Raw genomic sequence first — 71,056 nt, 5'->3', positions numbered from 1 at the left:
TACTGTCTTAGGCTGGGTTCTCTCTATATATACATAGAGAGAGAGATAGAGAATATATGTACATATATATGTACGTGATTTATATCAAGGAACAGGCTTATGCGGTTGTAGAGACTGAAAAGTCCCAAGTCTGTGGGTCAGGCTTCAGGCTGAAGGCTTATCCTGACTCACCTAGTTGCAGGGGCTGATGAATGTAAGGTTGGCAAGTTAGACGGCAGGCTGCTGGGTCATGGGCTGCAGAGCATGATGAATCCAGGATTGCAGGTAAGATGGCAGGCTGCTGGCTCAAGCCTCAAGAACCAGAGTTCAGATGAAGATGAGCTGAATACAGGATCCAGAGCAGAGCAAAAGCCAGTGAGCTTTGCCAGAAAGTCCATACACATTGGATGCAGGCCATACCACCAAGGAAACTCCCTTTCAACTGATTAGTGGCTCATAGCAGATCTCATCATGGAGGTGATTACATCATTACACAACTGCCAGACTACATTATAACTGCCAAATCACTTAAAATCATGGCCCAGCCAAGTTGACATACCACCTTAACCATCACAATTACGTTCTTCGAGTTGGGCAACTACTCTAACCCTTCCCTTTTGAGTTCTTACTTCCCTACCAACATAAACTCACTGCCCCCCCCCCCATATTCCCACCCAATACTTCAAGTTGCTGTTGTCAATTTGATCCCACATACACAGATTCTAAAAGAGCATTATGCTCAAAGCAGTCATTCCTCACCAGTCAAGTTAAACTATTGTTTGGCTTTAAAAAGAGTTCAGAGAATATTTTTTGGTTTACAGCTTAAAGGCTATCTTTGGGCAGTAGTTTCAGGGGTTCATCCAGCTTTCACAGCTCCAGAAAGTCTGGATTCCATGAATATATGAAATTCTGGTCTACATTTTACCCCTTTTGACCAGGATTCTTCTATAGACTCTTTGATCGAAAGTTTGTGTGGATTTGGTATTTTATATTTAGTCAAAAATTCAAGGTAAACCCCATGGAGATTTTTAGAATTCTTGATCCACATATCTCTCTCTTTTCCAGTATTCTGCCTCATAAATATCAGCTCCTCCACCTCCCAGAACTCCTACATTTTTTTCCCCCAATTTTTTGTGGCGTCCAGTGTCTGATTGGGTTTCCTATTCCTACATTGCAGTCCAGGAAGTACTCTCTGGCAGAAAGCTGGAGCCACCATAGGGTTCTTCTCATTTGTTTCAATTCCCTCAGAAATCAGAGCCCTACAGTGTCTGCTGTCTGATATTTTTAAAAACAGTTGCTTCATGCCTTTTGTCCAGTTTTCTAGGTTTTTTTTTCCATACAAGAGAGTAAATCTGGTATTTGTTACCTCATTAAGGCCACAAATATAAGTCTTCATTTTTGAAATATTACTACTACATTCCTGTGTTAAGGTCTGATTTGTGGTTCATTCTACCTTTTATAATGGACATAGTTGGTGAGAATAGAGATTATATTTTATTCATTTCATTATTCCCAGTGCCCACCCTAAGGATTGACACATATTATGTTTCTAATGCGTATTTGTTGAATCATTAAATTAGATGTTTTTGTTTGTTTGCTTTTGCTACACAGATGCAGTAGTTCACTCTCCTTAATAGTTTTATTTTGTGTTTGTTTCCTTGAACCCAACTGGTAGCACATGGATTTAATCTGGTATAGTAGAAAGAGCCTTTGCTGTTCATAAACAGCCTCGAGTTTTAATGTTGATTTTCTCTCAGATTTGCAGCAACTTGGGTAAGTTGTAATTTCTTTAGTTTTTTTCCTGCCTGTGAAGAGGGAGAAATAATCCCTGCACTCCTTATCTCAGAAAGTTGACCAAAGGACGCAAAGACATGATGGATGTGTTTGACCTTTGAGAAGTAAAATGCCGAAGATTATTATCGCACTGAAACTTTTTGTCAGCTTTCTAGTTTCTTAATGTTGTTGTTGTTGTTGGGTGCCGTCCAGTCAATTATGACTCACAGCGACCCTATAGGACAGAGTAGAACTGGCCCATAGGGGGAAACCTGAGATTCGATGAGGAAATTGAGCCACCCAAGATCACCCAGATGGATATCAGCAACACAGGCCTGAAATCCAGTGAAAGGCACTTATCAAGGTACTCGATTTAGAATTCAACCCCATAGTTTAAGGACTGGTGGACAGGCTGTTGAGTCCTTGAATTAACCCTTTGAGACAATTAAGTGCCCCTGGTTCAGGACGTGAACTCTGGTGCCAGACTGTATAGGTTCAAATCCTGCTCTGCCACTCACCAACTCTGTAACCTTGGGCACTATAACCTCTTAACTTCTCTGTGCCTTAGCTTCCTCATCTGTAAACTGGAAATAATAATAGGTTTTGGATAGCATTAAGTCAAGTAAAGTTCTTAGAACAGTGCTTGGCATGTAACAAATCTTAGTGTAATTATCACATCCATTTCATAGTAGAGAAAACTGAGGCTTAGAAAAATGAAATATGTGTGCCTGAAATCACACAGCTGGTTGCTGGCAGAACTCAGACTTAGATGGCTCCAAAGACTGGATTTGCTTGCTTATGCTAAACTGCCTCCCCTTGCTGGCCATTTCCGGAGGATGTTCTTGTCTTCAACTCAAGAGGCTGGAGCCTGCAGCCTGAAAACCCTTGGGAGGTAATTCTGTGACCCTCTAGGGTCCCTGTCTGGGTAAAGCTCTGATTCTGACACCACCATTAAGCCCGTTTGCTAGAGAGACTAACCCTCCCCTTGCTAGAGTCCAGTTCTGCCCCCTTTGAGAGACACAAGTCCTGGCCTCTCTCTTCCCCAAGAGAGATACATCTGTGTTCCACTTAACAGGACAAAAAAAAAAAAAAAAAGAGCAGGCATTTAAATAAGGCCAGCACCACTTACAGAGTGAGAGAATTCTAGACATAAATGCCAGGAACAGTTGGAGTGAGTGAATCTAGAAAAAGTGTGTGTGGGAAGTGGGGGGGGGGGGTATATGTGTTTGGCGTGTTGGGGTGTCACCTGGGAAGAAGAGAATCAAGCAAAATGCAAACTGACAACACCGAATAAACAGCACTGATGAAAACGTTAGCCTGTTACAGACCTTCCTGGGAGAGTTAGAGCAGAGTCAAGTTTGGCGGTCTGACCCTGGCCCAGATGTGGCTCTGACAGCAGACTAGACCCCTCCTTGCCTGCACAGTTCTCATAGCGCATCTGCAGAGGGTAGCCTGGCCAAAAGCAGCCTTTCCCATCTCCAGGCTCATAGCCCCATCGGGGAGGAAGTGACTCATCTTCCTAGAGGAAGCCTTCCGCACACTCCCCCAGCAGCTGTCATAAACTCTGCCCTAGTCACACAAATACATCCTGGGACAGGAACGAGCCTATGCTTTCTATAGATAACCCTGATGCTGTGCTGCAGACTGACTTTCCAGAGCAGTTTCCTCAAGAGAATAAAATGTTATTAGGTGCCATCAAGTCGGTTCCAACTCATAGTGATCCCATGTAAAACAGAATGAAGCACGGCCCAGTCAAGCGCCATCCTCACGATCGTTGCTATGTTTGAGCCCATTGTTGCAGCCACTGTGTCAACCCATCTCATTGAGGGTCCTCCTGTTTTTCACTGACCTTCTGCTTTACCAAGCATAATGTCCTTCTCCCGGGACTGATTCCTCCTGACAATATGTCCAAAGTACCTGAGACAAAGTCTCACCATCCTTGCTTCTAAGGAGCGTTCTGGCTGTACTTCTTCCAAGACAGATTTGCTCATTCTTCTGGCAGTCCGCACTATATTCAATATGCCTTGCCAACGCCATAATTCAAATAAGGCAATTCTTCTCCAGTCTTCCTTATTCATTATCCAGCTTTCACATGCATATGAGGTAACTGAAAATACCATGTGCTTGGGTCAGGCGCACTTTTGTCCTCAAAGTGACATCTTTGCTTTTCAACACCTTTAAGAGGTCTTTTGTGGCAGATTTGCCCAATGCAATACAACATTTGATTTCTTGATTGCTGCTTCCATGGGCATTGATTGTGGATTCAATGTCAATGAAATTCTTGACAACCTCAGTAAGGATAAGAGTAGCATTTATCCCTTGGCCACATCCTACAGATGAGAAAACAGGGGCATAAAGAATGAAGTAACTCATCCAAGGTCACACAGCTACCAAGTGGTATAGCCAGGAGTCACCCCCTCACAGTCCTGCCCCAGAGCCTTGTCCTTGATCACCCACAATTCTGTCCCTCTCGCGAGTGAGGAGGTGGACCTGCAGAAGATGCAGCTCAATGTCAGGCTAAGTAGGATGGGTTTATCCTGAGGGCACTGAGGAGGTAGGGCAGGGTTTTAAACAGGGAAGAAGCATGGTCAGATTTAAGGTTTAGAAAGTTCCCTCTGGCTTGCAGGAAGATAGACTGGAAGGAGAGACAAAGGAGTGAGGAGCCTGGGGGACAGCCCAGGCAAGAGATGGTGAGGGCCTAGACCAGGGCATGACAGCTGAATGGAAAGTGGGCAGATTTGTGAGAACAGATGGGTGGAACAGACAGGTGTGGAAAGGTGAAAAAGGACAGTCAGGCAACAAGTGCAGGATGAACAAGGGGGCCTCTCACTGGACTCCTTCTGGTCTGTGCATTTTGGGCTCCTCTGACACCGACCCAGCCTTTCTTCCCCTGCCCTCTTCCTCCCTGACTGCAGTCTTGGAGGAAAAGCCACCCGCACAGACGTCTCTGGCCCCCAGGGGGCAGTGTTGCAAAGTCTTCAGGGAATTGAGGTCCTGGCTCTAAGCTCCTCTGCAAGGAGCTCGGGCTTCCTCCCACCTCGGCTCCCCACCCAGCCTTCACACCGCACCCCCAATCCCCGTGCTCTCTCTCCAAGGAGCCAAATTATTAACAACCGTAATTTTTCGTGTGCCGCTCTTGACATTTTACAAAAGCAGTTGTACATCCATTAGCTCAGGTAGTCCTTGCGAAAGAAGGAGGTAGAGCAGAATGAAATCCCTATCCCAGACCACCCCCTACCATTTTATAATAGGGACCAGGCAGCTAACAGGACCTGACCAACGGCAATGTGCTGGCGGCAGACCGGGGTTGGGAGTCACAAGCCAGTGCCCAGTCTGGAGTCCTGTGAGAGGGGCCTAGTCCTGCAGCCCCCGCAGAAAACAGCTGTGAACAACAATGGTCCCCAGCCTACCTGTGAGCCCCAATTTCACACTTCCTTCCCTCCCACCTCAGGGGGCCTCCCTGGTGATTTTTATTCCATGGGGTTGTCAGTCAGGTCAGACTGACCTGGCACTCTTCTGCATTGATTTATTTCCCCTTCACCCTCTGCTTCCAGAATGACAAGTCACCACCATCAGCATCATCGCCATATTAACAGTGGCTGTGTCTGCTCAGCTCTCAGATTTAGCAAGTACTAAACTATCCATCACCCCCTCTCCACCCCACCCCAGCCTTACTGCAACACTGGGCAGGCATTTCACAAGTAAGGGCATGGAGGACCGGAGGGGCCAAGAGACTTAGCACTCAGCTAAGAACCAAACCAAGGAGATGATAGGTTTAGTGAAATCCTGCCAGGAGGTTTACTGCCATCCCTATTTTAATGAAAAGGTAACCGAGGCTCAGAGAGCCACTCTTTTTTTTTTTAATCTTATAAAAATATTTTATTATTGTTAAATTCATCATCTCATCACTGGCATTTTTATTTATTCTATTTGGAAATTTGAAACTCCTCAATTGGTTCTCCTTATCATTTGCTTCCTCATAGAATGCATACTCACTGTTATGCCCACGTAGCCTAATTCTGAGAAATATTGTCTACGTACATTTTTTTTGGTATTTTTTAAATTGTGATTTAGGTGAAAAGTTACAGAGCAAATCAGTTTCTCATTAAATGGTTAATACACAAATTGTTTTGTGACGTTGGTTGCTAACCCCATGATGTGTCAACACGCTCTCCTTCCCCACCCCAGCTTCCCTATTTCCATGTGTCCAGTTTTCCTAACCCTTCTTGCCTTCTCGTCTTTGCTTTTGGGGTAGTGTGTCCATTAGTCTCATATATGTGGTTAAACTATGGACATCTTTTTTGTTGTTTGTTTTAAAAATTTATTTTCTTTTTGCTGTTGTTGTTGTTGAGAATATACACAACAGAGCATACACCAAGTCAACAATTTCTACATTACAGTTCAGTGACATTGATTACATTCTTCAAGTGGTGCAGCCATTCTCGCCCTCTTTTTCTAAATTGTTCCTCTTCCATTAACATAAACTCACTGCCCCCTAAGCTTCCTGTCTAACCTTTCAAGTTGCTGTTGTCAATTTGATCCCATATAGACAGTTCTTGGAAAGAGCACAATGCTTAAGGCAGACATTCTTTATTAGTTAAGCTAAACTATTGTTTGGTTTAAAGAAGCCTTCAGGCGATATTTTTGGATTAAGGTTTAAGGTTTAAAGATGATCTCAGGGCAATAGTTTTGAGGGTTCATCCAGCCTCAGTAACTCTAGGAAGTCTGGATTCCATAAGAATTTGAAATTCTCAAACTGCCATTTGCTGGGTCAAGTTTGAACTGTCTGACTCCTAAGCTTGTGCTCTTTCTGGAGCACAGAATTGTCATTTTGAGGCTAGAATACAGAGTTCCTAGCATAGTACACATTCACTGCCAGCTGGAGGGAGAGGCTGGTGGGAAGTGGAGGCCTTCAGACTTGAAGGAAGGTTGCTATTGAGGTAAAAGAGCCTGGGTTGGGAGTTGGGACTGCTTCCTAGAGGAAATATTAGAGGTGAGGAGAAACTTCTAGGCTGGTGTTATAGATTGAATTGTGTCCTCCAAAAATGTGTGTCAACTTGGCTAGGCCATGATTCCCAGTATTGTGTGATTGTCCACCATTTTGTCATCTGATGCGGTTTTCCTATGTGTTGTAAATCCTAATCTCTGTCTGTGGTTAATGGGGCAAGATTAGGTTATGCTAAAGAGGATTAGGATAGGATGTAACACCCTTACTCAGGTCACAGCCCTAACCCAATGTAAGGGGGGTTGCCCTGGGATGTGGTCTCCATCACCTTTTATCTTATAAGAGACAAAAGGAGAGAGAAGCAAGCAGAGAGAAGAGGCCTCATAACACCAAGAAAGAAGAACCAGGGGAAGAGCATGTCCTTTGAACCCAGAGTCCCTGCACTAGGAAACTCCTAGATTCAAGAGAAGATTGATGACAAGGACCTTCTCCTAGGGCCAACTGAGGGAGAAATCTTACCCCTGGAGCTGGTGCCCTGAATTTGGACTTTTAGCCTCCTAGGCTGTGAGAGAATAAATTTCTGTTTGTTAAAGCCATCCACTTGTTATATTTCTGTTTTAGCAGCACTAGATAAATAAGACAGCTGAGTTTAAGCTGTTACAGAAAGAACAGCAAGGGATGTACAAGGCCTTGGCCTGGATTGGGCTGGAGAAGCTGATTACTATATTAAGTCAAGGTGGCCAGGGCTGAGTGACCAAGCTGGACCCCTAGCTGACCCTTGCGGTATACTTCTCACAGGTTTGGGAAATTGCTGTGTCCTGATGGTGGAGCTGTGCCAACAAAGAGGGAGAAAGCCCTGAGCCCTTGGTGGGATGTGCTCTGCTTCTCATCAACCAGGGAAGGACAGTGGCTTACCTATGGTCACACAGCAGAGCCTGCCCCTCTGCAGGCTTCAGTTTCCATATGAATTGGAAAGCTTTGAACTAAATGAGCACAAAGTTTCTTCCTGCTCTGACCTCCTGAGTCAGAAGGTCTCCATCCACGCCTTCTTTGGCCCAGATCCCATTCTCTGCTGTATACTCGACCTGTAGCCTTGGGCAAGTTACTGCACCTTTCTGAGCGTCGGGGCCCTCATGGGTGAAAGAAGGATAATAGTGCCTTCCTCGAAAAGATTTAATGAGCCATGTGTGTGAGCACATCTGCACAGCTTGGAGCCTGACCCCAAGGCAGCATCTGGGGGTGGGGAAGGCTGAGGCTTTTAACTGAGGTCCTCACTTGTCTGCCTGGCTCGTTTATAGATATCCGTTCCCCAGGCTGCTGGGCCAGAGGGAAGTGCAAGCCAAGGCGCTGAGGCAGCAGTCTGGAGTCTTTTTCAGGAACAAGCCTACAGCCACTTTCCCCTTTTCTCCCTCCCTACCTTGATCTTCCCCTTCTCAACACCCACCACCACCTTCTGGACATCCTCACAGGGATCCTCAGGACAGTTCTGAAGATGGGTAGTTTGATGTCATGATCTCCATTGAACGGATGGGAAGATGAGACCCAGAGAGGACAAAGGACTTACCCAAAGTCCCACGGTAAATTAGTGACAGAGCTGAGAACAGAATTGAGATTTCTTATCTGGAGCCCAAGACTCTTCCCATGTACCAAAAAAACCAGATAATTCTATAAAATGAAAATGTCCTATTTTGCGTGGACTACAAAAAAGCAGTTCCTTACATGGGTTGACTCAAAGAGAGGAAAGGCTTGTGTTCGGCAAACAGCCCAGGGTTCTACAAGCAATATCAGGCTCCTCATGAGGCACAGAGCTGTGCAAACGTCATGAGGCCCTGGCAGCTGCAGAGTTCTGCAAACCGTGCCAGGCCTTGCCGAGAACACAGGACTCTGAAAAAAGGCATCCAGTTTTGCAAACCATGGGAATCACAGATGGTGTTGATCCACACACATGGCGGAGCTCTGTAAAATGCACAGGGCTCGGCAAACACTGCTCTGGTACACTACGCTGGTAGGTGGCAAAGCTGGAGTGCAAACTAGCTTGGTCAGACCACAAGCCCAGGCCACCCACAGGATTAGCCCAAGAGTCAATCTGAGCCTGACTTCTGGAGACTTCTGGGTACCTAACCCTTGTTGCAGCTCCACAGCTCTGAATTCAGAAATGTGCTCGAACCTGGGAAAGCCAAGGTGACAAATGAAAACTGCTCGTACCAAAGTGTATTGTATGTACTGTGCCCTGTGGGGTATTAAATATTGTTTGACCCAAACATTAATGAGAACCTCTCTGAACCTGGCCAGCCAAGCTGGTGCTAGCACATACCTAGACCAATCCACGTATAAAAATTCTCCAGCCTCTGGGGCCAAGATTAGGCAACTGAGCTTCCAGAAAGTCTAAAGGGACCTTCGTCTCTCAACTGTGCACCTGCATTTTGAAGTCTGGGAGGTTGTATCTCTGTCAGTATCTCTGACTTTTGTCTGTGGAATTTAGAAGGACCCAATTTGGTTTCCTCAAGTCGAATCAGGTCTGATCTTTCTATCAATCCAAGTCAACTATTGACCTTTCCCAGTTCAGTGGCCTTGCATTCACGTTTCTGATTTCTTAAAGACTCATTGATTGACATACCAAGTGGTATGGATTGAATCGTATCCCCCAAAAATGTATGCCAGCTTGGCTAGGCCATGATTCCCAGTATTGTATGATTGTCCACCATTTTGTCATCTGATGTGATTCTCCTCCATGTTGTAAATCTTACCTCTATGATGTTAATGAGGCAGAATTAAAGGCAGTTATGTTAATGAGGCAGGACTCAATCTACAAGGTTAGGTCGTGTCTCAAGTCAATCTCTTTTGAGATATAAATGAGAGAATCAAGCAGAGAGACATGGGAAACTCGTACTACCAAAAAAGTAGTGCCAGGAGAAGAGTGTGTCCTTTGGACCCTGGGTTCCTGCCCTGAGAAGCTCCTAGTCCAGGGGAAGACTGATGACAAGGACCTTCCTTTAGAGCCAACAGAGAGAGAGAGTCTTCCCCTGGAGTTGACACCCTGAATTTGGACTTCTAGCCTACTAGGCTGTGAGAGAATCAACTTCTGTTGTTGAAGCCAACCACTTGTGGTATTTCTGTTATAGCAGCACTAGATAACTAAGACATCAAGTAACAATTAAAGCCTACTCTGTGCCAGCCAAATCAGTGATCCTATTTTAGACACTCCCAGCTTCCTATTCACACCCTCATATAGCCACTAGGAAGCAAGTGGGGCTAATGTATATTTCTCTACCATAGAACACCAAAAGTTAGGCTCCAAACCCACATCCCCATTCCATGCAATGACTCTTTTCCTGGAACTGGGTGAAGTTTACTTCTGTATCTTGGATTTGAGGAAACCCAGAGATCTTCCTCACAGAAGGCAGTTGGAGTAGAGAAAAAAGCTTAGCTCTAACATCAGAGATTGAAAGCATGGTCCCACTACCAACTAGCTGGATGATCTCCAGCAAGTTACTGAGACTCATATTCCTCATCCATAAAATGGGAGAAATAACAGCTGTCCTACAGGGTCGATGGGAAGATCTGATGGGGCCTCATGAGTGAAAGTGCTATATAAGCTGGGAAGGACTGAATGGGTTTGTTTTCCCTCTTGTTGCCCTGATTTGAGCCCCACCCCTACAGCTGCCTTTTTCTCTGTGCTTCAAGCTTCCAGGCTTGGCTTCTTTCTCTCTGACTGAACTTTCACAATAACCCTTTACAGTGAAGATCCTTGTCCTTTCTTTATGGATGAAGGAACTGATGCTCAGAGAGGTGCAGGGACTTGCCTAAGGTCACTCAACCAGAAAACAACAGGACAGAGACTAGACCCCGGTCGGTCTGGCTCCAAGACCTCCGTCCTCAGTCCAGCATCCTCTCTGACTTTCATATTTGCCCTCTGTTACCCTCCCTCCACCTAGATGGCTGCAACTGATGGGGCTTTACCAGGAGTTTCTCCCCAGGCAGCCTGGCCATCCTGATTCCCAGCAGACAGTCTCTCCTTGTCTGGATCCTTGAAGCTCCTGGAGGACATAGGGGGCTCCCTGAGAGGATGAGGGCTCAGAGTAGGGCTGCAGTCAAGGGCTGTCTGTGGGGCTGGTTGAGAAAAAGTGTTCTGTTAGGGGCTCAGGGAGGGGCTTGAGGGAGGACCAGGACTTCATGGGGCTCATTGAGGGCAACTCAAGTCTTGTGAGGGAGAACAAGAGCTTCATTGGGAGGGGGCTTGGGTAGGGAATGGGAGTGCAGTGAGGAAAAGGAATGACCGGATTTGGAGGGGCCCATCGGTGTCCCTCTGCCCTCCTCCTGTCTACTGCTAACAGAGCAGAAGAAAATCTCCGAGTGAGCGGGGCAGGGAAGGAACTACTGGGCCAGAGTTACAGGGAGGCGGGACCACAACCTCCTTCCAGCAGGGGGGCCGGATGATAAACAAACCCAGCCTCCTACACAACTCTGGCCCTGGGCTGTCCCGGACAGAGTTCAGGAGAAATTCAGAGAGCAGAGAGAGGCAGGGCAGGTTAGGGGGTCAGGGCAGAGACAGACACAGGAGAGATCAGGGAGACAGGGACCCGGAAGAAGTAGGCTGCTGTTCAGTGTGGCCCAAGAAGCATCCACCCGGAGCCTGGAATTCCACCACCAGTGCATCCCTGCTGGAGCTCCCGGCTGCTGTCTCCAGGAGCCCCTCATAAGGTCTTACTCCCTCTGCCTGGCTGAATTCCAGGTCCTGAGATTGAATTAGGGGCAGAACTCCCTGTTCACCTCACCCCAGCAGTCATGGGACCCAGGATGGGTAAGTTTGGATGAGGTGAAGAAGGAGCATTGGGTGGGAACCTGGGGGCCATGTTCCCAGCATAGAGGGTGAGGCTGTGGAGTTAAAATAGGTGTGCTGGGAAGGGGAGGGGCTTGAAGCTGTCTAGTCAGGGCTGGACACATTGCTGGAGCCCAGTGAAGGTGTGTAGAATCAATGAGTAAATGACCGGAGGGACAAGAAGGGACACTGTTGAGCTGTTTACTCAGTTGGAGCCAGAGAGTCCAGCCAAGCCTCTCTGACGAGACAGAGAAGCCAAGACGGCAACAGAGAAAGACAGACCACCAGAATCCTCTCACCAAGTCCTATGCCCCTCTCTGAAGGAGGCAAACATAGAGACTGACAAAGCAGAGAAAAACAGAGCTAGTGCAGTCTGAGAGACAGAACAAGTCCAGAGATACGCGGGATCAAACAAAGAGTGAGACAGAAGGTTGGAGATGAAGACGGAGAAGACAAAGCTCAACAGGTGTACGTAAGAAAATGTAGGGGCAGGGAAAGAGACAGTTCCAGAGAGAGACGGGTGGTGGAAGACAAAAGGAGAAATAAAGAAAAGCAGGAGATAGTGAGTGAGAGAGAACCAGACAGAGACAGACACGGGGGAGATAAAGACAGAATCAGAAAGATCTACACAGAAGAGAAGGCGATTCAGAGAGAGACCTGCAGAGAACTACATGGGGCGGGGTGGAGGCCGGAGGGGCAATGTTGAGAAGTTGGGAGAAGCCAGATGAAGCTGAGAGCATGACCGACAGCACCATGTGGTAAAGGTAGTGTTTCTGGGAATGCAGTGCCGGGCCCAGCCTTTTCTGGGCAGGCGGAGGGCGGTGGAGAGAACAAAGGGTCTTCAGACCTGGAGGCCAGGCTGCTGACGCACTGCAACAGTTCCGTCTGGCCTCCTTCCCAGCCTTCTGACAGCATCTGGCCATGATAGCTGCACACCCACTCAGGCAGGGCCCGGCTTGCTTCATAGAGCCAGTGAGGGCTTCATAGTCTGGGTGGATGAACGGAGGACTCCGGGAGGACACAACCACAGACATGGACTATGGGGACTGTGCCATGAGAGGAAGGGTGGCGGTGGATGCTTCCTCTCAGGGGGCTTCACAGGAGAGATGAGAATGAGGACAGGCTTTATCAGGTCACTTTGGAGCAGAGGCAGGGGGATGCACTATTGACAAACCAAAGTCCCAATCAGCCTTGGTGCCGTATGGGAGGAGGGTTGGGGATCCTCTGGATGTGGAAGAAATTAGAGTCTTGGGCTGTGCAGTGCCTGAGCCCCTGTCCCCACCTCTTCATGGCTGTTATTGCAAGGTCCAGCTCTGAAATATTTTCTACCCTTCCCCACCTCCATACATCCAACAGGAGGCTGACCCCTGTGTCTGCCCACTGGGCCACCAGAAGCCACCTCTAGTCTTACTTCGTGAGCCCTGACCAGAGCTATGGCCAGGCTTACAGGTCTCTGCTTCCCCGGTGCTCTCCTTCCCGTCTGAGGCCACTCTGAGGATGTGAGAATGCAGGTGGAGCAGGATTCAGAGCCTGGAGCCCGGGAAGAGTTCCAGACCCAGCTCATTGGAGGAAGAGGGGCCAGCAGTCTCAGCTGGGGGCAGACAGCAGAGAGAAGCTTCCAGCTGAGCCCCGCCACCAACTTGCCAAGAGTCCTTAGGCAACAGGCAGAGCTTTCCTGTCTGTGCAGGGAGGGGTTACAGAAAATTATTTCCTCTGGCCTTTCCCAATCTGTGATTCAGGCTTCCCCACTCTCCCTTTTCTGTACCATTGCTCAACTTTACCTCTACCAGCAGTGCCCATGCCAACATCTGATTCTGGTGGATTTTGCCCTGTTTTCAGTGCCAGCTTCTTCAGGAAGCCTTCCTGACTGATTCTCCCAGCTGGAAGTGACCGTTTCCAGTGGGCTTCCCTATGCTGTTTGACTCTCTCTTAGTGCTTCATCCTTTGGTACTGGTGGTGTTTCTGTCAGAGTGTGAGCTATTCCAGAGCATATAGATGGGGCAAGGGAAAGAGCCAACAGTGCTAGGTTCAAATCCCAGCTCTGTACTCACAGGCTTTATGAGAATGCATTGAAATGCTCTTGCCTTTTTTTAAATAGGTGAGGGAACAGATGCTCCGAGAAGGCAAGTGACTCGCCCAAGGTCACCCAGCCAGTGAGCAGCAGAGTGAGGGACCAGAGCCCGGGTCTGCCTGATGCCAAAACTCTTTCCTCTCCCATCATTGCTCTTGGGGCTTTCTCTTCATCCACTGGTGAGCCCCCACCCACCTTGGGCACTTTCCCGTTGGCACCAAACAAAGCGAGCTGTTCTCTGGGTGCTTGTGACTAGGAGTGGGGGGTGGGGGGAGTTATTTCCTCCCAGGTTGGGCGTGGCCTGCGGGGCCAGAGCTCATCTCAGTAGGGTGCCAGGCAGTCAATGCCCAGTCTGCTTCTGTCCCTTTTTGGGACTCTATTTCTCCACCTGTGCAGTAGATGGAGGGGGCTGGCCAAGGTGGTCACCTGGGTCCTTTCCTGTGCTGGTAAACTCAGTCTCCTGTCTCCCGAGGGAGCAGTGGAGCACAGGCCTCTCCATGGGGGCAGGGCTGGCCTCCTATTAGTGGCAGGGGGGCTTGGCTATCTCCAGGGTGCCATCCTGGGCCTCATTCGCACCCCGGGGGTGGAGAAGAAATATACGTGGTCCTTGCTACCACTCACCAGCTGTAGCCCAGAGCCCTAAGTGCTAATGTTTGAAATGATGGCGAACTATACCCACCCTACCAGACTGGGAGTTCCCTGGGGGTAGGGCCTGATTTGATCCATTCCTGAAGCCCCAGAACTCAGCATAGCGCTGGGCAGAGACAGGGTATCTGGAGAGGCTTGGTACATAAACTGTCCTCCATCTCTATAACATTCCTTTCTTCCCTCCCACCTTTCTTGAAAGCCATCTCCGTGCCAAGCTCTGTGTTGATACAGGAAACCAAGAATGAAATTAGGCAGAGGGTCCCACCCTCTAGGAGCTCCCAGTGGACCAGAAAGTCATAGATATGAATCATGTGGGTAAAACGAAGCTTGAGAAACAGGGGCCAGGAAGACACAGGGGACAGCACAGAGGAAGGGACGATCCACTCCAGCTGGGGGTGGGAGTCTGATTCCAATAGAGGGGCATCAATAGGGCTTCAATAGGATGGGCATTCCAGGTGAGGAGATGGCATTTGCAAACACTTGGAGAAGTGACTGGACTTGCCATGTTTGTGGGAACAGGGAGCTGCAGGATGTGGTTGGAGTGGAGAGACCACTAGGCAATATCTTGAGAAATTAAGCCAAAGAGGCTGATGGGGCCAGATCACAAGGAACTTTTAGGCCAGATTAAGGCATATGGACTTTTCTTGAAGACAGTTGGGAGCTATAGAAGGTACTTGAGGAGGAGAGTGGCCATACTTCAGTGGCCCAAAGAATCTGTCCCAGGAACACACATAACCCTGTTTATGTGTGTAGAACTTTATTATTATGAAGCACTGTCACGTTCATTTTACGAATGGGGAAACTAAGGCTGAGAGGTGCTCAGTCACCTGCCCCTACCCAAGGCCATGCATCCAGTAAGTGGCAAGGGTCAGGACTCAAACTCAAGCCTCCCCCTGGCCTTCCCTTTCCCCTCTTTCTTCGCAAGTCTGCACTGAAGGTTCTGATATGCCCAGCCCTATGCCAGGCCCTGGGGAACACAGGCCTCAGTGGCCCGAATCCACAAGGGAGCCTGGGCTGGGGCTCACTCCAAACACCCCGAGGTCTTTGGTGTTTTAAAGACAATTATTTGGATTGCCTTACAAAGTCTTATTGAGAACCAGAGACTCATAATATGGAATGAAGTGGGATAAAATAAGGCCCCTAAGGAGCAAATTTGGAGTCCTGGTGGGGCAGTAGTTAAGAGCTACAGCTGCTAACCAAAAGATTGGCAGTTCAAATCCAGCAGCCATTCCTTGGAAACCCTATGAGGCAGTTCTACTCTGTCCTATAGGGTCGCTATGAGTCAGAATTAACTCCAAGGCAATGAGTTAGGTTTTTATTTTTTTAAGGAGCAAATTTAAGCACAGAAGGAGATGAGCTGGGACTACATTTTTAGGGGAGGCTGTGTGGCCTTGGGCCACCGTTCTCTGAGCCTCAGGCTCCTTGTTTCATGCCTGAGGAGACAGATCTGGATTCCCTGTGGGCTTAGAATTTACGCCCCACCCCATACACACTGCCCCGGCACTAATCACAATTTTTAGGGTCATCATGGGTCTAGATGGGGCAGCCAAGGCTAGAACTGGGAACAGAAAGTCCCAGCACAGGCTCCCTGACCCGGCTAGGAAACCACCAGAAAGTGCCTGCTCCCCCTCACCCCCCACTGCCTGCCTGGATCTTCCTCAAGAAGCAACAGCTGGGAGGACCTCAAGCATGCTCTTGTCCTCCCAGAAGACCACCCAGGGATTTTACTGGGAGGAATTTCCCAAAGATAATATCTGAACCCGACCAGCTTGCCCCTCCAGAATGCCCAACCAGGCCAAACTGGAAGCTGAAGCGCTCAGGACTCTCACATCGCCCCCACCCCATCCCAGGCCCACCGCTGCAGCCCCTGCCTATACCCCCAGGCTCCAGCCTTCTCTTCTTCCTCATTCAGTTTAACTCAACTCAAGGCCTTCAAAGATGCAAGGTGATTTGCTGGGGAGGAAGGGCCCTCAGGCTGAGAGCACACAGCCTGTGCAGAGGCTCAATAGTGGGGCAGAACACAATGAATTGGGATGGGCGATTAGATGAGGCAGCAGTGGATCTCTGTAGCCTTAACCTCCTTCAGACTGAATCTGTATTCATTTTGTTGCAGATGGACTGAGGAGGGAGGGGCTGACAATTGTCTGGGCATCGGGCATTCTCCTTCAACCCTCCCCAGCACGCTGCGAGATAGGTAGTATTCTCCCACTTACAGAGAAGGGGACTGATGTTCATTGTTGGGTGCCGCCATTGAGTCAATTTCAACTCAGCTATCCCATGTGACAGAGAAGAACTGCCCCATAGGGTTTTCTAGGCTGTAATCTTTATGGGAGCACATCACCAGGTTTTTTTTTCCACAGAGCCACCAGGTGGATTTGAACTCCCAAACTTTGGGTTAGTAGATGAGTGTTTAAACCATAGCAAGACCAGAGCTCCTTAAAAACCAAACTTATTGTCATCAAGTTGATTCTGTCTCTTAGCGACCCTATAGGACAGAGTAGAACTACCCCGCAGGGTTTCCAAGGCTGTAATGTTTAAGTAGTGAAATGGAGCCCAGGCAGCACCGTGGTTAAGAGATTGGTTGACCAAAAGGTCAGCAGTTTGAATCCACCAGCCATTCCTTGGAAACCTTATGGGGCAGTTCTACTCTGTCCTATAGACTCCCAGTAGCCTGGCTTGGGGAGCTGTCAGTGTCTGTGAAATAAATCTACCTTCTCACTTCTAGAACTAGCAGAACACTAGCTCTGTCCTTGATGTGGTGACCTTGGGCAAGTCATGGCCTCTCTGGCCCCATTTCCTCATCCCTCAAAGTAGTGAACCCAGGACCCTGGATGATTGAGGACTAGACCAAGATAAAGGGAGAGTGCCTTCCAAGTGGAGTCCCAAGCCCATCTCAGGTGATGACAACCCAGTGTGGCTCAGGGGTGGCAGGCAGGGAAGCCCACAGACAGGTTAAGAGGGTCCGTGATCACGCCCAGCGATGCTCTAACAGGGCACACTCACAAAGGCATCTTGGCAGGCCCAGTGTTACCATACGGGAATGTGGGCCCAGTATTGTCAGAATTTCTGATCTTTAAAGAAAAACAAAAATCTGGAGTTCTATGTGAAAATTCCTGATTTTTAAATGCTGCCAGCTAACTTAAAAACACTCACCGGGCTGGCATTGTGCAAGCCAAAAAAAACATGTCCTGGGGTCAGATGTAGGAGTCCTGGTGGCGCAATGGCTAAGTTCTTGGCTGCTAACGAAAAGGTTGGGCGTTTGTACTCACCAGCAGCTCTGTGGGAGAAAGACCTGACAATCTGCTCCCATAAAAATGACAGGCTAGGAAACCCTATGGGGCAGTTCTACTTTGTCATATAGGGTTGCTAGGAGTAGCACTCTACATACAACAACAAGGCCAGACGTGACCTCAGGCAGAACTGCCATGCACTGTACAACTCCAGGGGGCACCATTTACATGATGGTACATAGACATGGGGCCTCGGGCCAAGGCATTCCAGTTGCAACCTCTAACTTACATTCCGTCTTCATCTGTTTATTTGATGTATGTGGTGGCAAAGCATATGCGGTGGTGAACGTGGAGCAAGGGACTTTCTTCTCTTGCACAGGAAAGTTATTAGGGAAAAACAGAAAGAATTTATGGACTGCAGCTGGTGGGGGCTGGGGCAGGCACAGGGAGGTGAACAAGAGGGGTTTGTGCAGCTTCAGGGATGAAAAGATGAGAAAACAATGCTGGGGCTGAGTCGCCGACCCAAACTCATTGCTGTTGAGTCAACTCCGACTCATAGAGACCTGGTAGGACAGAGTAGAACTACCCCATAGGGTAGCCATAGCACTTAACCACTAAGCCACCAGAGTCGCCCACAGAAGGACAATAATTTATTTTGAGACCCACAGACTGGAAATAGACTCTTGGTAAGTCTGGGGCAATGGTTGACAAAACTGGCACTTGTAAGTTGTTAAAACAAAAATATTATTCAGCCAATAACAGAAATTGAAGTTGATTTAATATATGATTTGCAAATTGGGGTAACATTTTCAACTAGAGAGTCAAAAATGTTCCAAAGAAGAAAAATCTTTCACGGATTATTACATTCTAGTTATTGCTAGTAATTATACATTGCCATAGAAACAGAATAGTGTTTATAACTTGTAGTGATGCAATATTTTCTTGAAGAACAAATAATTCAGATAATTATTGATTTACTTTAAAATATAGCTTCTAGTCTGATCTTTGGAGTTTCCCTTGCTGAAACTGATTGCACATAGATAATTTTTTAAAAGGACACAATGCCCAAGGCAAACTTCTTTACTAATTAAGCTGAAGATCGTTTGGCTAAAAGATGACTTTCAGAAGACCAATTTCATCAAGGTTTAAAGTTCAAAGATTATCTCAGAGTGACATTTTGGATGGGTCATTTTCAGCCTCCTTGGCTCTAGGCTTAAGAATTGTGTTCTTCAGAGTTGACAGAGAACATTATCCTGTGTGACCCTCACAGTAACCTTGATAGGTAAGGCTTATTATTTCTATTTTACAGAGGCTCAGAGAGGTCTAATTGCTTGCCAAGTCCATACCAGCTCTAAGAGATCCAAAGCCTCCCTCTCTCTGGGGAGGGACAGGCTGAAGAACTCTAGAGAGAAAATGTCATACCCTTCCTCTTGTTGGTCCAAACCCTCCTTCTCCAGAGGGCTGACCTGGATTAGTCCTTGCGATGGCCTCTCACATTCTCAGGCTCTGCCTGGGCGTCTCTCAACCCTTGTTAGCATGTCTCACCTGAAGTTCAAATCTGGGTCTTGGTTGTGAGTCCTAAACTCCCACCAGGACTCACTCGGGTCCCCTGGACCAGGGGCCACATGTCCTTCTCACTACATTTCTCTTTCCCAGCCCTTGCCCTGACAGTGCTCTATGAGGCCATCAGAAGAGGGTGTTTACTGACCAATGAACTGACTGATGGACAGACTGGCTAACGACTGACTGACTAGCTAAAGAATTGACTGATAGAATGACAAATTGTCCCTGCATAACCACCTTTGACAATTCACAAGAGGGAAGCCAGGTCAGAATAATAAATGGCTTCATGGGGACTATCTTTGCATTTGTTCTAAGGCAGTCATTACAGCCATCACATTCTGGCTGTTGTCATGAGCCCAGGAGACAGATCTAGGTTCCAGTCCAAGATGTGCCATTGAACGGGGTCCTGGGTGAGTCATTCCCCCTTTCTGTGCCTATTTCCTCATCTGTATCAATGGAGTCACAGTAGCTACCTCAAAGGATTGCTAGGAGGATCAGTGCCCAGCCTATTCCTGTGCACAGTACTGGTGGGTCTATCACAGTCCCTGCCTCCCTTAGATCAAGAAGCCCAGGACAAACTTCTCCATCTGGACCTGCTGTTCAGGGCTGGCCACTTCCTTTAGGGGGAATGAAGATGAGCAACAGAGCTCTGTCTCCTAGCCAGGCCCTTCCTTGACTTCTCTACTCCTTCCCCAGGCCTTTTCCGTTGAACTTTCGGCTGATTCTCTGGATGTAGTAATGCTTGTTCCTCCCACAAAGAAAGTGCAGAAGCAGGTGGGGTGTTCGTGGCAGGGGGACAGTCAGCTCACAGAAAGATTGGCTGCCTGATAGGGAACAAAACATTATGTGACCACCTATTATGCATCGTGTCAATCTTTGCTCTCCAAATATTACCAACGGTCTCTTGAAGGAGCCCTGGTGGCGCAGTGGTTAAGCGCTCAGCTGTTAACCCAAAGGTCAATGGTTCGAACCCACAGCCACTCCGTGGGAGAAAGATGTGGCAGTCTGCTTCCATAAAGATTTATGGCCTTGGAAACTCTATGTGGTAGTTTTACTCTTGTCCTATAAGGGTCCCTATGAGTCAGAATCTACTTGAAGGCAATGGGTTTTTGTTTTGTTTTTTTTAAACTTTTGATAAGTCAAATTTTATTGCTTACTGCCGTAAGGGTCAGCACTACTTCTCAAAGTTTTGGCAGTGTCAGAGGAGGGGAGGTAAGGTCGGAATTTACTGAGAATTGGATGTTTGGTTTAAGGCAGGTCTTTTAATGGGGGTGGAGATTGGGAAACTGGATTAGTTAGGATTGAGTAAGAATAGTGATGTAACAACTCAGGATTGGTGAAAATAGCAAGGCAAGAATTTTGAGAGAAGGGATTCAAAGACTGAGGGAAAGCAAACCATTAATGCTTTCAGTTGAAGAGTTGAGTCTTTCAGGAAACTCCTGTCATGAGCAATTAAACCATTTGCTTGGGCAGGACAGTTTGAGAAGAGTAAAGAATGCTAACGAAGACAGTGGAATTGCAAAGCTGTAGATGGTATAGTGTGGCTTGGGTGGCCACTGCCCAGGTTGTATGAGGGTAGATGACTACCATTTTGGCTCTCAGTGGGAACTCTCTGCACTGGGAAATAGGGATCACAGTCCTTGCAGTGCTGATTGAAGAAACAAAGGGGCTGCTGGTCCAAGGCCACACAGTAAGTGAGCAGCTGGCAGATTCAAACACTGGGGTAATTGCTTCCAAAGCTAGTGTGGGTGCATGAATAGAAGGGGTCCAATTCCTCACTCAGGGTCAGATCTCATGGTTCATTGGGGCTTAAGTGAGAGAGAGGAAGGTAAGTCAGACAGAATTCTGCTGGGGAGTGAGGTAGATGGTGAAGTCAAAAAAGAGGTTGAAACTTGGAGGGAGACTAGGTGTGCGTGGGAAAGGAATGGATTCAGTTGGTCCTTGTTGCCTTTGTAGCACTTGAAGACTTATCAGGAAAAGAGAGGAAAATGGCCCTCAGTGGTTGTCTACTGTGTGCTGTGCCCTGGGCCAGGCACCCAGATGCCTTACCTCCTTGATGTTGATACTCTTATCCTCACTTTACAGATGAGGAAATGGAGGCTCAGAAAGAGTGAGGGACATGTCTAGGCTCCTGCAGTGGGCTGGTGGCAAAGCTGGGATTCAAATCCAGGTCTGAGGGCTCCAAAACCTACATCCAGCCCATTTGTTCCTGGGATTTTCTGTTAGCAGCTGGAGGATGACTGAAGGAGGCAGGAATCCTTCTGAGCTCTTCTGGCAAGGAACAGGCAGAGAAAGCCTTCCTGTCAGGCTGGTCTCTGAAATCTTCTCCCTCATTTCCCTGGCTCAGCTGGTGTAAGGAATAGTAATAATTGCCCAGGGAAAGGGTAGCTAGAGCCAGACCCTCTGACTGGCAGATGGAGTCTCTTACTGACCAGCTGCCTAGTAAACAAAGTTTCAGACTGACTGACAGACTTTAGGGAGACTGTCCAACCAGCTTGCTGTCCAGAAAAGTCATCAATAGACAGCTGAACCAATGACTAATTTATCAACTGACACACATGGACATGTCAAGAAACCTGCTGACGAGCAGACAGGCATACAGACCCCCTGCCTGCCAGCTCCTGGGTTATGGGCTCCCAGCCCTTTGAACCATTGGCCTACTTAAGGCCCTAAAACATGGTACCCCACCTGGGAGAGAAAGGGCCTGGGATTTTCTTCCTGGGGCCTGGCTCTCTGCCCCTCCCCTCATTCTAGGCTCAGCCTTGGCCCACAGGCCACCTCTTAGCCCAGGCTCACTCCCACAGCTGACCCCTCCTCCTATCAGGGCTGGCCCCTGATAAAACCTTCCAGGGACAGGGAAGCCTCTCAGTGGCCCTTCCATGTGAAGAAAAGTGGATGGGAGGAGGACACAAAACCCTAGTGTCAGAACCCTCCTTCCAAGGAGAGTTCTGCCCTTAATCAGAGAGTCAGACTGTATACTGCCAGTCCTTCAGTAGAGGCCTCAGCCCACAGGAAGGACTTGGAGTGGGCTGACAACCTGCCTGTCCAGCCCCGCTCGGTGACTGACTGATCACACAGCCTGCTGACAGACACCTGCTCTCAGAGCCCACAGAGAAGCGGCCAGGGCTTCCCTCCCAGGCCCAGAGGCTCAGGCTGTGGACTCTATCCCTCCCAGAAACGAGAAACAGCCATTACCTTTGAAGGATAAAATAATCCCAGGCCAGACTTTGTGCCTGGGCAGAGGAAGCTGAGATTGAAGCTGCTGAGAGGGCCAGAGGTGGGACTCGAGCAGGGACAACACAGGTGAGCAAATAGGTGAGCAGGCTTGGGAGCAGGTGAGAGGGTGGGGGGTTGGAGCCAGGGCTAGACAGTTTGGGGTGCAGGAAAGGTGCCCCCAAGTGTACCCAGGAGCCAAGAAATGGATCCAGGATCTGACCTGGGGCTCAGACTAGGTCTGCCTCAAGCCAAATTTTGAGTCACAGGTAGGCAAAAGTTCTGACCTTTATTCCCCCTCCCTTCTCCAATTCCCTGGGTCATTCAGATCAGTGACTTTGGTTTTCCCAGTCTCAGCACCAGCCCTGTCATCTGGTTAGCCCGGCACCTTGTTGGGCAGGTGTCTTAGTCATCTGGTGCTGCCGCAACAGAAATACCACAAGTGGATGGCTTTAACAAAGAGAAATTAATTTTCTTATAGTCTAGTAGGTTACAAGTCCAAATTCAGGGCATTGGCTCCAGGGGAAGGCCTTCTCTCTCTGTCGGATCTGGAAGAAAATTCTTGTCCTCAATCTTCTCCTGCTTGAGGAGCTTCTCAGGCGCAGGGACCCCATGGCCAAAGGATGCACTCTGCTCCTGGTGCTGCTTTCTTGGTGGTATGAGGTCCCCAACTCTCTGCTTGCTTCCCTTTCCCTTTATCTCTTGAGAGATAAAAGGTAGTGCAGGCCACACCCCATGGAAACTCCGTTACCTTGGATCAGGGAGGTGACTAAGCTTAGTAAGCGTGGTGTTACAATCCGACCCTAATCCTCTCAACATAAAATTACAACCACAAAATGGAGGACAACCACCCAACTACTGGGAATCATGGCCTAACCAAGTCGATACACACTTTTGGGGGGATATAATTCAATCCATGACAGTAGGCTGTGCTTCCTTTGAGGTGACCTGGCTAGGTTTGGTTGGGCTGAGGCAGGGAAGAGAATTGTGCTTCTTTCCTGCATCAAGTGTTGGTGAGGTTAACAGTTGGGCTTGAGTGCCTGGACCAATGACAACCAGCAGAGCTTTTGTCCTGAGCCTCAGTCTCCTCATCAGAGGCACAGAAATAATAAAAGCACCAAATGTACAGAGTTGTGGAGAGGGTTTCCAAGCCAGTGCTTGTAAGGCCTGTAACACAACACCAAGAATACGGCACGTGGCCAGTGTCTGCTGGGTGAGAGGAACTGAGATCCAGAAACAGTCTTTTTAATCTCTGGGAGAATCTTCTTTGAACCCCCTTATTTCCTTTTCTTCTTCAAAGTGACCTCCTCAGAGTCTCCACTCACACTCCCCTTAACTGGCTGAGCCTCTCATCTCCCTGTCAGATGTCACTTTTGTTTGGTATCTCCTTGTTTCCTCTGAGTGTTTATGCCCCCAAAAGGGACTCCTTCCCTACCATACGCACTTGCATTCAGCAGTCAAATTCCTCAGGCTATTTGAATAGACATTTCCAAAGAAGATATACAAAGGACTGATGAGCACATGAAAAAGATGCTCAATGTCATTAGTTTGCATTAGGGGAATGCAAATCAAAAGTACAATGAGCTACCACTTCACACCCACTAGCAGTTGCTAGCTCCCTCTTATGGCAACCCCATGTTTGTCAGAGTAGAACTTTACTCCACAGGGTTTTCACTGGCTAATTTAGATCACCAGGTCTTTCTTCCAAGGTGCCTCTGAGTGGAATCAAACCTTTAACTTTTCAGTTAACAGGTGAACACGTTAACTGTTTATACCACCCAGGGACTTCTCGTACTCACTAGGATGCTGTTATGGATTGAATTGTGCCCCCCAAAAATAAGTATATCAATTTGACTAGGCCGTGATTTCTGGTACTGTGTAATTGTCCACTATTTTCACATCTGATGTGATTTTCCTATGTGTTATAAACTCCATTTCTATGATACTGATAAGATGGGATTAGCAGCAGTTCTATTAACGAGGCAGGACTCAATCTACAAGATTGGTTTGTGTCTTGAGATATAAAAGAGAATCAAGCAGAGAGACAGGGGGACTTCGTACCACCAAGAAAGTGGCACCAGGAACAGAGCATGTCCTTTGGACCTGGGGTTCCTGCATGGAGAAGCTCCTAGACCAAGGGAAGATTGATGACAAGGACCTTCCTCCAGAACCGACAGACAGAGAAAGCCTTCCCCTGGAGCTGGTGCCCTGGATTCAGACTTCTAGACTACTAGACTGTGAGAGAATCAGCTTCTGCTTATTGAAGCCATCTACTTGAGGTATTTCTGTTACAACAGCACTAGATAACTAAGACGGATGCCTATACTCAAAAAATCAGATAATAACAAGTGTTGTCGAGGATGTGGAGAAATTGAAACCCTCATACATTTTTGGTGGGAATGTAAAATGGTGCATTCACGGTAGAAAACTGTTTGATGGTTCCTCAAAAAGATAAACATAGATGCAGCAATCCTACTCCTAGTTATCTACCCAAGAAATTGAAAACATGTCCACACAAAAACTTGTCCACAAATGTTTATAGCAATTTTATTCACAGTAGCCAAAAAGTGGAAACAACTCAAATGCCCATCAACTGATGAGTGGGTAAACAAAATATGGTATATTAAAAAGTGGAATATATTCAAACATAAAACTGATACATGTGATAACATGGATGAACCTTGAAAACATTAGGCTAAGTGGAAGAAATCAGTCACAGAAAGTCACATAATTGTACGGTTTCATTTATATGAAATGTTCAGAATAGTCAAATCTATGGAGACAGAAAATTGATTATGGTTACCAGGGGCTGGGGAATAGGGGAATGGAGAGCGACTACTAATGGGTACGGGTTTTTTCATTAGGGTGATGGAAATGTTCTGCAGTTAGATAGTGGTGATGGTCGTACAACTAAAATTGTGAATATACTAAAAACAGATGCATTGTACACTTTTAAAGGGTGGATTCGGTGGTATGTGACTTATATCTCAAAAAAAAAAAAAATCCTCAGGCTCCCAGGGACCCTGCATGAGGAACACAAAACCTTTGTTTGTGGAGGCTCAGGGCCTCCATAGCCCCATCCTTAATTGTCTTCCGGGTCTGGAGATGGAGTAAGGAGAGTAATGACCCCAGGAGAGTCCCTCGGGTCAGAGGTATCCTCGGATCACCTCAGGTTCCAGAAGGAGCTTGTTGAATGAGGGGAAACTCATGCCAGAGTTGAGAGGGGTTTGAAACAATGGAGAAGACTTCTGGCAGGAAGTGGGGCCTCAGAAGGAGAAGGCCAAGGATACTTGGGCTGCTTGGAGGGACAGGTGGTTTCCGTCTAAAAGAAAGGGTGGCGTCTCCCAAAGTCAGATTTCTGGGCTCTTTGCTGAGATTAACATCAGGAAACCCTGGGAGGTGCCTCTGAAGGGGTTTTGCTTTCGATTCACCTAAGTGAGTAGGATACTGACACGGTCGCTGTGAAGAAAAACCAGCATGAATAATGGAGGCTGAGTGTCCAGGCTCTAACCACAGTCCTGCCTCCTGAGTCACTGACAGCCAGGGCCTTGGCTTGTCCAGGACAGGGTGAAATGAGAAGATCTCTGAGACCCCTTTTCGCACTGATCAGCAATATGGTTTGCTGGTATAATTTGCACATTGGGCTGGTTAGCTCAGTGATTTTATATAGGGTGGTTCCTTGTGGGGTTGTTGGCATCTGTTCTGAACTATACCCGGGAAAAACCTTTATTCTGGTTTTTCCTCAGTCCTGACTGTGGACTAAGGCTTGACCCTGAATCTGACCTCAGGCCCCTGATCCTTGACTGAGCCAGATAGACCCAGCCTCAGGCCCAGACTCAGCCTCCAAGAACACCAGGTGTCTCACACACACCTCTAAGCCCAAGGAGGGGACTGAGGGAGTGTGCTTCGCTCATCCCCACTGCTCAGGCCATTGTTGGCACACAGGTTTGTGCACACGGAGGAGTCAGCAGCTTCTCTTTAGAAGGAAGGTTTATGCTGAGAATGGAGTGAATGTGTAACAGGTGGCCCCCAGTAGGGAGCTGGCCAGCATGGACTGGTGGAACATACACCCTCTTAGGAAGATCCCTTCCAGCACTATAACCTGGGAATCAGGAAGGCAGAGGGGCTTTGATTCTTAGATTCTCAGCAACCACTAAGGCTCCTTCTCCTGAAACACTTGGGTTCCAGGGTCTGAGGCTACCTGGGGCAGGACCATTCTCTAAGATTCCATCCCCACTGTCAATCCCTGGCTATCTGTCCCACAGGGCCAGCAGGCGAGGGACCGCAGATGCCAGAAGAGGATATCAAGATCACGTTGGACACAGAAGGCACACCTGGAGGCAAAGACAGCCCAAGCCCTCAGGGCTTGAGGCCAAGTGTGTTCCAGAGCATCAAGGTACCTCTAGGGCCTGGCAGGGGCACAGGCATCCAAGCCCAGGAGAGCAGGCTTTGCCTCTTACTGGCTGTATAATGCCAAGCAAGTTGTTGCCTTTCTCGGCCTCAGTTTCCTCATCTGTAGAATGGGTGTCGATGAGGTTCAAACAGATGATGTACAAAAGCACTTGGATTGGATTCAGACACTTGGAAGGTGTTTCCTCTCCCCCAGGGAGGAAAGAGGAGCTGCTCTGTGGGCAGTGGGGGCTGAGTCCCCTAACTTCCTTAGAAGGATAAGAAGGCCCAGGGGTTCTGTCTGAACCTGCATGAACACTGAGCAGTCTGGCTCCGCTAAGGGCAGCTCCAAACATCCAAACAACCACTGAAGCACCTGCTGGGTGCTGAGTCCTGTGTCAGGAGCTGTTCACATACTGTCTTAGTTAGTTCTCACAAGCCTGGGATGTCCTCAATGTACAGATGAAGAAGCTGAGACTCGGAAGAAAGGACCAAATGCTATGAATACACTTTTTTTTTTTAATTCTTTGAAGAGGGTTTTTCTTCCCTTAGGAATCCTGCCAGTTTTTCAGGAAGAGGACTGGAAGCAGGCTGGGATATTTGGGGTGGGGCAGGATGGGGTGGGTTGAGTTGGGGCAACTTGGGGATATGGTGTGTACAGACAGTCTCACGGGGAAGCTCCAGGGGAGGCCCAGGTGAGGGTGGGATGGAGAAGGATCTGGGTGAATCTGGCTTCCTGGGGAAAAGGGCAGAGTGGTGGAAGCAGGGTGAAAAGTCTAGCCCACCTCAAAGGGGAGTTCTTCGAGTCAGAGAGGGCTCCCACCTTTCCTGGTCCCATGAAAGCCCTACTCTTAGCCATGTGGGTCTTGAGTGGCCCCCAGACTCCTGGAGTGGATCCAGAACAGCTTTGCTAGTTTTCAGGTCTATGTGAGAAGCCTTGGGCTACTCCACTAACTCTTTCTCACTCTCTGTCTCTCTGTCTCCTTTGGTCTCTCCCTCTCTGTTCTTGACTCTCCCTCCCTAACTTTTCTCTCCTCCTGTGCATCTGTTTCCTCTGATTCTATTTCCTCATCTCTATTCTTTGTCCCTCTTTCTGACCTCACTTTCCCTCTCTTTCCCCAACTCCATTTCTCTCCGTGTTTCCCCTCCACTCACCTCTGACATGTCTCCCCTGTGTCGTTTCTCTGACCCTCTGCCTGTTGTCATCTCTGTGAAAACCCTGGCAGTTTTTCCTCCTGTGCCACAGCCTGCTGCAGCTGGCGCAGCTCATGATCTCTGGCTACCTCAAGAGCTCCATCTCCACCGTGGAGAAGCGCTTCGGCCTCTCCAGCCAGTCCTCAGGGCTGCTGGCTGCCTTCAACGAGGTACTGGCCCGGGCCCAGCTGCACCCCACCTCTCCCTCCACCTCCTCCTTCACCAGCCTCCTATATACCCTTCCTCTCCCAGTGCCTTCAGGCAACCCCCATCATAGCCCCCTCCCCAAACCCATCTTAGCCTGCCCCTTCCAAAGCTTCCTGGCTGAGAAACCCACCAGCCATGTGCTATGACAGAGGACCACAGGAGCCCACCACCACACTCTAATGAGGGATATGGGATATTTGAGAGCTAGCTGGGATTCCCATGTCTACCCTCTCTCCCTCTGATTCCTTTACCTTTACCTGTCCCAGAAGGAATCAGAGGAAGTCACTTCAACAGTAGCACCCAGAGAGGTATAAATTGGATCAAAGGCAGAACTTTCAAAAGGGAGGAGGGTGATGGAGGAGGGAATGATTTCATGGCCTGGAGTGTTGGTCTCAGAGTTGCCCAGGGATCCTCAGGCCTCTACCTCTGAAGCCCCCTCAGCCAGGAGAGAAGGAGCTGCTTTGGGTGAATCTGGAGATCAGAGTCCAGCTATCACTCCCTCCCCCACCAGATGTTTTCACCGTCAGAGAAGGCAACTGTCCAGGGAACACTCTCTTCCTCTCCTACACCCAGCAGATTTCTGTGAAATTCTCCCCCCGCCCTGGGTAATGTGTCATATTCCTCCTACCCCAAGGCCTACTTGCTACACAGCATCCCCAGATGTCCCTCATCACCCTGTTTCCAGATCTCAACTGTGGGAAGTGAAAGTAATTAGCTTGCTCTGGGACCTTGAGCAAGTCACTCCCCGTCTCTAGGCCTCAGTGGTCCATCTATAAAATGGAGAGTGGCTATCCTTCTCAGTGTCTGTCCTCCCACCACGCCCACTTCCCAGCGAGGAGCCTGGGGCTCAGAGGGGTGAGTATCTCACCCACAGTCACCAGTGTAAATGGTGGAGCTGGGACTCACAGCCCAGCTTCTGACTGCAGAGCCTGTCCCTCCCCTGCAAGCTCTCATGTCCTGTCCAGCACCCGCATCCTGGAATTTTGATCCTAGGATTCAAAATTCCAAGGCTTAGTTGTCTGGCTTTAGATGAGTTTCTCTCACTCGTGGCCTCCCAGAAACTCAAAACCCTTTTCCTTGACAGCCCACCCTCCTCCATATTCTAACATGGGGTCGAAGCCATGTTCCAAAATGAAGTTGAAATTCTGGCTTCGTCCCCATTTTTCTCCCCTAAAGGGGCAGTAGGGCCCTTCCTAGAGGATCCAGAATCTGTATTTATAAGAAAGAACTAGATGATTTTTACTTAGCCAGCTAGTCCTCTATACAGATTGGAAAACTGAGGTTGGCCATAGCAATAAGGATGCTGGCCTCTCCCACCGGGCTCTGTCCCATTTTAATGGGTCTCCTTGTCCTTTTGCAGGTGGGAAACACAGCCCTCATTGTGTTTGTGAGCTATTTTGGTAGTCGGGTACACCGGCCTCGACTGATCGGCTGTGGGGCTGTCCTTGTGGCCCTGGCAGGCCTGCTCATGAGCCTCCCACACTTCATCTCAGAGCCATACCGCTATGACCACACCAGCCATGGTAAGAGCAAGAGGGGCTGGGTCGGAGATGGACGTAAGGAGCTGCATTTTGTGCACCAAGGCCATCTGTAGACCATCATCAGTCAGGAGGAGTCCCAGCTTCCCAGGGCACCTGCTATCCTTCACCCCAACTGCCTCTCTGAGTCCCAGTCCTTGGATGCGGAATAGAGTGTGTCCCAGGGCAGTGTCGAGGTCCTCTGGCTTCTCTTAGTGAGAGTCTGCTTGTATGTTACTGTGTTTTGTTGACATGTAGGTGAATTTACATCTGAATTTTGGGCTTGACATACAGTAGGTCCTTAGGAAATATTTGTGGAATAATAGCAGTATTACACACCACTTACCATGTACCAGACATTATTGTCAGCACTTTACATGTATTAATGCATTTAATCCTCACAAGAAGCAAGACATTGATGAAATAATGAATGAATATACAAATAAAAACATAAAAGAATTTTACACAGGAACAGTGAAGCCCCGTACAGCCCCGTGGGATTTTGTCGAGGGCCTACTTGACAAATTGGTACCTGCCTCTTAGAGAATGATCCAAGACCTGAGTATTCACTTCCTTCCGTCCTCTCCTATCCAATCCATTCATCCATTCACCCATCCACCCAACTACCCACCTATCCAGTCATCCAACCATCTACCCACCCACCCACCCCTCCACCCACCCACCCACCCATCCCTCCACCCACCCACCCACCCATCCCTCCACCCACCCACCCATCCATCCATCCATCCACCCGCCCACCCGTCCACCCATCCATCCGTCCATCTGTCCATCTGTCCATCCGTCAGCCCTTATATTCATCTGGTGGCTCACCCAACAAACCTTTAGTCATGCCTACTTTGTGCCAGACTCTCTCAGGGGATTCAGTCCTTGCCTCCAGGGAGCACTCAGTCTGTGGAAAGAAGACAGAGACAAATAATGACCCCACAATATGACATTTGTGTAAGGAGGGAAGCCTAGGGTCTATAGAGCCCAGGGGCTTATGCCCCAGCCTAGCAGTAGGGGTTTCCCAGAGGAGGAGGCTGTCAGAGAGCATCCACTCTCCCTTGCTCTCCCATCAGCTCACACGTCCGGAGCTCCCACTCTGTGCCAGGACCAGGAGGTGGAGCTATGAAGCAGATATGACCAGCCCAAGGAGTTCCCAGTGGAGTGTAGGTTGGAGTAAGCATGGGCAACTCTGCTACAAAGTATGAAAGGTCCAACACCTTAAGAGATAGCCAGAACAAGCCATTAGAACCCTGAGTAGGGGAAGGACACTTGCAGCTGGAGGGAGTGGCACTTGAACTGAAGATTCAGGTACAGGAGCCGCATGTGCCAGGGCAGGGCAGTGGGAAAGTACAGAGTGTGCCTGAGGAATGCAGAGTAGTTTATCTGAGCCCAAGTGGAGTATTGTCAAGAGGACTAATTGAAATGCTGAAAAACAATACTTCCTCACTTTTGTTTGCCCAGAACTTTTACTTTAACAAAGCTATTACTGTACAGGGTCACACACGTGCATCTCCTTACTCCCATACCACGCCGCTCTGCCCTAGACTCCCTGCAAAGCCCTGAGCAAAGCTCTTCTCCTGTCTGAGCCTCAGTCTTCACATCTGTCCAATGAATGAACTAGACTCAGTGACCTCCCAGAACCTGCCCGGCCCTGACCTTCCAGGCTATGTCATGCATCCATTCTTTATCCAATATTTACTAAATTCTATTATGTGCCAGGAGCCCTGGTGGTGCAGTGGTTAAGAGTTCGGCTGCTAATCAAAATGTCAGCAGTTCAAATCCACCATCTACTCCTTAGAAACCCTATGGGGCAGTTCTACTCTGTCCTATAGGGTCACTATGAGTCAGAATCAACTTGACGGCAATAGGTTTATGGGTACTATGTGCCAGGTCCTCTGCTGGTCACTGGGAACCCAGGGGTGGGGAAGACAGGCACGATCCCTAAACCATCATCATATCTAATGTCTAGTAAACCCTGTACTCAAGCAACGCTCAGCGCTTTAATGTTTACAACCCTTTGGGGCAGGTGTTATCATTATCCTATTTTATAGGTGAAGAAACCAAGGCTCAGAGAAGGGAAGAACCTTCCCAAGGCCCACAATTAGAATTATGACATATCCAAGTAGCCCTGGAGCCCCTGCTCTGAACTACTGAGTTATTTTGCTTTTGAATTCCTTCTCTGTAGAGCTTCCGCTCTAGAAGACTCATTTAAGAGACGAGGAAATGAAGGCTTAAAGAGGGCAAAGGCCTTTGTCAAAATCACACGGTGAGGCCCACGCAGCCTTTGTTGAAGGCCTATGTCCAGATTCTTGATTTTGGTTCATATGGCACTTTCCAGTCCCAGGGAGGAGCTCTCCAGGCTGGGTGGACACAACTCAGAGCCCCAGCTCCCAGAAAGGCCTGGGCAAGCCACAGACAGAAAGCCATTTCTATATTTGCATTTGGGGAGTTATAGGGAACAAATGTCTAGTACTGAATTAGTACTTTACTATGTTCCGAAGCTGTGTCCTAAGCTGACACCAAACCCCAGAATGAACTCAAAGGCCAACAGAGCCCTCCACAACCTGGCCCCATCTTCCTTCTACTCAGCCCTGGCCTTGCCTTTCATACTCTGATCCAGCCATTCCTCTCATTCTACCAACACAGCGCCTTTGGAGCCACTGGTCATGTCGTGACCTCTCCGTGGAACACTTCTCCCCTCCTTCATTCTCTGGGAAATCTTATTTATTCTTCTGGATCCAGTTCAAACTCTACCTTATTTCACCCCACCCAAGAATCGTGGTTGCCACAGCACTTCCACATACCCCTGCTCAGATGGGAACATAGTGTTTAAAAGCATGAACTCTGAAGCCAGGCTGCCTAGGTTCAAATCCTGGCCCTGCCAGTTGCTGTCTGAGCATCAGGTTCCTCACCCGTGAAATGGGATAATGAGTGCACCTATCCCCTAGGCTTGTCGTGGGGGTTCAATAAATTATATACAAAGCACTTAAAACAGTGCCTCGCATCGAAAAGTGCTAGGCAAACATTAGCTATTGCCACCTGGGAGTTCCTGGGTGGTACAAATGGTTAAGCGCTCAGCTCCTAACAGAAAGGTTGGCAGTTTGAATCTACTCAGAGGCATCTTGGGAGACAGTCCTAGCAATCTACTTTGGAAAGATCACACCTATTGAAAACGTTACGGAGCACAGTTCTACTCTGAGACACATAGGGTCACCATGAGTTGGAATCAACTCCACGGCAACTGGTTTATTGTCCTATTATTTATGATCATCTCTCAGAGGATCTGCCACAGGACTTCGAAGCTTCCCTGTGCCTGCCCAAGACCTCAGGCCCGGCACCAGCCCCCTTCAATGGCAGCTGCTCCAGCTACACAGAGGCACAGCATCTCGCGGTGGTGGGGATAATGTTCATGGCACAGACCCTGCTCGGGGTAGGGGCTGTGCCTATTCAGCCTTTTGGCATCTCCTACATCGATGACTTTGCCCACAACAGCAACTCACCCCTCTACCTTGGTGAGTGCTTGTCCCACCCCTCCAAGCCCTGAGGGCCAGGCCAGGCTTGGGTAGAAGAGATCCTAGGTAGGGGCTGGGCATTGAATCTCTGACCTCTGCCCCATATGGCCAGTAAATATGGAGAATCCCTGCAAAGTTTTCTGGATCTGACCAGGGGACACAAGCTGCTCTTGCTCACTAGCAGACACAGCAAGCACTAACCTGCTGAGGGAAGCCAAGGCTAGCAGGACCTAACCTAGCCTTTGTGTTTACAGGGATCCTGTTTGCAGTGACCATGTTGGGGCCAGGCCTGGCCTATGGGTTGGGTGGCCTCATGCTGAGCCTTTACGTGGATATTGACCGGATGCCAGAAGGTGAGCCACCTCCTCTCCCCTCCCTCAGGGCAGCTCAGACTGATAGGTGGTCTTATAGGACAGACTGAGTCAGGGGACTTGGGTGCAAAGCCTAGTGATACCACCAACATTGGAGAAGCCTCCTAACTTCTCTGTGCCTCAGCTTTCTCCTCTTTGAGGTAAGGTCAGTAATCTCTGTCCTGTCTATCTCCTAAAACTACAGTCAGAATCCAAAGAGATGATGGAGATAAACTGTAAAGTGGCATCAGAGTAGGAAATGTGCTTGCTGCTATTAGTGTTATGAGTCTTCACCTTCCTCCATACCTTGTTCCCTCAGGCCCCCAGCTTCGAGCTCAGATATGCTGTGGAGGAGACAGATGAACACTCCCTCTTAGTCTATAGGGAGTTCTTATCTTTGGGAGGAAATAAGACTCAGAGGTAAAACAGAGAGGATGATGGGAGAGTGGAGAGAGCTTTTGGAGCAGGACTCAGTGACTCAGTGTGTTACCTTGAACTTTAGCAGATGACCTCTAAGGGCTCTTCTAGTCTGACCACCTCAGAGTTTGAGAAGCTATGCCGGGTATACAATTTGGGGTCCACTGTCCTCTGGTCCAAGTCATGGTGAGAGTGGGCAAAGGAGTGTGACTGAAGCTTGGCCTGAAGGCAGCCATGGGGGAGGAGTGCTGGGGGTCCTGGAGCTCTGGGTCCCTGCTGAGGAGTGGGAGGGGGACTTATGCTAGAACTTTCTTGCTCAGGTGTGCCTTCTGCCTCCTGCTACTTGGAAGTCCTACCCCTCACCTAGAGATGTTCTCGCAGGTCCTAAAAGCCTCCAGGTGACATACATAAGGCTAGCTGGGCATGCAGATGTTGCTTCTTGTCCTCTGGCTTTTGTCAAGGGTGACTCCAGCTAGGACAGGTCTGGGCAGCTTTGAGCTAGAGTCCCAAGGGACGGCCCCATCCTAGCCCACTTCCTTCCAGGAAGCTGGGCACAGGAGCCAGATCTGGGCTCTGGCTGCAACTCCCCTCTCCCTTGAAGGAAGGTCCTGGAAGTCAAGGTTCCCTAGACACACACCCCAGTTCTAGGGGAGGGGTGTGTTTTTTTAATATGTTGGCATCATCCTGGCAGAAGTGTCACCTCCACAGGCAAATGTGGACTGAGGTGCCACCTCCCTAGTTCTTTCTCTATGAGGAATTTCATAGGATGGGAGGATCAGGTCTGTAGCAGGCACAGAAGAGTATGTAAGAAGCAGAGGAGTTGAGGATGCATGTGTGTGAACTCTCACTGGCCTGGCACAGAGGTGGGAGAAAAATAAATGGAGGAGGAAACCAGACTCAATCAGTGCCAAAGCCAAATCCAACCCCAGCTTCACAGACATGTTTGTTGAGTGCTGGCTGGTGCTCTGGCTCCTCGAGCCAGGAGGAGCACAGGATCAAGCATCCAGGGGATCAACCCTGCACCATGGGGGCAGTCTTATCATGCATTTGTATTTTTATAAAGTCTTTCCAGATGCTGGGAGACTGAAGGAGGATGACCCAACTCAGCCTTGGGGGTCTAAGAGGTTTGATGGGAGATTTGTACATTCCAGCCAGGAGGCTGGAATTATTTACGATAATCTAGTTCTAGCTAAACCTGGCAAAGGGTCAAAACCACCTGGGGAACTTGTTAAGGATTCCTTGGCTAACTTCTCACCCCACACTTTGGTAATTCTAAGTAGGTCTTAGGCAAGACTAGGTATTTATGACAAGCACCCCTGGTGATTTTAATCATCATGCAAGTCTGATTTAACAGTAATAAAAACAATAGTAATACTGATAATAAAAAACTAGAAGAACAAACACCTATATAGCAAAGCACTATTCTAAGTGCTTTACACATATTAGTTCCTATAATTCCCAGAACAACCCTATGATGTAGGTACTATTATTATCTATATTTTCAGAGAAAGAAACTGAGACAAAAAGAGGTTAAGTAACTTTCCCAGAGCCCTGGTGGCACAGTGGTTAAGAGCTCAGCTGCTAACCAAAAGGTTGGCAATACAAATGCACCAGCTGCTCCTTGGAACCCTATGGAGCAGTTCTCCTCTGTCCTATAGGTTCGCTGTGAGTCAGAATTGACTGTACAGCAACGGGTTTGCTTTTTGGTTTTAACTTGTCCAAGGTTATGCAGCAAGCATCAGAAGTCAGACCTAGCAATTCATTTCTAAAGTACACGGCCTTGCCTACTCTACTATAATGCCTTAGCAGTTGAAGCTGAGGCCCAGAAAGGGTCAGAGGCTTGCCCAAGCTCACACAGGCCATAACTTGCAGAGTCACGGCCAGAACCCAGGTCTCCTGACTCCCAGCCCAAGCCTCTCTCTGCTGCTCCAGGCTGACTCATGTCTCAGAAGCCAGACCCAGGGTGGTGGCCTAGAAGTGACAGCCCACCCTGACCCTAACATCACCATTGTTTTCTCTTCCAGGTGGCATCAGCCTGACCTCAAAGGACCCCCGATGGGTGGGTGCCTGGTGGCTGGGCTTCCTCATCTCTGCTGGTGCAGTGGCCCTGGCTGCCATCCCCTACTTCTTCTTCCCCAGAGAGATGCCCAAGGAGAAGCATGAGCTTCGCTTCCAGACAAGGATCTTGTCAATTATAGCCTCACGTGTCCGCAAAGTAAGCTTCCCCCACCATGCCCTCTGCCCCAGCCTGGGCTCCAGCCCTCACCCACTTGTCCTCCTTTGTAACCATAATTTTTATCCCTTCTGGGCACTGCACTTCATGACTTACCGAACTCATCCATGCTTGGGATCCATTGCATCTTCCTAACAGTCCTGCAAGGTAAGTATTACCTGTCCCTTTTACAATGAGGAAATTAAGGGCCAGAGACTGGGAGCAATTTACCCAAGATCATAGAGCCAGCAAGGGACAGAGCTGGCATGAGAACTCAAGGCCATCCAAGTCCATGTCCTTTACTCTAACCACTGCATTTACTGCCTCTCTGCTGGTCACTAAAATTTTTTTGCAAATTCTGGAAGTGCTGTAGGGATGTTATTAAGAACTGGGGGGATGAAAAGGGTGGGCAGGAGGGTCTAGGAGACTTGCCTAAAGAGGAAGGATTTGAGCTGCATTTTGAAGGATGTGTGGAAACTTAGAAAGGAGGAGGGGCATTCTAGGCTTGGAAACAGCATGGGCAAAGGATTGGCTGCAGAAGTGAACCTGGCCTTTTTGGGGCTAGTGAAGGGGACAATCATGTATCCAGTGTCTCTCTGGGCCAGGGCCCAGGCTGGACACTGGCTAAGCAAAGACCATTGTGGTGTCTACCCTTAAAGGGAGCTCAATCTAATGAAGGCATAGATTCACGGACAAGTAACAACAATCTGGTATGATGTTCTCAGGATATCTCATTGAATTCCCTGTTCGGCTCTTGGGGCTGATGGTCCTCTCCTCAGAAGAGGACCCTGAGGCTCAGCTAAATGAAAAGATTTGCTTAAGATCACAGAGCTGGTAAGAGAGGGGAAGATATGTGAGCCATTGAGCAGGATAGACGGTTCCAGGGCAGGGGCCTCCAAGTTTTCCAGGGTCCCACAAAAACATGAGGCCTGAAAAATAATAAATTGGCTCCAAAATACAAAAGAAGATGACAAAACTTTTTTTTTAATTGAATTATAATGTCATTAATGTCAACTTCATTAATTTTCAGTTAATAAAACCCAGTGCCATTGAGGCGATTCTGACTCATAGCGAATCAGATAAAGTAGAACTGCCCCATAGAGTTTCCAAGAAGCGCCTGACAGATTCGAACTGTGACACTTTGGTTAGCAGCCGTAGCACTTAACCGCTATGCCACCAGGGTTTCAGTTAATATTCATACACATTTCATTACAATTTGAAAATTTTCAGATCAGATTTTTTTCTTTTCCCAAGTATGGATGGTGATTATTAAGAAGTCACAGAGAGTCATAAACTGAGGAAGTTACCTGTTGCCAAGTAGTTTGAATTTCAAAGGGATAATTTATAAAAATTCTGTCGAATATTTTGCAGCAAGGAGAATTCTTGGTTGGTACATTTGAAAGTTTACTGTCCTGTGGGAGAGGGCCTCCTTCTTAGAGACGTAGAAAGGGCTAAATCAGTTCTGTCTAGAAAAGCCAGGATTTGAGTCCAAGTCTGTCTGACTGCCAAACCCCTACTGCCCTACCGAATCTTACCACCCTGTCCTCTGGCTAGGGCAGAGGATGTGTACTTGGGGAAGGAGATCAAAGAAAAATGATGTTGGAATAGCCAGCAGGGGCCAAAACAAGAAAGGCCTTGACTGCCAGGTTAAAGAGCAATGGATAGTCCTGGAGGGAAGATAAGTAGGGGAGTCCCTTGACTCAGTCACTGGGTGCTGGGCAGAGGAAGGATTGTGAGGGACAAGGGGAGTGCGTGGAGAGAGGCTGAGGACAGGGCTGCCAACGAGGCAGCCTTTACAATGGTTCAGGCAGAAGCTGCCAGTGGCTGAACCACTGCACTGGCAGTGAGGCAGGGGGTGGGGATGAATCCAGGAGCTACTCAGAAGGTGGACTGCACAGACTTGGGTGTTGCTCTGCTATGGGCCATTCCAGAGACAGTGAAGGATTGGGCTGATGCTGGGATTGGGTGCAGCAGGCCCTGGAGAGTGGCCAGTTTCAGGGAAAGAAGACTTGAGTTTAGAACCACAGATGGTCCTTCCTTGTTCTGCCTAGCTCTGGTCAAAATTTGGATGAGATGGAATTCCTATAACTTGGGGAAGAGTTCTTAGAAGTGGGGTGATCATAGAGGAAGAGAAAAAGTCTGGGTTGCTGATTACTGGTAATCTCCAAGTTGGATCTTAAATTTGAACAGAGATTAGCCAGTTGGGCAATGGAGTGATCTTGACCTTTGAAGAGGTAGAAGAAGCAAAGCTGGGGGTGGAAGACTTGCCCATGCTGGGCTTAGTCACATGTCAGCTGTGTGACCTTGTGCAAATCACTTCCCTGTTCTGTTCTGTCATATAAGATGCTGAGGTGAGACTCCTGGAGCAAGGAGCCTCAGATTGGGAGATTGCACGGTTCCTTGAGTCAAAGCTGCTATGATTCAGAGATTCTGGTTTTAAGAGCTATTCCTTAAAACTCTGGCTCCCTGGCTGTGAACCTGTCTAGCTGTCTGGATTTGTTCTGTCAGCACACTGGGGTTGGGGAGTCGGGAAGGAAGGGGGTGAGAGGTTTCTAAAAAAGAACTGAAGGCTGAGAACATGATGATTTGCTTCCAGCAGCTCTCAGGCAATAAATACTGATGTGGGAGGAATTGCTCGTCCCTCTCCCTAAGGCAGCCTTGGCTGGGCTGCTTTCAGTAACGCTGCTTGGCCTGGCCCACCCAGGCCACTGATGGGGAGGTGGACAGACCAGGAGGAAGGGCTCGATTAAGTGGCAAGTCCAGGTCTCCAAACCCGGGGCAGGTATCTTCTGCAGGGAAAGGGAACGGGCAGGAGGAGAAAGTGAACAGCGGGCTGTTTCTGAAACTTCTTCAAGCATACAAGCCCAGAATCTGGGTTCAGGGGCCTCCCAAATACCCTCCTGGAAGTAAATGCAGTTTTTTTTTTGTTACCCATGAGAGAAGGTCTCTGACCTCTGTCTCCTTATGTGTACGGTGGGCAGTCAATCAGACAAGATCTGCTAGCTCTGACACGTTCAATGATGTCTCATGTAAATGGCTCCCTGTCTCTAAGAATTCTGTGAGCATTTTCACAGGGGAACAGAGGGGCGAATCCCACAGCCCCTTCCTCAAGGAGAGCTCTGATAGCAAAGGAAGGTTGGGACACCTGCGTAGAGATGGGGCATGACAGAATGACAGCCCAGGTTTCTCCCATGGAATACTGTACTTTTTTTTCCTAATATTCTTTTTAAATACCTTTCTATATCCTAAAAAAACAAAAAGACCATTGTCATCAAGTCGAATCTGACTCATAGCCACTGTACAGATCTCAGAATTAGTCCTTAGCAGAGCCAGAAGTCAGACCCAGAGTAGAACTGCCCCACAGGGTTTCCAAGGAGCAGCTGGTGGATTTGAACTGCCAACCTTTTGGTTAGCAGCCAAGCTCTTAACCACTGTGCCACCAGGGCTCCTTCTATATCCTACTTCCATCATATTTCACAAAAGATTTAAGACAACGCATACCAAAATCGCGTACAGTGAAGTAAAACAGTGGGAATAAGGCTAACATTTATGGCTTGCTCTGCTCCCTTTGTGTATATTATCTCGTTTAATCCTGATAGCCCACCGGTGATGTCAGTACAGTTGTTACCCCCATTTTACAGCTGAGAAAATCAAATTTCCAGAGAAGTTAAATGGTCAGAGAGATTAAATTACCTGGTCAAGGTCACGTGGCTATTAAGCGGAGAAGCCAGGATTCAAACTCAAAGAGACCCATCCATTCCTGAGCTGTGCTAAATAAATAAATCAAGAATAAGGCACAGAAAAATAAAAATAAATAAATAAGAGCAAATGGTTCCCACAGAAAAACATGGATGTATAGGTCAAAAGGTCAATTCTGTTGATATAGGTGAACCACATATTTGGTTCTGAGCTTTCTGGCCTCCAAAGGAAAAAAGAGGAATGGCCAGCTGCATGAATCTCATCATAAGAAAGGTGGAAGCCTGTCTCGTACCCCACAGAAGCTCAAATCTCCAGGCACTGTGCTAGAAAACACTCTCTCCCATAGTGGGATACAAAAGGTAGCAGATAACCCCATCCCTGCGGCTGCTTCCTGTGGCGATAAGTGAGGGAACTGAGTGCTGGCAGAGAATTTCACAACACCTGCCTGGAGTCAACTCTGGTGACACAGCCCTAGGACACAGCCTCCTAGGAACTCAGCTTCCTCTGAGGATGGCTCCTGGATCCCCAGTGGCTCAGCAGACCTCAGGGCCTTCTGCGTGCTGGGCAACACACAATATCCCATGACCCTGCAGGCTTGCAGCAGTCAGCACAGAGCCCCAAGAGAGGAAGCTCTAGCCAGCTCCCTCAACCCAAGCCTGCTGACCTGGGCAAACCACAGCCCAGATGGGTCATGCTCCAAGCCCTGCTCTGAGCAGTGGCACAATGTTTCCTGTTTCTGGAGTCTGCTATTAGTCAGGAGTTCCCAAAACAGATGAAAGGAAAGAGGCAGAAACGTGTGGCAAGCACAGGGGGGAGCAGGAACTAGGGACAGTCAGTGCTCTCAACATCCACAGGATTAAGCCCAAATCCTTTAGCCTGACCAACAAAACCTCCTACATCTGGCTCTAGCCTATCTCTTGCCCCCTGCTCCTACCCTGGTAAGGCTCTTCTCTGTAGCCCGTTGAGTCCCCACTGCCTCCCCGTGGCAGGCTCCTCCCCACCACCACACTACTTCTAATAGCCTCTCCCTTCCTGTCTATCCAAATCCTTCAACCCTTGAGTCTCCCTGGAAGTCCTCCTTCCCTGATCACCCTGGCCCTTGGAGGTCCCTCCCTTCCTGTCTCCAAACCCCATGCTTTTTTCACAACCTGAGACAGGGGTGAGATGGGACTGGGTGGGGGAGGTCTAGAGGTTCAAAAATCTGCTCTGCATAAGTCCCTGGTGACACTTCCCCTTTCTGGCCTCAGTTTCCTCTTCTGTAAAAGAGGTGCGCTAATAATCCCTGCACCAGATGGTTGTGGGAATTAAATGCCATAGTGGATGTGAAAGTGCAGTGCAGACCATTTAGGGGCTGTACGTGTGGGAGCAGATGACATTGGGATGGTTGTCTTCACTGTTAACATGGAGACAAGGAACCCCAGGGAAGGAACTCACAAAATTCTGTCTCTAAGGACATGCCTTCTCTCCCTGACAAGAAAAGTTATGTCTCTCTCCAGCCCCTCCTGTTCCTCTCCTGGGGCAGCACCCCTCTCTTTCAGGCATCCAGGGCCCTCCTACCAAGCTGTCATGTCCCTCCCACACCACCCTCCCCATAGCTTGACTAGAACTGAGAAAGGAGCAAGGACAGCCACCAATATCTCTAAGGCAGCGCCGTCCAATAGCAATATAACATGAGCCACACAGGTCATTCTAAATTTTCTTGTTGTCGTTAGTTGCCATGCAGTCAGTTCTGACTCATGGTGACTCTGCTCCATGAGGTTTCAAAGGCTGTGACCTTTCAGAAGCAGATCGCCAGGCCTGTCTTCCAAGGCATCTCTGGGTGATTTTGAACTGTTAATCTTTTGGCTAGTAGTCGAGCACTTAAATGTTTGTACCCAGGGACTTCTAACTTTTCTAGTAGCCACATTAAAAAGTAAAACTAAATTAACAATGTATTTTGTTTAAATTAATCCATATATCCCAAATATTATCATGTCAATATATAATTAATATAAGAAGTTAATAATGAAATATTTTACATCATTTCTTACTAAAAGAAGTCTTTGGAACGTGAAGTGTATTTTACATTTACAGCTCATCTCGGTTCAGACTAGCCACATTTTTACGTGCTTAATAGTCACATGTAGCTACCAGTGCAGCACTACGGTAAAAATGAATAATAGACCCAGGACGCTCCACCCAAAGCCATGAGCCTTAAGTTGGTGAGATTTCAGGCACCCAGACCAACAGGTGAGCCTGGTCTTCAAATCACACAACGAAGGTGCCTTCTAACTGTGCCACCAGGGGCTTTGGGGTCACAGGGCTTGGTGGATAAAGCAGGAGTTTTCCACTCAGGCAGGCTTGAGCTCAAATCTTAGTTTTGCCATTTTCTAGTTATATGATGTTAAACAAGAAAACTAACCTTGAAGTTCGTTCCCTTATGTGTAAAGCAGTGTAGTGTACAGTTCCTTTGCAAGTACCAGTGAGGTAGGAGCAGGATCACTCTTGTGTAGCCACCAGCCCATACCGGTGACCTGTTACGTGCTAGAAGCTTAGTTCTGCTAGACCCCCAGGGTGCCCAGTATAGAGCCTTTACCACTCTCTGAACCATTAGCACAATAGCACCTCCTCTTGAGGTTCTCATTTTTCTTCCAAGCTCCTGGCCTTGGCTGCACCCACTGCCCTTGGAGCCATCTCTGGCACTCATTCTTTTAATAGGTATTTACCAGCTACCCACTATGTGTCAGGCCCTGTGTTAGGCGCCATGATTTCAGCAGAGAACAAGATAAGCACAATCCTTGTTTTTGCAGAGCCCAAGGTCCAACAGGGGAAAAAGCTATTGAACAAGGTTTGACCCAGACCTAAAAAAAAAACTTAAGTGGGTATAAAATTGTTGTTGTTAGGTTCCGTCGAGTCCATTCTGACTCATAGTGACCCTATGTATAACAGAACAAAACACTGCCCCGTCATTGACCATTCTCACAATCGTCGTTAGGCTTGAGCCCATGGCTGCAGCCACTGTGTCAATTCATCTCATTGAGGGTCTTCCTCTCTTTTGCTGGCTGATAACATGCCCAAAGTACGTGAGACAAAGTCTCTCCATCCTTGCGTCTAAGGAGCATTTTGGTTGTGCTTCTTCCAAAACAAATTTGTTCGTTCTTTTGGCAGTCCATGGTATATTCAATATTCTTCGCCAACACCATAATTCAATGGGCTCTGGCTTCGGAAACAAAAGCCCAGAAGGAACACCTTGCAGCTATCTAACTGCCATGAACCTCCCTGAGGCTGGAACACCCAGAGCTTGCTATGTGCTGGAATGAAAGAAGACAGGAGAAAGGGAAAACCCCCTAAAGGAACAAACACAGGCATATAAATATTTAAATGAATTATCTTTTTGCATAAAGCCAGACTTGAGGGAGGGAGAGAATCAGTTGGAGAGAGCTTGGAACCCATCCCCAGAACACCCCTGGGGCAGGGGCAGGCATGGAGATCCTGAATTGTGGGAAACTCCAGCATTTGTCTCACTAAGGTATCAGACCAGAGGGTGAGGCCCGTAGAGACTTCCCAGAGAATCCCAAATGGGCTCTCCAGCCTTACCTGCCCTCCCCCATGCCACACAGCACGGCTGGCCAGAGGGGAGCTATTCTCTGCTTACAAGCGCGTATTGTCCATAGTGCTCATATTTCTGTGGGGTCAATTCCAACCCAGAGTGACCCTACAGGAAAGAGCAGAACTGTCCCATAGGGTTTCCAAGGCTGTAATCTTTAAGAAAGCAAGCTGCCACATTATTTCCCCCCTGCAATGGTTGGTGGGTTCAAACCGCCAACCTTTCAGTTAGCAGCCAAGTTCTTAACCACTGCTCCATCAGGGATCCTGCACACTCTTAGTTATGGGGAATCCACTTCTTCCCAGTAGGGTAGCCTTTTCCAAATTGCCTTTTACATAGGGCTTAAGGCTTTCTCCCTGGAACTTTTTTGCTCCTAATTCTGATCTGGACTTACATAGAAAAATGGAGTAAAACCAGACCCCACTTAATACAAATGACCCAGTGCAAGTAGCAACTTCCCCAAAACATAGTTTTCTCATGCAAAAAAAGTGCATGTAGTACCTGCCTCAACATGTTTTTGTGCTAGAGACAATGCAGGTTCTGAGCACTGGGTTCTCTCCCTCCCTTGTACACAGATGCTGAAGTCAAGCTATCTGGGTTCACATCTTATCTGGACCACTTACTAGTTGTGTGACCTGCGGAAAGTTACTTCAAGTCTTTGCATCTCAGTTTTATCATCTGAAAAATAGGGATCCTAACGGCACCTACTTCAGAAGGTTCTTGTGAGGTTTCAATGAGTTAATTAATTGAAATTCTTTCAACAGTGCCTAGCACGTAGTATGTGCTTAGTTAGCATTAACCATTATTTATCATTTCTTTCCTCCTTTCTGACAATCAGAAGACTCTAATTGCGTCCTCCCCCCTGTCCTCACCCAAGACTTCTCTTGCCTAGAAAAAAGACCTCTCCTCCAGGAGTTGCACTTAGGACATCCTCAGCCAGGTGTGGGAATGCCCTCCACTTTGTGTATGGCTTCTTCACAGTGTGGGTCCCAGAGCTGAACACTTCCTCTGAGTGTGTCCTTACTCAAGCATGGGGAAGAAAGGGGGTTGTTGTCTCTTGCCTCCCCCAATCCAGTTCCCCTCCTGTCATAGCAGACAGGATAGAACAGAATGAACCTGAAGGCTCAAACCACCCCACTTCTTGTCAACTTCTATCACTAGATTCTCCTGCTCATGCATGGTGACTCTCAAGGTGACAACAACCAAAGGTGATGTAATAACTGAAGATAGAGGTGTGGTGATAACCATGTTGGTGATGTTGATGGTGGTAGTAGCGGTGATGGAGACAGTGACAGTGGTAAAGATGCTGGTGATGATGATGATAGTGACCCTGATGGTGATGGTAGTAATGGAATAGGTGACATTGATAGTAATGGTAACAGTGACATTGATAATGATATCGGTGATAGAGACATTGTTGGTGACAGTGGTGGTGATGGTAATGGAATTGGTGAGTTGATGATGGTATTTTTTATGACACTGGTGGTGATAGAGATGAGATTGGTGACACCCGATGTTGACAGAGACAATAATAGGGATAATGATGCTGTTAGAGATAGTGATGTTCATGATGCCGATAATCTATGGCGTTAGTGATTCTGGAGGTTCAGGCAACGATGATAACCATGGTGTTGGTGTAGGGCTGGTGGTGGTACCCAGGACAGAGACGATGATAACGGTAATGATGACATCGGCCATTGTGATGTTCAAATTATACTGATGGTGGTATTGATGATGATGTTGGTGATGTTAATGGGTGAGATATTTAAAGTGATGGGAATTGTGCTAATGATGTTAGTGGTTACGGTGGTAGTTTTCATGGTGATATTGGTGATCATTATGATGTTAATGATGGTGCTGACAATTGGCTGTGTGGACACTGGTGACAGCAGGGACCAAAGTTAGCCATTGGAATTTCATTAATTCTTTCAAAAAACACTTCTCAAGTGCCTATAATGCCAAGAACAAATGGCACACTGCTGGTCCCCATTGCTCCTGACAGGAGACAAAAGCCCCAACCTCTCCCCTTCCAGAGTCCCCTGCCCTAGCCCATAGCCATCTCTGGCATCCATCTGACTGCCCTTGGTTATGTGTCTCTCCAGGGTGAGGACTCCTCTTCTGAGCAAAGCCCTGGAGAGTACCCAGAGAAGCAATATGGCCTATCCCAGGTTGCACCAGACCTGACTGTGTTCCAGTTCATCAAAGGTAAGTGAGCTCTACGCCAGGCAGAACTAGAGCAGCATTTGATGCCTGACAGGATCCAGCCCCTTCCTGCCTTTCTTGATTCATCCTCCACATCTACAGGACGTGTACATTTCTTACAAGTCTTTGCTCATGCAATTCCTTCCATCTGGAATCTTCCCTGCCCCTCTAGGTCATGCTCATGTACCACTCCTTCCTTCCAGCATTCCTGGCTTTCCAGCCGAAAGGCTGCTTCTCTCCCATCTCTGGGTCCTCAGAACCCTCAGAACCCTCAGGGGCTCTGTTTCAGCTCGGATCTGTGCTGTGTGCTTGTCTGCAATGAGCTCCTAGAGGTCAAGGCCTGGGCTGGCTCATCTATGACCTCTCTTTTTGTCCTACTCTCCACTGAGCCTGCAAATAGGAGCCCTTCAGTTAATATTTGCCAAATTCCCAGGCTATGGCATGGGTGGAGGGAGCTCTGGGCTAAAAAGCCCAAAGACCTGAGTTTTTGTCCTGAGTCATTTCTACTTTTTAGGTTTTGATTTCCCCATCTGTACAGTGAGGCGTGGACTCAGTGATCTAAGGTCCATGCACCTCTGATCTTGAAACTATGAACTGAATGAATCAGTAACCAGGGTTTTTGCTGTGATCAGGCTATCTTTTCTAAAGATCTCAGTCCCGTGAACATTGAGTGCCTGCTGTGTGTAGGCTCTTGTAGAACACTGGACAGCAAGTCAGAAGACCTGGATTTGAATCTTGCCCCTAACACTGACTGACCAATGTAAATCTTGTAGAAGTTACTTTCCTTCCCTAACCTGAGTTTCCTCATCTGAAAGATAGTGGCAATGACAATAATGGCCATTGTGAGATTCAAATAGTACTGATGGCATTGGGTAGTGATTGGGTCACTAATTCTTGCTCTGTCTTTCTCAAGGACTGTTGTGAGACTCAAATAGGATGATGAATGGAAAGCCCTTTGTATACTATAAAAAACTGTACTTGTATAAGGTACAATTATTTATTAGTTCAATTACCTCTCCTACCCTACTGTTGTTATTCTAACAATGTCCCAGGACAGTAATTGAACTGCCTGTGGTTTAGAAGAGTGATAACCTCAGAGTTTGCTCAACCCCTCACTAAGGACTTTCTCAAGAGGAAGGGATTAGGCCCAATTCTTGGGCAAAGATTCCTAAGACTTAGTGTTGGGGTACCAGTAACCAAGCCAGTTCTCCAGCTTTCCAGGGAACGGAAGGGCCTAGACTCCATGGGGATAGGTCTAGAAACAGGGGCTTGGACTTCCAGACCTCAGGTGGTGGAAGGTGCTGGCACATTGTACCATAGAAGAGCTTATTAATCACTGCTTGTTGGTACAATAGTTAAGTGCTTGGCTACTAATGGAAAGGTCAGTGGTTCAAATCCACCAGCAGCTCCACAGCAGGAGAAAGTTGTGGCAGTCTGCTTCCATAAAGATTATAGCCTTGGAAGCCTACGGGGGCAGTTCTGCTCTGATCTATAAGGCTGCTATGAGTCAGAATTGACTCGATGGCAACCGGGTTTGGTTTTGGTTTTGGTTTTGGCTCCTGCCCAGAGGGAAGCTGGGGCCAGTTCCTGAATTAGATCCTGGAGCAGGTGTTCTGGGCCAGATTATCTCTAGTGGTTTCAGCTTATACATGGCCCTGAGGAAGACTGAGGCAGGGCTGGCCACAGGCCCTGTGACCAGTCAGCCTACCTGGCTTCTGGGCTTCTGCTGAGCTCCAGAGGAACCAGTTTGACCCTGGGGCCTGGCCTTGACCACCGGGGTATGGGGAGGCAGAGAGAGGTAGAGCCATGCTTCTTCATCTGGAGAACCCCTAGACTCTTGGGGAAGACAATGTCCCTGACCTAGGGTAGGCCCCTGTCTGATGGGGGAGACATAGAGTCTGGTTTGGGGGAAGTCCCTATCTAATGGAAGATAGATAGTCTCTGGATGTCAGGAGAACCTGCTTTGTCTGATGGAGGATATCTGGTCTCTATGCTGGGGGAGGTCATTGTCTAATGGGAGAGACGTAGTCCCTGAGCTGGGGGAGGACCTGGCCTGTCTGATGGGGGAGGCATTGTACTGAGCTAAGGGAGACTCCTGTCTAATGGGGAAGATCTGCCTCTGAGCTGGAGGTGACTCCTGGAGTTCCCCTTCAGGTATCTCTGACTAAGTGAAAGGCATAGCCCCTGCCCTCCAGGAATTTTCCATCTGTTCTGGAGACAGCTGTGGATGCTGAAGAGAGATGGAGGATGGGCTTAAAGCGCACTGCAGTGATTAGTAAGGAGATTGGCTGAAAGACAGAAACAATTAGCAAGATGGAGCCCTCTGGAGTCAGGCGGCCAGTGAGGCATGGAAATGGGAAGTCAAAGATACTAAAAAACAGAAAACCAAACCCGGTGCCATCAAGTCAATTCCAACTCAAAGAGACCCTATAGGACAGAGTAGAACTACCCCATAAGGTTTCCAAAGAGCAGCTGGTAGATTTGAACTGCCGACGTTTTGGTTAGCAGCCAAGCTCTTAAGCCACTGAACCACCAGGGTTCTGGCCCCTGTACTAGGAGTCACACAGGGGCAAATCCTGGTCCCACCCCAGCTTCTGGATGACCTTGGGCCAGTCCCTGCCCTTCTCTGGGCCTCACCTGTAAACGAGGGCACCTGTACAACCGGAGCAAAGTCCAGATTAAAACTCCATGGCCCTCACAGGGTATCAGATGCCCTGACCAGGGTAGATCATGGCAGGAGGCTGGAGCAGTCATCTGAAGTGAAGCCCAGGCATAACAGCTTCCCCTCAAAATGCTGGCTGAATGCACTGCTGCGTGGCAAGGGACTGGGGACCAGAGGCAGGCCTGGGAAGTGAAGGAGGGGGAATTCCACAGTCCCAGCCACCACCTCCCGCCTGCTCTGTTTGTCTTTATTTTCTGGCTCCCAAGGAAACAGCTCCTGTCCTGGCCCGGGGGCTGGGAAACCAGCTGGCTTGGCCATGCTCTGTGGACAGACAGAAATCTCCTATAACAGCGGTACTGGTCCTGCTACTGCAGGAACAGAGGGATCCCCTCTTCTCCCCTGCCTGGGGCCCAGAGGACCATCATGACCATCCCTCCCCACCAGCGAGCCCAGCCAGTGGCTTCCTCCTCCGATTCATCTTCTTGAAAAGGCCTTTCCTCCTCTTCCCCACACCTGGCATCTAACTTCAGTCCTGCCTACTGCAGGCAGAACGCATCTCTCTCTTGCTGTTAGTGGAGAGAGTCAGTGGCACAAGTCGAAACAGGAAGCACTCCCAGACATCTCCTTGGCTGCTCCTGCCAATGAACACACTGACATTGGAACGCGAAGGGACTTACCCAACGCTGAGTACCCTTTAGTTAAACAGACTTGCAGTGGGGGCAACCTGTGAACGAGGCCCTGTTTTAGGAGCTAGCAGAGGGCTGGGGAGGTCATCAGTGCCAGACTAGTTGCTTATGTTCCTGTCCCCTTCTGGGAGTCCCTCCCCCCTTGCTGCCCCACCCCATCTCCACTGCCCCAGATCATCCCATTACTCAGGGTCCAGAAATAAAACTCAGGCCAGGGAAGTCTTCCTAAGGATGTGGTATTTAAGCTGAAGTCTGAAGGGTTAGCAGGAATTTACTAGCCAAAGATAGGGGAAGTGTATCAGGCAGAGGGACTAGCAGTGGGGAGGTGGAAGGAAGGTGCCAACTGATCCAACTCTATGTCTGGTCCTGTGCTGGGAACACAGAAAAGAAGAAGAAGGCCTGGATTGGCTTGGAAAGAGCTGTAGCAGGACAAAATGGAATGGGCCGAGTAGGGGAAAAAATGTGGTGAATAAGTGAAATGGAAAAACTGAAATGAGATGCGAGAGGATGAATGAAATAGAATCAGATAGATGGCTTGGAGTAGAATTGTATGGAATGGAATAGAATTATATGAAATGGGTTAAAATTTAATGGAAAGGAAAAAAACCGAATACCCACCCACGGCCATGGAGTTGATTAGACTTGTAGTGATCCTATAGGACAGAGTGGAACTGCCCACCAGAGCTCCCTAGAATTGAATACAATGCAGTCTAATTCAAGTGAGCAGAATGGTAAGAAACAGAATTCTGAAAATGGAATAGAATGAAATCAAATATAAGGGAATAGAAATGAACACAATAGAATTAAGTGGAATGGAATGAGATGGGATGGAAAGGAACGGGAACAGAAAGAAATGTGAAGGACTGGGCTGGAATGTAATAGAACTAATCTGAGGAGGAACGGATTTAAACGAACGGGGCAGGATGGGACAGAAAGGCATGGCAAGGCGGGCCTGCCGCCCCGCCTGCCCTCTCTAACCTCCACCCCCCTCGCTCCAACAGTCTTCCCCAGGGTGCTGCTGCGGACCCTGCGCCACCCCATCTTCTTGCTGGTGGTCTTGTCCCAGGTGTGCATGTTGTCCACAGTGGCAGGCATGGCCACCTTCCTGCCTAAGGTCCTGGAGCGCCAGTTTTCCATCACTGCCACCTACGCCAACCTACTCATTGGCTGCCTGACCATCCCATCGGCCATCGTGGGCATTGTGGTGGGAGGTGCCCTTGTCAAGCGCCTCCACCTGGGCCCCAAGCGCTGCGTCATCCTCTGCCTGCTGGGAGCACTGTTCGGCCTAATTTTCAGCCTGCCCCTCTTCTTCATTGGCTGCCCCACACATCAGATTGCAGGCATCACCCTCCAGCCTGGGTGAGTGTGTACATGAGCATGTGAGTGTAACATGGGGGTGGGGGTTGGCACAGGGAAGAGGAGTGACCTCAGATAGGCCAAGCCAACGGGGCACCCACCTAACACAAATCTCACCACTCACCACAGCGCTGTGTTCTCTCCACTCTGCCTAAAACCCTTCTATTAGTCACTGGCCTGGCTCAGTTGCAAGAGGTGGGACCACGTCTCTAGAAGGCTCTGGTGAAGGGCCATGGTCCACTAGAAGGAGCAGGGATGGAACTGCCAGGGCAAGACAGCTCAGGCCAGGGGAAGGGGTGGGGCCTAAGATAGGGCACACCCGCCTGTGATGAGGAATCTCCAAAATGGTGGGGCTGTGTGGGCTCACCGGGGTGGTGGGGGGGTGGGGGCATGGGGCATCATGGCAGGCCAGACTCAGCTCAGCTTGGGGAATGATTTTGCTCCCAGACAGATGAAAGGCCTGCCCAGGAGAGGGCAGGTCTCCATCTGTGGGGGTGAGGGTGGGAGGTGGGGTGGTAGGAGTGGAATGGCCCCTACCAGGGAGGCCACAGAGGAACCATAGGCACTGGAAAGGGGTTAGACTAGAGACCTCAGAGATTCTTGGTTCTTAGAGACTAGGAGCTAAAATTCTGTTGTTCCATGACCCTAAAATTCCAGAATTCTTTCTCAAGTCTTTGAGGCAGCACCTGCTTCCATCCTCCAGGAAGGGGGCACCTGATGCCTCGCTTCCTCCTATTCACCATACTCCTTCTCCCCTCCCCCTCCCCTACCCCCCCATATACACCCTCATGTCTTGGGAGCAGTCTTAGAGAGGATATTGAAAGTTGCTTTCCTGCCCTCTTCTCCAGAATGATTTCATTTTTCTGGGAACTGCTCCAGGCTTAGATTGGCCCAACACCCAGCCAGAATTCCCCAAATTTCTCTGTCCCCATCTCTCCCTTGGCATCTCTTCCCTCCACGCAGGTGTCAGCTTTTGGCACCTGGGGCTCCTTCTGCATCGTTTCGTGGGACCCAGGATCCAGACCTAGAAACACCCAGCCCTCCCTGTCTCTGTCCCAGGTCCCACCCTCACCAACCTCTTCAACACCTTTCTTCTCTCCTCCTCTTCCTTTCTTCCCCGTCCCTTCTCCTTTTCCCAGATAGTGAGGCAACTCTGTTCTGTGTGCAGAGCCCTGTTGTAGGCCCTGCAGGGAGGGCTTGAGTTATGCCCTCTGGAAGCCCCTGCCTGAGGAGGGAGCAAGGTTCCGTGAATGCTTCTTAAGAGTGAGAAGCAAATGGAGAAAAGTCAGTCTACCCACCTGGGCCCTATCTCTCTTCTCTGTCACTCCTGGACTCTGGCACCGTCTCAGCTATGTTTTCATTTATATTCTTGCTCTGGGTTCTAATTCATCCAAGAGGCTTTCTGGACCAACAGAGCAAAATAAGAGTTTCTCATCCTCCAGCACAACAAGTGACAGCTGCCAAGAGCGGAGGGCCTCCCACATGCCCAATGCTGTGCCCAGTGCTTCACATACTCTCATTGAACGCTCACGATCTCTGTGAGAAGGGAACTATCGTCATTCCCATTTTACAGATGAGAATAGTGAGGCTCAGAGAGGTGAAGCTGGCTGCCCAGCTGGGAGGGACAGAGCCCAGAGGCAGGGCAGAAGCAACCAGCTGCAGGTGGTCAATGAGGGAGGAGGGGCTGAAAGAGAGCAGACTCTCGCTGCTCAGCCTTCCAGTTGCTGGCAGAGGCTGCTCCGGGAAATGCCTCCTCTGGACAGAGTTGCCTGGCACAGCCTTCTGATAGGTCTTCAGCTCAGACAGTGCCAGCCTGTTTCCCCTCCCGTGTGAGACGCATCAAGGCAGTGCCAGACACATGGATGCTGCCTGACAGGGGAGGAGAAGGAGAGGTCTGGGCTGGCTAATGCTCCTCTCTCCTTCGTAGGGAGGGAGCGGAGCTCACCTTTGCCCTCATGCCCCACCTGTCCACCTCTAACTACAGGCCATCTCGGTGAGAGTCCCACTCTCAGCCTCCCGGCCCTGCCCAGCTTCCAGGGAATTGAGACTCATTCGTGTTGCCAGACTCACCCCTCTGCCTGGGCCTCAGCCCCTCATCCTCCCCCTCAAACCCAGGAGACCTCTAGCTTCCCCCTGTGGCCTTCTCTGCAGCTTGGCCACTGGCTCCCTGTGCCGCCCTGAGCGAGGCATCTTCCTCTCTGTGTCTTCTCCTCCCTGGAAAGTTTGCTGTGCTCCCTCCTAGCTGTGAAGCCAGGTCAGACTCTGAGTCCTGGGGATTACCTCCCTGTCCCCTTCAGGGAGACTTACCCCCTCAGGGTCAGCTGACTGCCCCATCCACCCCACCTTGCCCTGGCAGATGGCGCCAGGGCACTCCTGGAGTCTGGGGGCAGATCCCCAGGAGGGAGGCAGGTAGCACTAAGGTGGGTCCTGGCCTTAGTGGACAGGGCATCAGGAGTGGGCAGTGAGGTCATGAGACTGCAAGATGGGGAGGGAGACCCAGCTGCCAGATGGAAAAACTGAGGCCAGAGAGAGGCAGGAGCAGGTCGGACAACCCACAGCTGGTCAGGCCTCCTGACTGGTCCCACACTCAGCTCTAATTTTCTGAGAAAAGGAAGAAATCCAGCTCATTGAGAGAAAGGCACTTTTCAGCTGAGACTGAATTCCAGGAGGAATTTTTTTTGTGTGTGTAGAAGAGTCATTGAGAAGCAGAGGTTTCTGCAGAAGAAGCTCAAAGACTTTCAGAGTCTCAGAGGTCTCTGTTCCAATTACTCCCATTTCTTCCATCACCTTCCAGCCCAGCTCTTGGCTCGCACACCTTTGTGTGGTGCTCATACACCACGCTGTGAGGGGGCAGCCCCGACAGGGAAAAAAAACTCTGCGTGGAGCTGAAGGCTCTGGTCACTGCTGTTAGGGATGGGGAGCTGGGTTGTAGGGCTGAAGTGACCCCGTCTCCTGGTCTGAGGGCAGAAAAGCCAGGCCAACCCTGCCGGCCTTCTCTCCCATCAGCACCCAACCTGGGACTGGGCTGTTTCCAGGCTGCTCAGAGCCCTGCTCCTGCCCATCGGACTACTTTAACCCTGTTTGTGACCCCAGTACCCGTGTGGAGTACATCACACCCTGTCACGCAGGCTGTACGAGCCAGGTGGTCCAAGAGGCTCTGAACAAAAGCAAGGTGAGTCAGGTCTCTGGCTGCTCCCTCGGCCTCTCAAGGACTTTGCTTTTCCCTGTCACTCTGCACCTGTCACATCCTCCACGTTTGAGTGTTCTCACTCTCTGTCTTGTCTCTCTTCTCTTGCACTGTCTGTCTCTTCCTTCTGCTGGCAGAGGTAGGAAATCATTCTCTCTATAAGCTTTCATTGCTAGCACAGCCCCAGTCATGCGCCAGGGTACAGATGTGAACTAGACCTGACCCCCAACTGCAGGTGAAACACAAAACAAAGTCACTCATGGGAACTTCAAGGGTGCTGATAGGTTTCTACAAGTATACACAAGCATGGAAGCAGATATATCCCACCTGAGAGCATCCCAGAAGGCTTCATGGGGAGTTGGCATTTTAACTTCAGTTGATTTGGGAAGAGAGTGTTCTCCAAGCAGGGAGAAAAGCGTAAACAAAGATCTGGAGGCACAAAAAAAATATGGAGTTTCAAGAAACTGCAAAGAGTTTGTTGGGGCAGAAGCATAAGGGTTCATGGAGAGAAAGGAAGACTTAGACAAAGAAGGGCCTTGAATGCCAGGCCAAGAGTGGAGACATTATACTGAGAGCAATGGAGAGCCATGGATGGTTTCTGAGCAAGGGAGTGATAGAATTGGATATGTGTTTGATTATGCTGGAGGCCACAGTGTGGGGAAAAGTGAACAGAGTGCTGGATAGGAGAGAGGGAGGCCAATGAAAAGGCTGGCGCCATAAGCCCATTCATTCAAGTCTGTCAATCAACAAACCTTTACTGATCCCCTCTGTGCCAGGCCCTGGGCTGGGGTGGAGGATGCAGATCCATAGAGCCCTGCCATTAGGGAGCTCTCAATGAGGAAATGAGGGTAGTGAGAACCCACCAAAACCAGCTGGGACAAAACCCCCCTTCTTCAGCTCCCCCCCGACCCCAGTGCTGTAGTAGGGCATGTGGGGAGGGTGGTGTCAGGCTGGTTGTTATAACATGTCCTTCTCTCCAGAACTCTACCCCACCTCCCTCAGGCAGAATCCCTGCTGTTGTTCAGGGCATTGCATCTAACCCTGAGGATTTCTTCTTGGGGATACAATGGGACCCCACCAGCTGGCCAGAGTAAACCACCCAGTTGACAGTCCTTCAGAAGCCAATCAGACACCGCCCAGGCTGAGTAAACTGCATTTTGAATGATCACAACCCCAGCCTCTCAGGCCTCCTGGCATTCACTGGCCTGACCCGTTCGATCTCCCCAAGAGCCCCTCCAGAGGCTCCCAGGCCCTGGCAGGTGAGGCAGGGTCCTGAAGGAGGCTGTGTCGCCTGTGGATGTGAATCCCTGAGTGCTGAGGCCAAGCTACCTGGTACAAATCCCTGTTCTGCCTCTAACAGGCTCTGTTACTTTGGACAAATTATCCAACTCCTATGCCCCAGTTTCCTAGTCTGTGAAACGGGGGGTGACAATATATTGAGTGTGACTATACACTAGGCACTAGGCTAAATGAATTACCCAGACTGATTCATTAAATAGTAAGTGAAGAGTCAAGTGACATAATCCGTGGAAAGCACTTTGCACCACCAGTAACCAGTTGCCGTCAAGTAGACCCCAGCTCATGGTGACCCCATGTGTGTCAGAATAAAGCTATACTCCATAGAGTTTTCAATGGCTGATTTTTGGAAGCAGATTACCAGGCCTTTCCTCTGAGGTGCCTTTGGACATACTCAAACCTCCAGGCTTACAGTTAGCTGTCAAGCGCATTAACCATTTACGCCACCCAAGGACTCCACACTTAGCACAGTGCCTGGAAAATATTAAGCACTCAGTGATACTCCTACTATGCCCATTGCGCAGATGAGGAAGTGGAGACGCAGAAAAGGACAGAGAATTGCCCAGTGTCTCAATGCCAGAGCGGAACTAGAACCCAGAACCCTAGCCTCCCAGTCTAGCCCCCTCTTTGGAGGTTTGTGTTTAGGTATAGTATTTCAAGGGCTGCAACAGAGACCTGGCCATCACTCAGAACTGTCACACTGGGCTGGAATTGTCTCTTTGGCACGTCTGCTCCTCAGGCTGACTGAGCACCTTGGAACAGGGATGGTCGGACAAGTGTCCAGCACAGTGGTGCTTAGTAAACAACAACAAAAAAAAAACACTGTCTTCGAGTCTATTCTCATAGTGACCCTATAGGGCAGAGTAGAACTGTCCCACAGAATTTCTGAAGAGCACCTGGTGGATTCAAACTGCTGACCTTTTGGTTAGCAGCCATAGTGCTTAACCACTACGCTGTTAGGGTTTCCATAAAGGTCTATGAATTAGTGAATGGCCAAGGGAAAGGTGGGCAGCTAGCAGGATCTAGAGCTCATTGGTGGGACTGAATCCCTGGGAAAGTGAGAATCAGAAGCAGCTGGAGAGATTGAAATCATTCATAAGAACTCCCTGCCATGGAATTACCAACCAACCAACCCACTGCCGTGAAGTCGATTCCAAATCATGGAGACCCTATAGAACAGAGTAGAACTGCCCCGTAGAGTTTCCAAGGAGCGCTGGGGGGATTTGAACTCCCGACCTCTTGGTTAACAGCCGTAGCATTTAACCGAATTAGGTGAATTTAAATAAAGGATAAGGAACACTCCCAAGAGAAAGGACTCCAGCTTTCTGCCCATCTCAGCAAACTTCTACCCTCAGAGAAGGAACAGGGACAGGACACCTGTCTTCCACTAATCTTGCCTTGGCACATTCCTCCCCTTAGCTGTCCCTCCATTGTATCTCCAGCCCAGTGCGTTGCTTAGCCCATAGGTGAAGGCCCAAAGACCACCTTTCCTGCAGCGTAAAATGGTGTGTGGTCAGGTCACCTGTGGAGCACAACCTCTTCACACACAACAGCTTGGCCGGGCAATGAGAAGAACACCGTGTTATCCCAGCCTGAGCCCTAGACGTTGTCTCTCTCTCCTACCTTTCCCTAGTTCCACTTTTCTCCATTCCCTCCCCACTCCACGATGGGCCCTGCCCCATGCCTCCCCATCCAGTCCATGCTCCACGCAGCAGGCAGAGTGGCCTCTGTAATGTCAGGGCTTTTCTCTCCCATCTGAAAATTCTTCCAAGGCTCCCCACAACCACATCAGCTGTTTCCACACTGGGAAGTGTCTAAACTTCTAGGGCTGGAGGTGAGAAGCCCTGAGGGCTCCAGCTGTCCTAGGCCAGCCAGGCCACCGTGAGTGCTGAGGTGATCGGTCCCCACGCACCTGCCTCCCAGCTGAGGCCACAGATTGCTGAAACAGTGGTTGAGAAACTCTGATCCACAGGGAAGAAAAGCCGAGACTTTCTGGGTCAGCTTTGCTCCTGTCAGGAGCCTGAGGGCACCATGTTCAGACCACTTTTAAAAAAATTTTTTTATTATAGTAAAACATATATAAGAAAAAATCCACCGATTTAGCCATTTTTATGTGTAGAATTCAGTGACGTTATTTGCATTCACCATGTAATGTGCAACCATTGCCACTATTTCCAAAAGATTTTCATCACCCCAACAGGAACTCTGTACCCCTTAAGGAATAACTCTCTCTTCCCTCCTCCTCCCTCCAGGCCTCAGCAACCACTTATCTGCTTTTTACCTCTAAGCATTTGCCTGTTCTAGTTATGTCATCTAAGTGGGACCATACAATATTTGTCCTTTTGCGTCTGACTTATTTCACTGAGTATAAGTTTGCAAGGTCCATCCATGTGGTAGCATGTATCAGGGCTTCATTTCTCTTTATGGCCAAGAAAGTTTCCACTGTAGGGATAGACAGCATTTTGTTTATCCATTCATCTGTTTCCAGCACCTGTCTTTGATGAGTTTTCCCTGACCACCCTCCCGCCCCCCACCATGTTCTGGGGCTCCCATAGTTTTGTCTGCATCTCTCCATCCTGCGCTTCTATCTTTCCTTGAGATTCCTCTCCAGAACCCAGTGCCCGAAAAGCCCTCAGTCAAGTGGGAAGGAAGGAAACTGAGGAGGAAAACCTTTGAGCACCCTTTCCCAAAAGCACTCTCTGTTGCTTTGATTCCTTCCACAGGTGGTCAGGAACTTGTTTGTGTGTGAGTGGTGCATATGTGTGTGTGTGTGCGCGTGTGTGTATGGAGTACGAGTTCTATGGTATGTAGTGTGTGTGTGTAGTATGTGTGCAAGTGTGGTGTGTGGGTGGTATGCTATGTGTGTAAGGGGTATAGTATGTGTGTGGTGCGTGGGGAGGTGTGAGTTATGTAGTGTGTGTGTGTATGGGTATAGGGGCAGAGTACCCCGTAAGCAAGGTAAGCACGGGTTTACTTGTAGTAAGTAAGCACAAGTAAGCCCGTGCTTCCCTTGCTTACAGGGTAATAAGACCCTGTCAGGGATTGTAAATTTGAAAAGAGGCTTTGATTGTGTAGGAAGGTGCTGTAGGGTTGGGAGAGCAGTAGATGCCAGTCATACCTAAAAGCAGAATCTTAGATGTGGTGAAAAAATATGAACTTGTTCACTACAGATGATCCAGTAAGAAAGGTAAACACTCTGCTTACCTTGCCTATTGGATAATCCTCCCCTGGGTGTATGTGTTGGGGGGGTGATGCATTTCTGGGTCTCTCTCCACTTGCCTGTCTCCTCACGGTCTCAGCTCAGCCCCAGCCTAATTTGTGTGCAGACAGCCTGTGAACAAGTACCCGCCTGGCTCTCCAACTCGTCCTAATACTGCCACAAGGTCAGAAGTTCCAGAATCTAGCCGGCTCTGGGCCTTCCTGGGCCTCAGGCCTGTGGGCAGCTTGCTTGCCTTTGGAAGCTCCTGAAGGCTCTTCTCTCCTCGCCTCCACCCCCAGGTCTTTTACACCAACTGCAGCTGTGTGGTGGGGGGCGGCCCTGTGCTGGCGGGCTCCTGCGACTCACCCTGCAGCCACCTGGTGTTGCCCTTCGTGCTCCTGATCAGTGTGAGTGCGGCACTGATCAGTGTCACGCACACTCCCTCCTTCATGCTCATCCTAAGGTAAGAGCAACGCCAGGAAGCAGGGGTGGGCAGGGACAGGTGGACACCCAGAAGTCATCCACAGGCAGGACAAGCAATTCTGAGGAAGGAGTTCCAGGAAGGAGGCCACTTGGATGTTTTGGGTCCCCAAGACAAACTGGGCCCTCACTGTCCTGTTTTCATCCTCATGGCAACCTGCTGAGACAGGTTTTTCTCCCCATCTTACAGATAAGGAAACTGAGGCTCAGAAAAGTTTAAGAGCTGGCTCCAGGTCACATAACAGGTGTTGGGTGGAATAATACTGGTGCCTGGCCCACTACCTATCTGCCCTAAAGGAAGGGAGGCCACACCTTGAGGCCCTGCCCTGGCCTCCCAGTGGAATTGAGGGGACATCACATGCATGGTGAGGGGGAAGTGCAGGGTTGTCACCTGAATCCCCGGCCCCATCCTACCTGCAACGGGCAGGCACAGGAGGTGTGTCCATAAAACCAAACTATGTCAGTGTGGTCCATGATTCTGAACATCGGTCCAGTCAACAAGCACTTAGGGCACTTACTAAGTGCCCACTCTGTACCCAGCCCTATGCTGAGCACTGGCTTTTGGTACAATATCTCTGGGCATTGTCCTGGAAATGCCTGTTGGGAGTGACAGATCGTCACCTGAGGCCAAAGTTGACATCATCTTGGAGTGGAGGGTGGCCTGGGATAAGGGGACCTCAGAGCAAGACAATTCCAATTTTTCATTATGCCAGGATTATTTTATTTCCTATCTACTTTCTAGAAAATTAGAAGGGGGATACAGTCCTTGTAAATATTAAAAGACATGTGGGTCCATAAAACAGACTGGACATGAGAGACAAAGTGGAAGAATCAGAAGCCCCAGTAGGCAGCCTGATTAAAGGCGTTAAGAATGCAGGCTCTGGGTTGCACAAATCCTGGCTCTGATACTGGTTAACTAGGATCTTGACTAAGTCGCTTAACCTATCTAAGCATCAGTCTCCTTATCTGTAAAATGGGCCTAAAAATATATCTACCTCACAGGGGCAACGTGGGGGTTGCAGTATAGAATGACTGAGCCCATAGTAAGCACTCCATAATGCCAGCATTGTTATTACTTAGGAGGAGCCCTGACTGCCAGGGGAGCTCAGACTGAGACATTAACAGTGGTTGAGAAGCTGTCCCAACTCCATATCTTGCCAAGTGTAGGAGGAAGGGGAAGAGGGGAGTTGTTCTTGACCAGGACCATGGGAAGTTCAGCACGGGGCCCTGATGGTCACTGAGTGTGCCTGGTACACAGGGACCAGGCTCTGCAGGTTAAAGGGAGATGGAGTCCAGGGCCTGAACCCCCAGCCTTCAGACTGGGGGAGAGCTGGTTCTGGGTGGTGGAAGAGAAGAGGGGGTGAGAGCCCCTCCACACTGCTGCATGGCCCTGGGGGCTGGAACCCTTTCGATTCTCACGTTGCCTATGTCCTTGCTTGTTAGGGGAGTGAAGAAAGAAGACAAGACTTTGGCTGTGGGCATTCAGTTCATGCTCCTGAGAGTTTTTGGTAAAGAACCTGCTTGGGACCATGGGTGGTAGTGATGGGGTCCAGATGTCCACTGTGTGCCAGACCTGGGGGCACAGGGATGATTGGGGCCCAGTCCCTGACTTTGTGGCTCCCAGGTACTCTGGAGGTGGTGAGTAGAAGCTAGGCAGACTCTCAGGGAGGCCACATCTGATGCAAGGCTAAGGGGTGGGCTTGAGGATCAAAGTCTTCTTAAGCCAGGAGGCCGCTGGTAGCCCAGAGCTCCTGAGGGGTCTGTATGTGCCAGGGAGCGTGGTGAGGGGGTGGGAAGGCAGGGTCCCCATTGTCCCCTGAGCACCTCCTCCTGCAGCCTGGATGCCCAGCCCCGTGATCCATGGCAGCGCCATCGACACCACTTGTGTGTACTGGGCCCAGAGCTGTGGACGTCGAGCTGTCTGCCGCTACTATGACCATGACCTACTCCGAACCCGGTGAGACCTGGGGTAGAGGCTGCCAGAGGGCTGCGGGAAGGGGGCTAGAAAGACACTTAGGACCTAGGCAGGACACCAGCAGGGAAGAGGAGGTCCCATTACGCCCACCTGCTACGTGGCAGGTGCTGTATCCAGTGCTGAGCACACCAGTCATGCGAGCTAGATTGCCTTCCCCTTTTATAGATGAGGAAAGTGAGAGTTAAAGCAAGTCACCCAAGGTCACACAGTTAATAACTAGCAAAGCTGGGCCTCCTACCCAAGGTGTGTGACCGTGGAGTCTGTGCAAGGACTACGATATTGTCACAGCCTGGGTCTGGGGGAGAATCAGGAGAGTGGCCCAGCTGCGAGAGAGACTGGGGCTTCTTCTCTGGGGCTCATTCCATCTGTACATGGGTAGCTCAAAAGAACCTGAAGACAAAGGCTGCTAGCTCTAGGATGAATATGGACAAGCTTGCTAGCAGGGCTGGGGCAGGGGGGCTGATCACTCCAGCTTTGAAGAGGGCATGGTTCCTACCGGCAGGGACTGTCCAGGCGGGTTTCCTAGGGGAGGAAAAGTCAAACAAGAGCCTTGGTGAGTTGGATGAACAGGAGAGATGGAATCCTCTTTTTCTTGCGGGGGGTGAGGATATTCAAAGATGTGATTGTTCAGCCCCATGAGCTCTTAGAGAGGGGACAGAGAGAGGGCTGGTTCAGGCCACACAGCAGGCAGGACAGGGCAGCGAGGATGCCCAGGCTCCTGCCCAACCCCTGCCTGGGGCACTTTGTGCAGTCTCTACCCCTCTTCCAAGGAAGGGCCCCATGAGGATCAACTCTAGGAGTTCCCCAAGTCTCCCCAGCCATGGCCATGGTGATGGGGTCTGCAGTCCTGGGGCTGGAGGCCTCTACTGCCCTCAAGGCCTCAATGCCTCCCACTGCACAATGGGTGAGGACTGTTGACCCTGATCTGTGCTCAGCCCTAGGATATCCAAGTCCTGGACTGGGAGGTCCTGTTAAAGTGTCCCTTGCTCTTTCCCCAGGTTCATTGGCCTCCAGTTCTTCTTTAAGACAGGCTCCCTGGCCTGCTTCACCTTGATTCTGGCCACCTTGAGGCAGCAGGACAAAGAAGCCAGGACCAAGACGACCCTGCCCAGCCTTGGCTTACAGCAGCAGCAGTTAGAGTCAGGGCCAGAGAAGAAGCCCTAGGAGTCCAAAGTGTGAGCTGTCTCAGGGCCCCACTCTGGCCAAGAGTGGCAGTCCCAGCAGATACCTCCTCTGGGCTCTTTTCCCCAGACTGGGTGTCAGGAGCCCTGTGTCCCAATTCTAGCTACTCTGCTAACTTGCTGTGTGACTTCAGACAAGTCACTGATGCTCTGTGGGCCTTCACTTGCTCATCTGAACCACGACATTATTTGCAGGTTTGCTGTGTTGATCACTTACTTCTGAGCAGGAAGGTCTTTCCCTTCCTTCCTCAGCCAACAGGCTGAACTTGACCCAGGCTTTCCTGGGTGGAAGGCCTACACATCTTTCCCTGAGGCCCGGGACTGGGAAATGGGCCACAGTAGGCCAGGCTGCCCTCTACACTGGGCCCAACCTAGCTTGGCTGCTCATCTGGAGCACCCTCTCTGAGCCTTAGCCACCTCCCCTGTACAATGGGAATGGACTTGCCTACTTTCAGGCTTGTTGCAGCTGTGAGCATCTGTGGTCAAGATGAATTCTGGTCTTCCCAAGCCCCGCTCAGCCTGGAGGTGGGGCCAGGTCAGCCTCTGTAAAGATGTGTCCATTTGGCGCCCCCTAGAGGCCGATCCCTAAGCTGGGTTCTAAAGGGAGACCCACTGGGAGGAAGGAGCAGGCCTCACCCACAGGACATCCAGGGCTGACGTCGCATTCAGGGGCCTGGTTTGAGGGACTCCAGCCTATCTCCAATGGTCCTGCCCTCAGGGAGCTTGAGGTGAGGGGGGAGACTCCAGTCTCCAGACTCAGGGAGCCACAGTATGGAGTGAAGCCTAGTCCCTGCCTTTAGGGGCCCTGATCTGGGGAGGGAGACATAGGCACCACACTTGGGTAATTTTCTAACTTCAGAGACCAAACACACACTTAGCACATACTCACTGGTACCGCGTGGTCAAGATTTTGCACATTTGACCAGGTGCCATCAAAGTCACTGCAACCTCTTTTGTGAATAGAATCCTAGTTTCACCAATTCTGTCCAGATGTCTGTGTTACCAAGGGCCATGTAGATAATATCTGGTTTAGTGACACCCAAGTGTTTTGGGGTGACATCCGGTTCTCTTTGGGGGTGGTGTAAAGACTGGTTCTTTGTAACACCCAAGTCTATAATGCTGGGAGCAGTATTGCCCAGCTCTGTGTAACGAGCAAGTCTGTGCAATGCTTGGGCCTGAATAACTCAATCCTTTTCTACATCAGGCCTTGTCTTGTTTTATGCCCAGTTTCTATTTGGCCTACAGAGTCCTGGTGGTGCAGTGGTTATGTGCTTGGCTACTAACCAAAAGGTCGGTGGTTCGAACCTACCAGCTACTCCGCAGAAGAAAGATGTGGCAGTCTGCTTCTGTAAAGATTACAGCCTTGGAAACCCTATGGGACAGTTCTATTGTGTCCTATGGGGTCACCGCGAGTCAGAATTGACTCCTTGACCTGGTTATTTCTCTGGGAGGAGGAGAGTTTCCTGATCTGCTCCCAGCTCGTTCTGTTGTCACCACATACCCTGCCTGGCAGATGCCCCCACCTGGTTGGGGAAGAGGCAAGAGATGGCGAGCCATCAGTAGCAGCTTTTCAAGCCCTGCTCTGCAGACTATGGACAAGCCGGGGCAGGGGCATGGGCAGGGGCAGGGGCAGGGGCAGGGGCAGGACACACATGGCTCTTGCCCTCTGAGCAACTCCCAGTGGCAGGGGTTTGAAGTTCTCCCACATGAAAGAAGAAGAGGGAGGTACAGAAGCTCTAATTCCCCATTTTATTCTACTGATTGATACTTTTAAATGTTTAGCATTTATCAATGTCAAAAATTTCAAAGAGACTACTCCAACCAGATAAGGACTTTAGTTTAATGTTTATATTTTCTTTTCCTTCCTCTTGTTTCCCAGGTTTTGCATAAATAATCTGGAATTACAGATACAGTTTATTATTAAATTTGTTCTTGCATGATCTCTCTTCTATTACAAAAATCCTTTCTTACAAACTGCATTACAGTTTGCAACAACCACATTATTTTCAGTTATTTAGATTTAAGTTTTACTGGATTCACTGCTCACCATCATTTCTTGTATATTACATCTTTCCCTTTCTTTATATTGGGGCCTAATTTTCATTTAGCTGGGCTACTTCCTCTAGTAATGGTTTCAGAAATGGAATAAGGTCACGAGGCTTTCTGAGTCCTCACCTATCCAAACTGTTATCCGCAGTTTACGGAAGAGGAAATGGACTCAGAAAGCACAAGTGACTGTACAAGATCACACAGAAGATAAATGGTGGAGGCAAGGACGGACCCAGATTTGTAGGAACTGCTGCTTGCACAATTTTGGGAGCCCTCATCAAGAAAAAGAATACAAAATTAGGTGAGAAAGTGAATATTTACTTAGACATGAAAAAATAAGTAAAAACAAATATATCATACAATCCAGAAAAACAGCATAATATTTTTATTAACTATTCTATTGCCTTACATACCTCTAAAATACTTTTTTCCCCCTTATGATTGAAAGAATTCTCTGTAGACTAGCTTTTGGCTCCATACATATCAAATCTTGTCTCCCCTGTTTCTCCTCCACTGTCCGTATACTTAACAGGTCAGGCAGCATAAAACACATTCATATCATGATGTGACCTCTGGATGTGACATCTTAATGTCACAATGCCGTGTGAGTCAGACAATGGGTAGGAATATTCCTAGAAGCCATCCCCTACACAGAGGTGGCTACCAATGGTTTGTCTATACATAGAAGTGACCAAGAACCACATAAATGTATCCCAATGAGCCCAAATTAAGTCTAAACCCAACTTGACTCCCCCCAACTTGACAGATCCCAGAAACTCCTGTAATTACTCCAACCACCTCACATCAAGGGAAGCTGTGACACAAGGGAAGACAATGTGGAAGGAAACAGCAATCTTAACTGATTGTGGCTAAAGTAGCTTATCTTTTCAAATTTCACAAAACCATTACTATATGAACACATTGCTGGGGCCCTTCCCAGGCCAGTGGGGTGAGAAGACTCCAGGAGTCACCACAAGAGCAACATGGGGCTAAGAGCCAGCCCGGGAACGGAGAAGGTAAGAGCCAAAGGCCTTCCTAGGGACCGAGAGGTCCAGGGCACAGCCATCTCCCATGATGGAGTCCCTGGTCAATGAGGAGCCACCAACTTTTGGGCCAAGGAATAGAGAAGATAAAGTGTCCCTGCTAGATTCTACTGATGGTAAAATCCAGATCCCACATCAAGTCAGAAGACAGTACTGGGACCAGAATTGATGTCCTGACACCTGACCCTGACTTCCTTCTGGCTCTGAGCTCATGTCAGGAAGGTCCAGATCAGGCAGATGCCCCTCAAGAGCTGGGAGCCAGGATCCATGACTGAAGCCCAAATAAATGAGGACCAAGAACCCACAGGCACCCTCACCATTCCCTGAACATGTTGAATTCCTTTGCAGTACCATACCTTAAAGAGCCCTGGTGGTGCAACAATTAAACACTCAGCTGCTAACCAGGAGGTTGGTGGTTCGAACCCACCAGCAGCTCTGTGGGAGAAAAGTTGTGGAAATCTGCTCCCGTGAAGATTGTTGTTGTGTGCCATTGAGTTGATTCCAACTCACATCCTAGGAAATCCTATGGGGCCATTCTACTCTGTCATAGAAGGTTGCTACGAGTCGGAATTGCTTGTGCTGTTCCCCTCACCCCTAGATTGCCTTCTTCATCTCCACCCCATGGTTTCTCTCTCCATTCTCACTTCATGAAGTTCTATCCGATCTTCCAGGCCCAGGTCAAATGCTACCACCTCCAGAAGGTAGCATGGTATAGGCAGTGGGGGCAGTGACAACCATCTTTGGGAATCAGACAAAAGATAGACTTTCCATTTAAAAATGCACACAAACACAATTGTGCATAGAGTTTCAGAGGTTGGGGACCACCTGAAGCCTGGTTGTAGACCTCCTAGGAGTCCAGGATCTTAAGTCAAAAACTCTTAGAGTGAAAAGAACAGATCTGCATTCACATTTTGACTCTGCTGCTTACTCATGGTGTGCTTCTGAACAAATGATTTTACTTCACTACATCTCAGTTTCTTCACCCGTAAAGTGAGGTTGTTCATACCTATTTCCTACCTCCTGAAAGTTGTGAAGACCAAATAAGAGAATACAGTTAATCACTGGTACAGCAAGTGATGATCAATAATTATAAGTTTTCTTTCCTTTCCTCTGTCCCTGAAAGAGTTTAATGAGCACATAGAGCATGGGGGTGGGAAAGGTGCAGTAAAGACAGAAGGAGAAGACACTACTAAGGGGAGACACACTCCCTTTGCCCTGCACTGCCCCAGCTCCACTTGTCCCCTCATCTCTCTTCCACTGTCAGCCAGAGCTCAGCCGACCCCGTCTTATCTCTCCCCACAGCCAGCCTGGGACAGCTTTTCTCAACCAGATTTACATTTTTATTTTCTTTCCCCTTTCCAGAGCAGTCCCTGCCTTCTGCTTCCCCTTTTGCTATAAAATGGGCTTACTCTGGGAAACAGCAGTTCTGGGGCATTCATTCTTTCAAACACCCAACCAACCAACATACCATATCCTACATATCTGCTCTGTGGCCCTGTCTGGCACAGCTGGGGACACAGTCGTGTGTGAGACATGGTCTGTGTTCTCAGGAAACTTCCAGTCTAAGTACACAAGCTGACAAACAGTAACAGTAAAACCTTGAGTAGTCACATACAAGAAGGAAAATGGGAAGTCATAGGCTCTTCCTGGGGCCATCACGGAAGGATTCCCAGTGGAGGCTAAATCAGGGCTGGTCTCAAAATTAAGTAGGAGCTCCCCAGGTGGAGAAAATGAGAATAAACATGAGAAACAACATGATGAGCAAGCATGGGCAGGCCCGAGAGGGCAAGGTGTGTCTGAGATATGCTGGTGACAAGACAGTGTGGCTGGAGTGCAACGCATGTGCAGGGTGATCAGGAGAGAGAGAAGGGGAAGAGCTGAGGCTGAAGAGATGAGCAGGGACCAAGCCTTGAGTTCCATACTGAAAGTTTTGAATGTCTTCCTGAGGGCGAGGAGCCCTTGAAGCATTGATTGATGGATTATGCCATTGATGAGTTATTTTAAGCTGGGAGTGACATGACAAGATTTGTGTTTTGGAAAGGCCACTGGCTGCACCATGGGGGCTTTAAGTGGAAAGGGGAAGCTGAAGGCCAGGAGCTCAGGCAGGAGGCTGGTGTGATAGTCAAGAGGAGAAGCAGGAAGTCTTGAGCCAGGTCAGGAGAGGCATCCTAGGTGTGGGGACATCTAAACTAAGTCTTGAAAGGTGAGTAGGATCACACCAGGTGGAGAAGTTGGGAAGGATGTCCAGGCAGAAGAGATTGCACAGATAAAGGCTCAGCATACAGAAGTCTCCTGGCAGGCTTAGGAAATTTCCACTAGTTCAGCAGGGCTGCAGCATGGCCTAAAAGAGTGGTCATGGTGAGGAGTGAGGCTAAAGAAGTGGGTCAAGGCCTTCAATGCCACTCACAATGTCTCCTGAACCTTGGCTGAGGTGGGAGAGCAGAGGGGGCACTTAACACTTGTGCAGAGGTGGCTGTGTGGGGCTGCCTCCCGGCCACACTGTGAAGGTTCTAGGTCAGGGGTAGTCCTTACTCAAAATAAACCTCTCTGTAAGGCTCACCCTTGATCCTCATGGCTTCCAGTCAAGGAATGCAGAGCTGGGGTTATTATCCCCATCAAGTGGGAAAAGAAACCGAGAACCAGAAAAATGCAGGAATTTGTACAAGGTCACTCAAGATCCCAGGTGCTTCCCTTCCAAAACTCTCATGTTTTTTCAAATAAACCTAATTACTTGCCCCCGAACAGCAGTACCTGTGCATACTAAATGCCCACTAATGTGACTGGGATGAAAGAAGAGAGAGAATACTATCTCTACCTCATGGCCCCAATTCTTCAATATTCACCCTGGAGCTAGGGACATTCCAGCTAAGAAAACAGAACAGGTTCCCTCTGCTTTGGTATCCAACAGACTTGAGGGCAAATCTCAGCCCCACCACTTACCATCCGTGGGAAGTCACTCCACTCATCTAAGCCTTGGTTTTTGCGTCTGTAAAATTGGAGAAACAAAATCCACCTTTCAGGGTTGTTGTGAGGATTTAATGGGATTACGTTAGGAAAACACTATATTAGTTATTTATTGCTGCGTAACAAATTATCCCAAAACCTGGCATCTTAAAAAAAAATATTAATAAATAGTAAATAATAAACCTCGCATGATTTCTAAGGGTCAAGAATCCAGAAGTGGTTTAACTAGGTGGTTCTGGCTCAGGATCTCTCGAGGTTGTAGTCAAATGTCAGCCAGGGCTGCAGCCATCAGAAGCCTCAAAGGGGGCTGAAGAGCCCACTTCCAAGGTCACGCACTTGGTTGTTGGCAAGTCTCTGTTGTTTGCTGGGTTGTTGGCCAAAGCCTTCAATTCCTTTCTAGCTGGGTTTCTCCATAAAGCTGCTCATGACATGGCAGCTAGTTAACTTTCCTTGCAGTGGATGAACCAAGAAAGAGTGTGTGTGACAAAGATGGAAGCCACAGTGTCTTTTATAACCTAACATGGGAAGTGACGTATCATCACTTTTGCCATATTCTATTGGTCACACAGATTAATATTGGTACAGCGTGGGAGGAGAATACACAAGAGTATGATCCCTGCCTAGGAGACAGGTATCATTGGGGGCCATATTGGAGGCTGGCTACCAGAACAGCCCAGAACAGAGCCTGACACACAGTAGCTACTTATTCATTCATAGCTGCTATTATCCTTCCTATGCTCACAGTCTGGTTGGAAAGACAGAATTTGGACATGAAGAGATGAAAGAACTTGGCAATGGAGAATGTGACTTAAATTGGACAATACTCAGTTACATGGTAGAAAAGGGTGTGCTAGAGAAGGGGGTGGAAACCAAAACAGACTTCTTGGCAGAGGATGAATGTGGTAGCCATAGCCAATCCTTGTTCCAATAGCAAGATGCCCAGACATAGGAACGATCTAAGCTGGTCACAGAAATACCTTCCCCTTTGCCAGTGAGGGGTCTTAAAGGGGGTATGTAATCTCATTTTTGGCCAATGAGATATAAGGGGATGTATTCTAGGAAAGTTTCCCTCCTGGATAAGGGAGACGCATAAAAAGAGAAGACCATTTTGCTTCCATGCCCTTTCTTCCTGCTTGGGAGGACACGGTGCTTGATGCTGCATCAGCCATCTTATGATCACAAGGGAGCCTCCCTCAAAGCTTAGAAGGAGGAAAACCTCGGTCATTACAGACATTGTTGAATCACCAGACCAACCCTGGAACCACCTTCCTGTGGCCTTCTTATTAAAAAAAAAAAAAAAACAACAACAAATGGCCTACTGGTTTATGCCATTCTTAGCTAAGTTTTCTCTTATTTATGTCCTAACTAATTCAGTGAACAAATTACCCCAGCTTCCTCTTTTCCTGAGGAAGGAGTAGTGGAACAGGAAAAGGCCCAAGATGGGAAGCAGGAGTCCTTAGTCTAACCCCAGCTCTGCCTCAGAGTTGCTATGTGATCTTTCTGAGCCTCCAATAATTATAGCTAATATTTATTGACTGCTTACTGTGTGCCAAGCACTCTGCTAAGAGCTTTCCTTGCGTTATCTCATCCAATCCTCACATCAACTCTGGTAGGTAGAAATTACGGTATTAACATTCTCTTTATTTTATGGATAAAAAGGCTGATGCCTAGAGACATTAGGTAATTTGCCCAAGGTTACACAGCAAGTTAGTGCTAGATCTTCAGATTTCGAACTCAGGTTTGTCTCTCTCCAAAGCCCAGGCTCCTGACCATAATGCTATACTGCCTGGCAGTAAAAGAAATCTTTGGACAAGGTGACCTCTAAGGGCCTTTCCAGCTCAAATACTCTTTGATTTGCTGTCCCATTTCTAGCTACATGATGAACAAACTGGCTTATCCTGGAGAAGAAAGAAATAAGAGCTGTCTTCAGCCATCTGAAAAGCTGTCATGTGAGCAGGAGATTAGACTTGCTCAGAGGACATGAACTGGACAAGTGTGGGGACACTACAGGAAGACAGAGTGCAGCTCATATAAGGGAGAGCTTTCTAGCCACCATTTGGCAGGGGGCTGAGCTGGTAGTGAATACCCTGCCATAAAGATTACACAAGCCTGTGTTTGATAAGCCTGTGTCAGAAGTACTGCATTGAGTAGGGATAGGGCTGAATGGCTTAAGGTTTGTGGTAGGAATTAAATTGGATAAAGTATGAGAATATTTCCAGCACCATAACCAGTACAAATAGAAGGGGTCAGTAAACTGTTGTTTCTTTTTTCCTTCTGACACTGAGGTTCTTATATTTTAAGTTTCTATAATACGGATCTTCAGCTCAATGGCTCTAACACTCTATAGTTCATAATTTTAAAAACTTTGTGATTCTGCTCCACTAAGGTGCTATGATTTTAATATTCTAATCTTCTATAATTGTGTGGCTCTAGAAGCTGAACAGTCTATGATTTCGTAATTTAATAGTCTCTGGCTTTAATAATCGAAGATTCAATAAAGTATCTCTCACCAACTCCAGAAGAGGTGAGGACATTGTTCCAAATGCTGTGCTTCAGTGGCCTGGGCACATATTAAGCTATATCTTCTGTTTACTCTATCTCTTCACTGCCATTCCTACTCTCTGTCTTTGGCTTTCCATTCCAAACAACCCTCCTCCTCCATCCCTACCCTATCCCCACTCTGTTATCTCCCAGTGTACCAAGTGGATACATTCACTCCCTACCCATTATCAAGTGCCTTCTCTGTGCCCAGGATTGGGTGCTTATTACAAAGAGGATATGATGCAATGAGAAATCATGGTTGTGATTCTCAAGAGGCGAAAGATCTAGGGACCTATGTCCCTTGCATCCTTTTATGCCCAACTCAAACTCACCTCTACGAGGAAGTCTTCCTTGATTGACAGTAAATATCTAGCACCAATAACCTCGCTCACAAGTATACAGGTCTGAGCTCTTCGGTTAATTACGGTGCACATCTGTAACTTATCTGTCCATCCTCCTTCCCTGATTATATGTAAGGTTTCTCTTACACGTCAGGACCTAAATCAGGACCATACCTTCACAGCCAGACTGAGCCTTCTCAACCAGACTGAGAGTTTTCCAGAGGAAGACCATGTCTTCCGCATCAGACTGGAGGCTCCATGCTGACATGGACCATGCCTCCCCTATATCATACTTGAGTTAGATTTGGATGTAAAGTGATGTTTCTCCACCAGATAATAAATTCCCAAAAGCAAGTTCATGCCTCTACCATTGGACCGAGGATTTCATAAAAGCAGAAGCTGTGTCTCTCCTTACTATGAGGAACTCCTCAAGGTTAAGAACTTAGCCTCCTTCATCATACTGGGCCTCCCTTCCTGATATCAAGTGAGCTAGAACTCTCCCCTCTCTGTATATTCCTTTAGCCCCTGCCCAGGACACTGGCCATAAGAGGGGATTATTTTCCT

At 48.8% G+C, this 71,056-nt stretch overlaps 1 protein-coding gene across 1 annotated transcript; it reads left to right on the top strand.

Moving 5' to 3' along the window:
* Positions 1 to 11,529: 11,529 nt before the first annotated feature.
* SLCO2B1 (solute carrier organic anion transporter family member 2B1) lies at positions 11,530 to 63,507 on the top strand. Its single transcript, XM_049889798.1, has 14 exons — positions 11,530 to 11,984; positions 26,507 to 26,637; positions 27,857 to 27,994; positions 29,392 to 29,554; positions 32,833 to 33,066; positions 33,321 to 33,419; positions 35,858 to 36,048; positions 45,433 to 45,535; positions 49,882 to 50,239; positions 53,243 to 53,408; positions 58,218 to 58,381; positions 59,842 to 59,906; positions 60,235 to 60,355; positions 61,372 to 63,507. The coding sequence occupies exons 1-14, from the start codon at positions 11,954 to 11,956 to the stop codon at positions 61,535 to 61,537; spliced, it is 2,130 nt and encodes a 709-aa protein (XP_049745755.1). The 5' UTR covers positions 11,530 to 11,953; the 3' UTR covers positions 61,538 to 63,507.
* Positions 63,508 to 71,056: the final 7,549 nt, after the last annotated feature.

This window comes from Elephas maximus, chromosome 7 (assembly GCF_024166365.1).
Source record: "Elephas maximus indicus isolate mEleMax1 chromosome 7, mEleMax1 primary haplotype, whole genome shotgun sequence".
Classification (NCBI taxonomy): Eukaryota; Metazoa; Chordata; class Mammalia; order Proboscidea; family Elephantidae; genus Elephas; species Elephas maximus.
The sequence above is the reverse complement of the archived record's forward strand: the minus strand, read 5'-3'. Positions and strand labels throughout refer to the sequence as shown.

What these genes read in the sequence shown, in the direction of transcription:
- SLCO2B1 (XM_049889798.1), top strand. Translation starts at nt 11,954, where the DNA reads ATGAAGACGGAGAAGACAAAGCTCAACAGGT. An exon ending in CTATGACCACACCAGCCATG is followed by an intron (nt 29,555 to 32,832) that starts GTAAGAGCAAGA and finishes ATCATCTCTCAG; the next exon opens with AGGATCTGCCACAGGACTTC. An exon ending in TATTGACCGGATGCCAGAAG is followed by an intron (nt 33,420 to 35,857) that starts GTGAGCCACCTC and finishes TTTCTCTTCCAG; the next exon opens with GTGGCATCAGCCTGACCTCA.